At 41.2% G+C, this 72,089-nt stretch overlaps 4 protein-coding genes across 7 annotated transcripts; 2 read left to right on the top strand and 2 right to left on the bottom strand.

The window, feature by feature from the left end:
- Positions 1-16,083: 16,083 nt before the first annotated feature.
- Positions 16,084-35,982, bottom strand: LOC109866588 (alpha-(1,3)-fucosyltransferase 9-like). Of its 4 annotated transcripts, none has more exons than XR_004204648.1 (3): positions 35,679-35,980; positions 28,913-29,008; positions 16,084-16,563 (listed from the first exon to the last, which is right to left on the bottom strand). XR_004204648.1 is itself a non-coding variant. In XM_020455335.2 (2 exons), the coding sequence occupies exon 2, from the start codon at positions 34,800-34,802 to the stop codon at positions 33,690-33,692; it is 1,113 nt and encodes a 370-aa protein (XP_020310924.2). In that variant the 5' UTR covers position 34,803; positions 35,679-35,966; the 3' UTR covers positions 31,956-33,689. The 4 variants fall into 4 exon arrangements, 1 of the variants encoding a protein (XP_020310924.2); XR_004204650.1 differs by lacking the exon at positions 16,084-16,563 and adding an exon at positions 20,654-20,871 and having other exon boundaries at positions 35,679-35,982; XR_004204649.1 differs by lacking the exon at positions 16,084-16,563 and adding an exon at positions 27,348-27,776 and having other exon boundaries at positions 35,679-35,982.
- On the top strand, positions 16,898-18,640 carry LOC109866589 (ankyrin repeat domain-containing protein 9). The gene has a single exon (XM_020455336.2). It carries the CDS (start codon positions 17,203-17,205, stop codon positions 18,085-18,087), a length of 885 nt encoding a protein of 294 aa, XP_020310925.1. The 5' UTR covers positions 16,898-17,202; the 3' UTR covers positions 18,088-18,640.
- Positions 35,983-44,273: 8,291 nt separating the features above from the next.
- LOC109866436 (alpha-(1,3)-fucosyltransferase 9-like) lies at positions 44,274-63,099 on the top strand. Its single transcript, XM_031800508.1, has 3 exons — positions 44,274-44,843; positions 58,981-60,020; positions 63,083-63,099. Exons 2-3 carry the CDS (start codon positions 58,988-58,990, stop codon positions 63,097-63,099), a joined length of 1,050 nt encoding a protein of 349 aa, XP_031656368.1. The 5' UTR covers positions 44,274-44,843; positions 58,981-58,987.
- Positions 63,100-64,176: 1,077 nt separating this feature from the next.
- On the bottom strand, positions 64,177-69,341 carry LOC109866568 (alpha-(1,3)-fucosyltransferase 9). The gene is made up of 2 exons (XM_020455297.2): positions 69,231-69,341; positions 64,177-68,683 (listed from the first exon to the last, which is right to left on the bottom strand). Exon 2 carries the CDS (start codon positions 68,674-68,676, stop codon positions 67,564-67,566), a length of 1,113 nt encoding a protein of 370 aa, XP_020310886.1. The 5' UTR covers positions 68,677-68,683; positions 69,231-69,341; the 3' UTR covers positions 64,177-67,563.
- Between the last annotated feature and the right edge of the window lie 2,748 nt (positions 69,342-72,089).

Below are 72,089 nucleotides of genomic sequence, written 5' to 3'. Positions count from 1 at the left end.
CTGCCGTCCCATCATACTCCCTGGGAAGGGAGAGACGCATCCCACTGGGACTGGTTCCGGACGGGATGGGTAGAGCTAACCCCGGATGCGCTGGTCGAGGCACTGGGGAGACTTCCTGTCTCTCCCAGTGGTCAATAGTCTGGACAACGAGATCCATTATGGCACCAAGATGATGTAACATAGCCGAATGTTCCTGGTTGCGTTCCTCGACTCCTCTAACCGGGGTCCCTGCTCCTGCTGACTCCATGGTTCGGTGTGTAATTCTGTCAGGTGTGTGTACGCGAGGCAAAGTCAGGTGCAGGAGAGCAGAGTGTAATAAACAGGCGCACTTTAATTCCGGTCCAAAAATGACAGCACATAAGAACAATAACGTACCAAAAACAGGAACATAGCAAAAGTATAGCACCTGAAAAAATCCACATAACAATAAACAATTACACACAAAGACATGGTGGGGAACAGAGGACTAAATACACACAGTAATTATGGAATGAAAACCAGGTGTGTAATGGAACAAGACAAAACAAATGGATATATGAGAAATGGAGCGGCGATGGCTAGAAAGCCGGTGACGTCTATCGCCGAACACCGCCCGAACAAGGAGAGGAGCCGACTTGGGTGGAAGTCGTGACAGTTGGGACTGCTATTTGTACAGCTTTATGTAGACCCTAACAGTTTGTGGGTACCGATTGTCACCATTATAGTGCAATTAATGTATTGTTTAGTGTTGTGTAGTGGCATTGCTGGCATGCATCCCACTTGTTTTGTTTTTTTGCCCCACCAAGATGTATATGCTAAAATCGCCACTGGACTGTCTGCATATTTCAAAACATGGCATATGAGTGTTCAGTGAGATATCCGATGGGTTGGACGATACTTTTCTCATCAGTTAATCATCCTGAAAAAACATGTACTTAAAAACTGGGACTCAACAAATCCTCCATCATTAAAACAATGGAAAGATAAAATGCTTCATTATCAAAATGTTGAAAGTGCGTGGGTGACGGAGAGAAACCAAATGGTGCAGTTTGAGGCCATGTGGCAGAGAGTGATGTAGGCGCTGGAGACATGGGTGTGTGCAAGTAGGGCAGGGGTGATGTTGTGGATGTTTCTGCATGTTTTGTATTGTTTATATATATTTCTAAGATTATAAACAGTACCAGTCAAAAGTTTGGACACACCTACTCATTCAAGGGTTTTTCTTAATTTTTACTATTTTATACATTGTAGAGTAATAGCGAAGACATCAAAACTATGAAATAACACATATGGAATTATGTAGTAACCAAAAGGTGTTAAACAAATCAAAATATATGTTATATTTGAGATTCTTCAAAGTAGCCACCCTTTGCCTTGATGACAGCTTTGCAGAATCTTGGCATTCTCTCAATCAGCTTCACCTGGAATGCTTGAAGGAGTTTTCACATATGCTGAGCACTTGTTTGCTGCTTTTCCTTTCCTCTGTGGACCAACTCATCCCAAACCATCTCAATTGGGTTGAAGTCAGGTAATTGTGGAGGCCAGGTCATCTGATGCAGCACTCCATCACTCTCCTTGGTCATATAGCCAAATTATATTTTACCTTTATTTAACTAGGCAAGTCAATTAAGAACAAATTCTTATTTACAATGACACCCTACCCCGGCCAAACCCGGACAACACTGGGCCAATTGTGCACCGCCCTATGGGACTCCCAATCACAACTGGTTGTGATACAGCCTGGAATCGAACCCGGGTCTGTAGTGGTGCCTCTAGCACTGAGATGCAGGGCCTTAGACTATTGCACCACTCAAGAAGTCTTGACCCCATAACTGGTGTCTGGGGTACTTTCTCATTAAGGGACAGTTTCCCGGACACAGATAAAGCCTCTAATTATATAGGCCTAACTGTGATCCAAATGTCGAACGTAAATAAATTAAATATCCTACTTGTGACATTATAACTCATGTATTTATCTATATGCTACTATAATGTGTCCCATGTTATAGCCTACCAAGTGCATTTGACTGCTTGGCATATTGCTTGGCATATTGTTTACTCAATAACTTATGTGAACTTACGTACATGTACAGTCTAATCCTTTTCTGTACAGTGAGTGTTTTGTCCTTCATGTGATTGAATAAAATTATATTCCTTACATGCTTATTGACAAAAGCAACATAAAGGTTGAGAATTAAAGAGATCCACTCCGGGCTGTAGTGATGCTGATATTAATATCCAGTAAGAATCTTTGTGGACATTAATCTGTTACAATTCCATGTTGCACAATCACAAATAATAATGAGAAATGTATAAGTGTATGATGTAATGGCAAACAACAGAGCATATTCCATATGCTGCAAAAACACCCATATGTTCTCATTCTAATAGCTTATGCACTCACTCAGTACCTGGTAATATTTTAAGAAAACCGTTACAAAAATACAAAACAATTTGTGTGATTGTTACATGCTGACCACACCACTCGCGTCGCATTCGCAAAATAAATGTACACATACATATTATTCAATCATTGCACCCACACTTCTCGCGCTTCACTGAGCGTCTGCACAGCCAGGTGCTAAAACAGAACTTTGTTCTATTTGTGATGCTTAACGTGTTGCAAGCCCCACCTCTCCCATCTCCTCATTGGTTTTTAGGAGCATATACCCAAGTGGGTGATTGAAAGAACTGAGGTCCACACTCCAGTCCAGTTGGTAATGGTAATGCACCTTAAAGTTTGGTTGCCAACCGCCATATAAAGTTGAATATGCCCAGTCTCAGTAAATGTCAACAAAAAAATGTAATTAAATTGTTGCCAGCAGCACAGTTATAGTCACTAAGGCTCTGGATAACATGAAAACAGCCTAACCAGCTCTGCTGTGGTGAGAAACATGGTTAGTTATACAAATATTTGTTTTCTCTGCTGGTGGTTGCGTGTTCTCTGTTGTCTAGTTAGCTACCTAGCAGGCTAACGTTCGTAGCCAGCCAAGAGTAGGCAAGCCCATGGGCAAGCCACTACTATACCAGCAGAGAGGAGCCCTTAAATCTACAGCTAACTGTGGCTGCTAGCTAGCAACCCAAACCACATTTCTCTAATCCACTTATTTAGCACAGGGCTCCTGTCTTTTGACCCAGTGTATCAGTATTCACAGTATTTCATACATAGCTAGCTATATGTTTAGTTCATTGACTAGTTCATTGACTCCTGTTGTCCTTCATTTCATTCATTCATGTGTGGTTGGTCGACAGTATTGCACCACTTGGCTTTAGCCATTCGATTGTTGCATTTTGTTATCAGACAGTTTTATGTTAATGGGGAGAATTTGAGGAGTGAGAGAGTCCTTCAAGTCAACTAACACTAATGCTAGGTAAATGTACTTGTCATTACCCACAGAATAAAACAAATAGAATAAGCTACATCATGACATGCTTACTGTCCTGTTTTATTTAGAGGGAAGAACTAGATAGTTAAACCAGGAAATGAACACACGAAATGGAGGAAACAGGCAGTGGTGTAAGTTACATCATTCTGTTTTATCTCTCATTCCCTTCCTCATGTCTTATGTTCCCTATTTTTGCTCAGCAACGTGAGGTACACTACCATTTAAAAGTTCGGGGTCACTTAGAAATGTCCTTGTTTTTGAAAGAAAGCACATTTTTTGTACATTAAAATAACATCAAGTTGATCAGTCGCCTCGTCAATGTTGATGTTGAGACTGGTGTTTTGCGGGTAGTATTTAATTAAGCTTCCAGTTGAGGACTTGTGAGGCATCTGTTTCTCAAACTAGGCATTCTAATGTACTTGTCCTCTTTCTCAGTTGTGCACCGGGGCCTCCCACTCCTCTTTCTATTCTGGTTAGAGCCAGTTTGCGATCTTCTGTGAAGGGAGTAGTACACAGCGTTGTATGAGATCTTCAGTTTCTTGGCAATTTCTCGCATGGAATAAAATTAATTTCTCAGAACAAGAATAGACTGACAAGTTTCAGAAGAAAGGTCTTTGTTTCTAGCCATTTTGAGCCTGTAATCAAACCCACAAATGCTGATGCTCCAGATACTCATCTAGTCTAAAGAAGGCCAGTTTCATTGCTTCTTTAATCAGAACAACAGTTTTCAGCTGTGCTAACATAATTGCAAAAGGGTTTCCTAATGATCAATTAGCCTTTTAAAATTATAAACTTGGATCAGCTAACACAACGTGCCATTGGAGATATGTAGATATTCCATAAAAAATCTGTCGTTTCCAGCTACAATAGTAATTTACAACATTAACAATGTCTACACTGTATTTATGATCAATTTGATGTTATTTTAAGGACAAGAAAATAGCTTTTCTTTCAAAAACAAGGACATTTCTAAGTGACCCCAAACTTTTGAACAGTAGTTTGAATAGTATTCAACTGATAATAGCATTGACTATGTTCAAATGGGTTGGGTAAGCTACAGTGACGTTTGCATGTAAATCTTGGTGGGGCATGCATGCCAGCAAGCCATTACACAACACTAAACAATACATTAATTTCACTATAAAGATAGGGTTTCACTATAACTGTTAAGGTCTATATAAAGCTACCCCAAAAGCAGCTTACTTTTCAGCACAATAGAGTGAATCTTTACCACTGCTATCGCTGGCTATCAGCGGAGCCTACTCTGGCAGCAAAACAATTCATTCAGCCTCATTTACTTCCTTAAAAAAAAAACGTAGCTGATATGGCTGACTTGCTTTAACAAATGTGGTTTCTACTGACAATTGAGATGTACAAACTATGGCGTGAGGGGACGACAAGCGGATAAGAGGCAATCCGTAATTTCGATTATTATCATTATTGAGCGAGCTAGGATGGACGCCTTCGGCACACACACACACACTTACACACCCACACACACACACACACCACAGACTTTGGACTGATCAGAATTTTAAGTAGGCTTATTAACTTGTGAAGCTTATTATGTGAGCTTACTCAGAAACACTTCAATAAACTAGTATTGGCCTACTATTTACTTATTTATTTCTTTTATCTCATACTTTTATAGCCTACTGGACTCATAGAGAGGTACTCTCTCAAGTTATCTTGTTGGGGCAAGTGACTCTTTGAACTTACAATGGCTGGCCCTAAGTTGTTATATTTGTTTCTTGTGTTTTATGTTATTTGCCTCATGACTCCTGCATGCTTTGTTGACTATGAAGTTGCTTGTTAACCCAACCATGGGACAGACTACGTGTGTTCCCACATTCGGGACTCTGACTCTCTGTTGGTTACACGGACTCTTGGCCTCCCATCCTATTCTAACCACCTCTTGCCGACTTTGTATTCATGTTACCTGATGAATTGCTGTACAATATGATCTTAATGTCATAAAAAAATGAACACCGCAGAGCAGTCCCTGTCCATGCCCTGATTGTATTACTGCTGATGATATCTGGAAATGTGCATGTACAGACTGGGCAATCTACTGTTGCTAGACCCAATACTGACTTCTGCTCTCGCAAAAGCCTACGTTTTCTGCACGTTAACACTAGAAGCTTATTACCTAAAATGTATCAATTGAAAGTGTGGGTTCACAGCTCCAATCCAGATGTGTTGGTCATTACTGAGACTTGGTTAAGAAAGAGTTGTCGTGGAAATGTCCTCTATTTACCAAATCATGGGAGTAAACCACACACACAAGTCAGAGTTAGTTATAAAAGTCCATCTTTAATTACATAAGCTCTATAGCATTTTGACTTTCAACAGTTCAGTATCTCTAATGAAAAGTTGAGAGTCCCCACACAATGGCAAAATGGGATCCTTTATAGCAAAGATCACACATAGTCAGACAGCATAGACATAATTCATCGTTCAGCTTTGTCTCCTTTCCCAAACCCCAGAACCATAAACCAATCCTCCAAATCAACAGGCATATATCAAATTGTCATTTAGATACAACCAACTCTAAATACAACCAAACCTGGACAAGCTCACGGAGAGGAGAGTGAGGCTATAGGTTAAGATAAAAGGGAGCATGAGAATGATTCCAGACACTGCCACCCTCCTTTCCCCACTAGAAAAAGGTAGGGAGTAAAAGATACGTTTACACATGATGACACTTTGACCTCTCCCCTCTCTGTGGCCCATGCAACTTAGTTTTGACATAGAACAGATAACTGCAACCTCGCCACAGCATTATACAAAAATACCATTCTGATGAGAAGTAACTTACACACATTTGATGAATATAAAAACATCTTACATATGTTACCAACAAATTCTGAATCTTCCCTAACAGAGTGTTTTGAACACTGATGTTAACTTTTGTGGTTCTAACCTTTTTCAGCAAAACAGATCTTCCAAAGGTGGTGTAGTGGCAATCTTTACCAAGAAACACCTTCAGTGCTCGATTGTCTCCAGCAAGTCTGTTGCTGGGTGGTATCGTCCACCATCTGCACTGGCCTGTACCCTACCTTCCCTAAACTCTCTCCTGACCCCTTACACTAAGTCTGAATTTGTCCTACTAGGTGACCTAAACTGGTACATTCTTAAACCCCCTGACCAAGTCCTAAAGCAATGGGACTCCCTAAATCTTTATCAGATTATTATCAATCACACAAGGTATGATTACAAACACCCAGAAAAGTTCTACTCTCCTTGATGTTATCCTCACAAATAATCCTGATAGGTATCAGTGTTGTGTTTTCTGTAATGACATTAGTGATCACTGTTTTACAGCCTGTGTTCGTAATGGCTGCTCAGTGAAATGACATGCCCTGATTTGTCATAGACACTTTAATGAGCAAGCCTTCCTTCATGACCTGGCCTCTATAAATTGGTATAGAATCAGCTTGATTCCCTTTGTCGAAGATGCTTGGACCTTCGTTTTTATATTTTCAGTGGTATTGTTAACAAACACGCCCCCATAAAAAAAATTATAATTAAAAACAGTTTCATCCCTTGGTTTGACCGTGATCTGTCAGAGTTACTCCACATCAAGAATTCCATTTGGTGAAATGCTTGGCCCACGCATACTCTTGGCTGACTGGCTCTCATTCAGGCAAATGAGAAATAAGTGCACTCAGGCTATCCGGAAGGCCAAAGTCAGTTCCTCAAAGGAACAGTTAAAGACCTGTTGAATAAACCCTCCTCATCACAGCTACCCATGTCCCTTCATGTTTATGATGTGGTTGTTACTAACAAGGAGCACATGGCTGAGCTCTTTAATCACCACTTCATTAAGTCAGGATTCCTATTTGACTCAGCCATGCCTCATTGCCCGTACAACATTTCATCATCTCCGACCCCTTCTAAGGCAACTAGCCCCGATGCTCCTCCCTCTTTTTCCCCTGCCCTGCTACAAAGTTTCTCCCTGCAGGCAGTCACTGAGTCTGAGGTGCTAAAGGAGCTCCTAAAACTTGACCCCAAAAAACCATCTGGTTTGGATCCGGTCTTCTTTAAAGTTGTAGCCCCTATCATCACCAAGCCTGTCTCACCTGTCTCACCTCTCTGGGGAGGTTGCCATTGCTTGGAAGGCAGCCACGATGCACCCTTTATTTAAAGGGGTAGATAGAGCTGATCCTAACTGTTATAGACCTATTTCTATTTTGCCCTGACCATCAAAAGTGTTAGAAAAACATGACAATAATCAACTGACTGGCTTTCTTGATGTCTATAGTATTCTCTCTGGTATGCAATCTGGTTGTCGCTCAGGTTATGGATGTGCTGTCTCAGCCACCTCCTGTCACCAAGGGAGTACCCCCAATTCTCGATCCTAGGCCACATGCTCTTCTCAATTTACATCAACAACATAGCTCAGGTAGTAGGAAGCGCTCTCATCCATTTATATGCAGATGATACAGTCTTATACTCAGCTGGCCCCTCCCTGGATTTTGTGTTAAACACTCTACAACAACACTTTCTTAGTGTCCTACAAGCTTTCTGTGCCCTTAACCTTGTTCTGAACACCTCCAAAACAAAGTTCATGTGGTTTGGTAAGAAGAAGCCCCCTCTCCCCACCAGTGTGATTACTACCTTTGATGGTTTAGACCTTGAGTTAGTCACCTCATAAACGTACTTGGGAGTATGGCTAGACAGTACACAGTCCTTCTCTCAGCACATATCAAAGCTGCAGGCTAAGGTTAAATCTATACTTGGTTTCCTCTATCGTAATCGCTCCTCTTTCACCCCAGCTGCCAAACTAACCCTGATTCAGATGACCATCCTACCCATGCTAGATTTACCATTCAGCCATAGGCCAGATTTGCCACCAATTCTCCTTATAGTGCACTCTATACTCCTCTGTAAACTGGTCATCTCTGTATACCCGTTGCAAGACCCACTGGTTGATGCTTATTTATAAAACCCTCTTAGGCCTCACTCACCCTATCTGAGATAACTACTGCAGCCCTCATCCTCCACACTCAACACCCGATCTGCCTGTCGCATTCTGTTAAAGGTCCCCAAAGCACATACATCCCTGGGTGGATTTTCTTTTCTGTTCGCTGCAGCTAGCACCTTGAATGATCTGCAAAAAAACACTCAAACTGGACATCTCTTCATTCAAAGACTCAATCATGGACACTCTTACTGACAGTTGTGGCTGCTTCACGTGATGTATTGTTGTCAGTACCTTCTTGCCTTAGTGCTGTTGTATACCCGTGCAGGTCTCTGAAAATCTCATCTACAAAGGACTGGAAGACTGATGGAGCATTTATTAACCCGTACGGCATGACGAGATACTCATAGTGCCCAGATGTAGTGCTAAATGCCATCTTTCACTCATCCCCCCTCCTTGATTACGCACCAGGTTGTAAGCACTCTTGAGGTCCAATTTTGTGAAGAAGCACGCCCTGTGCCATGACTCTGTTATACTGGCTATGACAGGTAGTGAGTAACTGTATTTTACCGTGATCTGATTCAAACCTCGATAGTCAATACACGGGCGCAAAACTCCATCCTTCTTCTAAACAAAAAAGAAACTAGAGGAGACAGGTAAAATGGAAGGCCGAATGTATCCCTGTCCCAGAGATTCGGTGACATATGTTTCCATAGCCTCCGTCTCCTCCTGGGACAGAGGATACACGTGACTCCTGGGAGGTGCAGCGTCTACCAGGAGATTTATCGCACAATCCCTCTGTGGTATTTGAGGTGGTAATTGATGGGGTGGTAATTGAGTCGCCTTCTTTTTTACTGAAGGCGAGTGCCAAATCAGCATATTCGGTAGGAATGTGCAGGGTGGATACCTGGTTTGGACTCTCCACCCTAGTGGCACATAAGGAAACACCTATACACCTCCCTGAGCACTGACAGGACCATCCCTTGAGAGCCCTCTGCTGCCACAAAATAGTGGGATCATGAGAGGCCAACCAGGGAAGACCCAACACAACAGGAAACACAGGATAGTCAATCAGAAAGAGACTAATTCTCTCCTCATGATTCTCCTGCGTTATCATATGGAGTGGAGCGGTGACCTCCCTGATTAGCCCTGACCCCGAAGGATGACTATCTAAGGCATGTACAGGGAATGGAACATTAACAGGAACAATAGGGATCCCTACACTAAGTGCAAAGGTACGGTCAATAAAGTTCCCAGCTGCGCCTGAATCTACTAGCGCCTTATGCTGGGAATGCTGGGAAAACTCAGGAAATGCTATATACAACCACATGTGTGCAGCAGGGAGCTCTGGGTGAGATGTGTGCCTACTCACCTGAGATGATCCACCAGTGCTCCGCCTGCCACCTCTACTCTCTGGGGAACCTCCCCAGCACCGACCAGCAGTGTGTCCTCTGCGGCCACAGGTGGTGCAGGGAACGGTCCGCCCTCCGGTCCCCCTCATAGCAGCACCTCCCAGCTCCATCGGTGTAGGATCAGAAGTGCTGGGGGATGGCACTGACGGACCCCGTTCGGGATGTCCGCGGGAAGCCAACAGGTTATCCAGCCGGATGGATAAGTCCACCAGCTGGTCCAGGTTAAGGGTGGCGTCCCGGCAGGCTAGCTCCCTACGAACGTCCTCACGTAAACTACACCTGTAGTGGTCGATCAGGGCCCACTCATTCCATCCGGCAGCCAGAGTTCTAAAGTCCAGAGCGAACTCTTGATCGCTCCTCATCCCCTGTCTTAAATGGAACAAGTGTTCCCCCGCCGCTCTCCCTTCAGGGAGATGATCGAAAACCGCCCAAAATAAAATCTTCGTAGTTGTCCAATGTCAGGCCTTCTACTCCCCAGATGGCGTTGGCCCAGACCAGTGCTTTTCCAGTCAGGCAAGAGATGAGGGTGCTCACTCTCTCGAGTCCCAAGGGGGTTGGCTGAACAGCTGCCAGGTAGAGTTCCAGCTGGAATAGTAACCCCTGGCACCCGGCAGCCGTTCTGTCATACGCTCCCGGGAGCGAGAGCCAAATTCCACTGGTTCCTGAAGAAGGAGGTGTGGACATCTGGGTCGGTTGTTGTGTGAGCTGGGGAGGTGCTGATGGGTTAACCGGAAAGCCCCCTCTCTCCCATCGGTCCATGGTTTGCAGCATGCAATCCATTGCTGTACTGAGACTGTGTAACATGGTTGAGTGCTGCTGAACACGCTCCTCCATTGTGAGAGGAGGGCTGGCTGTACCTGCTGAATCCATAAGAGGTGCGTAATTCTGTGAGGGTGTTGGTGAATGGGAAAAAGCGGAGTCAGGCGCAGGACACATATATGAGTAATAATCCGAAAATTTACTCAAAAATAGAAGTAATGTTCCAATCAGGAAAAACATAATATTCCCGAGTACAAAACACGAACCCACATAACAAACAATAAAGCACAAAACAGAGAGGGAAGCAGAGGGTTAAATAAGGAACATAAATAATGGAATCTAAACCAGGTGTGTAATAATTAAGACGAAAACAAAACGAAAATGAAACATGGATCGGTGGTGACTAGAAAGCCGGTGACGTTGATCGCCGAACGCCAACCGAACAAGGAGAGGGACCAACTTCGGCCGAAGTCGTGACAATTGGGATGTTTTTTAGGGGCAGGGACTGGGAGACTAGTCAGGAGCGAGGCAAAGATGAACCGACCAAAATACAGAGAGATCCTTGATTAGAAACCTGCTCCAGAGCACTCAGTACTTCAGACTGGGGCAAAGGTTCATATTCCAACAGGGCAACAATCCTAAGCACACAGCCAAAACAAAGCAGGAGTGGCTTCGGGACAAGTCTCTGAATATCCTTGAGTGGCCCAGATGAACCCGATCTAACATCTCTGGAGAGACCTGAAAATAACTGTGCAGCGATGCTCCCCATCCAACATGACAGAGCTTGACAGGATCTGCAGAAAAGAATGGGAGAAACTCCCCAAATACAGGTGTGCCAAGCTTGTAGCGTCATACCCAAGAAGACTTGAGGCTGTAATCGCTGCCAATGGAGCTTCAGCTTAGTACTGAATGAAGGGTCTGAATACTTATGCAAATATTATATTTATTTATTTTTCTAAAAACCTGTTTTGTTTGGTCACTATTGGGTAGATTGATGAGGAGATTGATGTGTAGATGTGTAGATTGATGAGGAGATTGATGTGTAGATGTGTAGATTGATGTAACATAACAAAATATGGGAAAGGTGAAGGGATCTGAATACACTCTAAAAATTAGGAGTTCAACAACATACTCTCAGATCCTCAAAGTTCATCGAAGAACCTTAGGGTTCATGGCACTGATCATTTCCCCCAAAAGGTTCTTCTAAGAACCCCATAGAAGGTGGGGCTCATCGAGGAACCTCCTTAGTTGGTGGGGGTTCTTGCAGGAGTCTAAATACCAACTACCAAACTACCAAACAGAAACATTTAGATTTTAATTTGAAAGGACAGCAGGTGCAGGCACTTAACTGAAAAATGTGAAGATCTCAGTTTAAGTTATGGTTTGTCCCCTGTGTGATCTAAATTGATATTGTTTTAATGATAATACTTTATATCTTTTTATATTTCTAAAAACAGAAAATGGACACAATTCAATGGATATCAATCAACAGAGGTGAGAAGATGTAGACTAGCTGTATTGGGTGCAGATGGCTGAACTGCTTACCTTTGTGTCTGTGTCTGCAAATATACAGACGAGGAGGCATACAAAGGTATGTCAATTGGTATTGGTATGTTATGCAGAGCACATTTACCATCCTCCTCCCTTACCTCTTCAATGAATATCCCATAGGCCTCTACATTATGGACAAGGTATGTGTATGAAAAGCATTATCAAAACAGTTTTTTTCATTCATATTTACCGCAAAAACCAAGGTATGAATACTGTTGTGTGCATGTTTTGTTAATCATCTGTTACTATTTTCCGTATTCACAGACTTCACCCTCCTTACACCTCTGATGAATATAACAGGAAACCTGTTCGATCACCATGCACTGCAAAATCATTCTGACTATGTATATGGAGAATGTAAACACACAAGAGGATAAAGCTATCACGACTTCCGCCGAAGTCGGCTTCCCTCCTTGTTCGGGAAGCGTTCGGCGGTCGACGTCGCCGGCCTTCTAGCCATCGCCGCTCCGTGTTTCATTGTTCCATTTGTTTTGTCTTGTTCCCCGCACACCTGGTTTTCATTCCCTAATTACACTGTGTATATATATTCCTCTGTTCCCCCCATGTCTTTGTGTGGGATTGTTTTGTGTTGAGTTTATGTTTATCACGCCAGTCTGGGTTTTCTCCCTGGGCATTGCCTGTACCCATTGGGGAATTATTTTGGTGACGTTATAGTTGTATTGACGGGATTTTGCTCCCGTCTGTTTATTGCTCTTGGCAAATAAAGACGCCTGATCACCTACTCTCTGCTCTCCTGCACTTGACTCAAATGACCAGCAGCGAAAACCTTGACAATACCCATTATACTTGGGGCTCTGCAGGGAGTTTACCTCATCTTCCATCACGTGGACTGGGAGATGTTTCGTATTGCGTCAGATAACAACATTGACGAATACGCTGATTCGGTGTGCGAGTTCATTAGAACGTGCGTTGAAGATGTCGTTCCCATAGCAACGATTAAAACATTCCCTAACCAGAAACCGTGGATTGATGGCAGCATTCGTGTGAAACTGAAAGCGCGAACCACTGCTTTTAATCAGGGCAAGGTGTCTGGTAACATGACCGAATACAAACAGTGCAGCTATTCCCTCCGCAAGGCTATCAAACAAGCTAAGCGCCAGTACAGAGACAAAGTAGAATCTCAATTCAACGGCTCAGACACAAGAGGCATGTGGCAGGGTCTACAGTCAATCACGGACTACAGGAAGAAATCCAGCCCAGTCACGGACCAGGATGTCTTGCTGCCAGGCAAACTAAATAACTTTTTTGCCCGCTTTGAGGACAATACTGTGCCACTGACACGGCCTGCAACGAAAACATGCGGTCTCTCCTTCACTGCAGCCGAGGTGAGTAAGACATTTAAACGTGTTAACCCTCGCAAGGCTGCAGGCCCAGACGGCATCCCCAGCCGCGCCCTCAGAGCATGCGCAGACCAGCTGGCCGGTGTGTTTACGGACATATTCAATCAATCCCTATACCAGTCTGCTGTTCCCACATGCTTCAAGAGGGCCACCATTGTTCCTGTTCCCAAGAAAGCTAAGGTAACTGAGCTAAACGACTACCGCCCCGTAGCACTCACATCCGTCATCATGAAGTGCTTTGAGAGACTAGTCAAGGACCATATCACCTCCACCCTACCTGACACCCTAGACCCACTCCAATTTGCTTACCGCCCAAATAGGTCCACAGACGATGCAATCTCAACCACACTGCACACTGCCCTAACCCATCTGGACAAGAGGAATACCTATGTGAGAATGCTGTTCATCGACTACAGCTCGGCATTCAACACCATAGTACCCTCCAAGCTCGTCATCAAGCTCGAGACCCTGGGTCTCGACCCCGCCCTGTGCAACTGGGTACTGGACTTCCTGACGGGCCGCCCCCAGGTGGTGAGGGTAGGCAACAACATCTCCACCCCTTTGATCCTCAACACTGGGGCCCCACAAGGGTGCGTTCTGAGCCCTCTCCTGTACTCCCTGTTTACCCACGACTGCGTGGCCACGCACGCCTCCAACTCAATCATCAAGTTTGCGGACGACACAACAGTGGTAGGCTTGATTACCAACAATGACGAGACGGCCTACAGGGAGGAGGTGAGGGCCCTCGGAGTGTGGTGTCAGGAAAATAACCTCACACTCAACGTCAACAAAACTAAGGAGATGATTGTGGACTTCAGGAAACAGCAGAGGGAACACCCCCCTATCCACATCGATGGAACAGTAGTGGAGAGGGTAGCAAGTTTTAAGTTCCTTGGCATACACATCACAGACAAACTGAATTGGTCCACTCACACAGACAGCATCGTGAAGAAGGCGCAGCAGCGCCTCTTCAACCTCAGGAGGCTGAAGAAATTCGGCTTGTCACCAAAAGCACTCACAAACTTCTACAGATGCACAATCGAGAGCATCCTGGCGGGGTGTATCACCGCCTGGTATGGCAACTGCACCGCCCTCAACCGTAAGGCTATCCAGAGGGTAGTGAGGTCTGCACAACGCATCACCGGGGGCAAACTACCTGCCCTCCAGGACACCTACACCACCCGATGCTACAGGAAGGCCATAAAGATCATCAAGGACATCAACCACCCGAGCCACTGCCTGTTCACCCCGCTGTCATCCAGAAGGCGAGGTCAGTACAGGTGCATCAAAGCTGGGACCGAGAGACTGAAAAACAGCTTCTATCTCAAGGCCATCAGACTGTTAAACAGCCACCACTAACATTGAGTGGCTGCTGCCAACACACTGTCAATGACACTGACTCAACTCTAGCCACTTTAATAATGGGAATTGATGGGAAATTATGTAAATATATCACTAGCCACTTTAAACAATGCTACCTTATATAATGTTACTTACCCTACATTATTCATCTCATATGCATATGTATATACTGTACTCTATATCATCGACTGCATCCTTATGTAATACATGTATCACTAGCCACTTTAACTATGCCACTTTGTTTACATACTCATCTCATATGTTATACTGTACTCGATATCATCTACTGTATCTTGCCTATGCTGCTTTGTACCATAACTCATTCATATATCCTTATGTACATATTCCTTATCCCCTTACACTGTGTATAAGACAGTAGTTTTTTTGGAATTGTTAGTTAGATTACTTGTTCGTTATTACTGCATTGTCGGAACTAGAAGCACAAGCATTTCGCTACACTCGCATTAACATCTGCTAACCATGTGTATGTGACAAATACATTTGATTTGATTTGATTTGATCTTTAGATTTGTTTAATCTGCTTTGCACACTAAAATCAAAACACAATATTTTTGTTGTCAGTGTTTATTATTGTTGGTATGCGTATTATTAATAATAATAGGGGGGGTCGTTAAAAAATTCACCCCCAAAGGTTTTTGAGGAACCATTAAAAGAGGGTCTTTGAAAAACCATTGGCCCAGCATCGTCCAGGTTTCGGCTGGGGTAGGCCGTCCTTGTAAATAAGAATTTGTTCTTAACTAACATGCCTAGTTAAATAAAATTTAAAATTTAAAAAACATGTTTATACACCTTTATAGAGTATGACATACACAGACTATTTATGAAGCATAACCATTTATGTAGTGCTTATGAAGCATTTATGTAGTGCTTGTGAAGCATTTGTGTAGTGCTTATGATGCCTTTATGTAGTGCTTATGAAGCACTTGTGTAGGCTATAAAGCCTTTATAAGTTGAGCTTCCTTTAAAGTGGGAACCACATTTGTTATGTCAAATGTGGGAACCACATTTGTTATTTGTTGTATTCTTTGGCATATTTCAAGACAATGTCAATGATCAACATGGCCATTTGTTTTAATTAGTGGAATTGTCGGCCACTGCCTCCTGGAGAGCTATAGCTAAGCAAAACCAAAGTAGACAAATTGGTTGAATGGTTCAATGATTTACGTGCCTAAATAAACACATACTTTGTAATAATGGAGATGTTTGGACTGAATGGGTCAGTTCTGCAAGTTTTTCAATTAGACCGATTGTTTAAGAAAATCCAAAATACAAACTTTTGTTAAGATTTCTGAAGTGATGATGTCATTGGTCAAGAACAAAACTGTAGACCAGATGTTTCGATGTTTTTATTGTTTATAAAAAGAAAAGGTTCCTGTAGTAACCTTTAGGGGTTCTTTAAATTGAAACTGTGGGGGAACCCCTATAAGTTCTTCGAGGAACCATTTAAAAGGGTTTGTTAAAGAACCCGTTTTAATGCTTCCTCGAAGAACCTTTTGAATAACCTTTTGGGGTTAATCATTTTTCTTTTAAATAATACCCCCTCCCTATATGTTTATTTCATATTATTATTAATAATAATAATAATAATACACATAACAATAACCCAATATGTTAGTTCTCAGTGTTTATTATGATTTTAGTGGCAAAGCATAATTAAAAAAATTGAAATATGAGGTAAACTTCCTGCAGAGCCTCAAGTCCTCTGGTGTGTTGATGTTCTCCGTATCCATAGCCAGAATGATTTTGCAGGGCATTGTGATCGAACAGGTTTCCTGTTATATTCATCAGAGGTGTAGAGAGGGTGAAGTCTGTGAATCCAAAAAATAGTAATTATACAGATGATCAACAAAACATGCACACAACAGTATTCATACCTTGGTATTTGTGGTGAATGTGAATGGAAAAAACGGTTTTGATCATGGTTTTCATACCCTGTTCATAAGGTATAGGATATTAATTGAAGAGGTCATGGAGGAGGGTGGTAAATGTGATCTGCATAACATACCAATACCAATTGACATACCTTTGTTTGCCTTCAACATATTTTTATTGCTTACATATTCTTTCCTCTTTACGATTTAATTCAGAGAACATTTGGTTAAAATATTAGATCCAGGCGCCTGCGTAGTAGCACTGTACTGCGGAGGGAAATCCCACTCCCAGTTCAGATGTGTGTTGGGGGCGGTTGCTGTGAAATGGGGGTCCTGTAGCCGATGTGTGTGAATGTAGGCTAATCCTGCGTGTGTGCTTGAACGTGTATATTATAATAGTTCGAAGTATTAGAATAGTCCGGCCTACATACAAACAATATAAGTATTTTAACCTAGTAGGCTACCATGGACAGTATGTGCGATTTTATGTTTTATAAATAGCATATGCATGAACTGCGGTCTCATTGAAGGACACGAACGAGGGGCATTAGTAAAGCAATCGGACCTCAGATCATCATGTCTACGTCGGCTACGAACAATGGTAGACCACATACGGACGAGAAATGCAAACAGCGAAAATACCAATCTTTTCTCTTCTATCAGGCCGTGCGAGATCTAAAGCCTGTTTGGATGTTGGAGGACATGCGGACAATGGAGACTTTTTACTGGGAGGAAGACGCCAGCCAGAGATCCTACACTCCCTCGGAGGCATTGCTGTACGCTATCGTACATGACCACCAAGCCTACGCTCAATACTTGCTCAGTCATTACACCGATGAAGCACTGGCCATGCCCGGCGAGCGCTTTTGCTGCTGTCCATCATCGGCCCCGCATTTGGCGATGGCTGTCAGATATGACAGACGGGACATACTAGGTCTCATATTGCAAGAAGCGCATCGACTACCTAGTCTGCGGTCATATATGAACCGAGGCGGATGTTTTCACATGGAGGACGGTAAAACTCCACTGCATCTGGCCTGTGAGCTCCTGCGCTCAGAGTCCGTTATTCTGTTGTTGGGCAACGGCGCCTCGCCACAGGCAGAAGATCAAAACGGTATGACGCCATTGGATGTCATTTTGGAACAGCTGTGGGACTCCAAAGTGAACATTGGGCCCAAAAAGCTGTGTCTTGACAACTTGTTAATGTTTATGCCAGAGATTCGTTTCAAAATGAAGAGTGCGCTCGAAGGAGACCCAGTTTGTTGGTCCAAAGTCCTAGGTGAGGACAAATTCAAATACCTCGTTGGACAGAAGCCAGCTCCACTGTTTCTCATGGCTATGCAAACAATTCTGAGGCAGCTTCCACCAGAGCAGTTCCCTGACAGCCTAGATGAGCTTCCCATACCCTCTTCATTGAAACCACTACCCTGCAAACAGCTTGGACAGCTGAAAGTGTTTTAAACGTGTTTTGACAAGTTTAAAAAAACTGTCTACATTATGTATTTATATGAATGTTTTAGCATGGTTAAGATATCTGTGTGATGAGCATGTAGGCCCTATGTATTGTTGTGTCAATACAAACCCCTTGTATGAAATTAAGAGGCTATAAGAATGGGTGCTAATTATGATCATATCTGTGATTCAAGTTTCATATGAAATGAAGAGGTAATTGTGTAAATTATTTTTATTTGATTTTTAAACCTTTTTATATAAGTTGTATGCAAATGTCTCAGAGTGGAGACTACAGTATAACAATATATTTTCATTGCTGTGCTGAATTTACGCTTTTATAGCCTACAGAACAAAGACCATGTGTGATTGGTTATCTGTATAGAATGATTACCTCAAATATGTTTAATAACTTAATAGGAATTATGATCTAGGAACTTTTAAACATATTTAAAATGCCACTATCAATTCCATTATGCTTCTCCAGTGAGCGCTTTCCTCATTATCAACATAATACTAAAGAGAAAAGGGAACTTGAGAAACAAATAAATCGAAACTCGCTTCATTGTTGTTTCTTCTCTTCAGTCTTTTATAATTTGAATAGAAGTGACAAGCTTATTGATTGGTATCTTTCCTATTGCCTTAACTGTTGTTAGATCATTTGTAGTCAGCAGCAGCTCCGCTCTCTGCCGGCATACTGTGGCCTAGATGTGTCATAGTGCTGTCAGTGTTTTGTTTTAAAGCTCTACCATGCCACCGAACACATTCAAATTCCCTTTATAAGCTTCATAAGGACTGTTTAAATGCCCTGTATAAGCTTAATAAGGACGGTTTAAATGCCCTGTATAAGCTTCATAAGGACTGTTTAAATGCCCTGTATAAGCTTCATAAGGACTGTTTAAATGCCCTGTATAAGCTTAATAAGGACGGTTTAAATGCCCTGTATAAGCTTCATAAGGACTGTTTAAATGCCCTGTATAAGCTTAATAAGGACTGTTTAAATGCCCTGTATAAGCTTAATAAGGACTGTTTAAATGCCCTGTATAAGCTTAATAAGGATGGTTTAAATGCCCTGTATAAGCTTCATAAGGACTGTTTAAATGCCCTGTATAAGCTTCATAAGGACTGTTTAAATGCCCTGTATAAGCTTAATAAGGACTGTTTAAATGCCCTGTATAAGCTTAATAAGGACTGTTTAAATGCCCTGTATAAGCTTCATAAGGACTGTTTAAATGCCCTGTATAAGCTTCATAAGGACTGTTTAAATGCCCTGTATAAGCTTAATAAGGACTGTTTAAATGCCCTGTATAAGCTTAATAAGGACTGTTTAAATGCCCTGTATAAGCTTCATAAGGACTGTTTAAATGCCCTGTATAAGCTTAATAAGGACTGTTTAAATGCCCTGTATAAGCTTCATAAGGACTGTTTAAATGCCCTGTATAAGCTTAATAAGGACTGTTTAAATGCCCTGTATAAGCTTAATAAGGACTGTTTAAATGCCCTGTATAAGCTTAATAAGGACGGTTTAAATGCCCTGTATAAGCTTCATAAGGACTGTTTAAATGCCCTGTATAAGCTTCATAAGGACTGTTTAAATGCCCTGTATAAGCTTCATACGGACTGTTTAAATGCCCTGTATAAGCTTCATAAGGACTGTTTAAATGCCCTGTATAAGCTTCATAAGGACTGTTTAAATGCCCTGTATAAGCTTTATAAGGACTGTTTAAATGCCCTGTGTAACGGTTTTCTTTAGGTGAAAGAGAGTCAGACCAAAATGCGGCGTGGCTATTGCGATCCATGTTTAATGAAAACAAAATAAACACGAATCAAATACAAAAAACGTAACATGAAAACCGAAACAGCCTAATACTGGTGCAAAGTAACACAGACAGAACAAGGACATAAGGACAATCACCCACAAAACCCAACACCAAACAGGCTACCTAAATATGGTTCCCAATCAGAGACAATGACGAACACCTGCCTCTGATTGAGAACCATATCAGGCCAAACATAGAACTAGACAAACTAGACATGTAACATAGAATGCCCACTCAGCTCACACCCTGACCAACCAAAACATAGAAACATACAAAGCAAACTATGGTCAGGGTGTGACACCCTGTATAAGCTTCATAAGGACTGTTTAAATGCCCTGTATAAGCTTTATAAGGCCTATTTCATTAAACATATATTATTACAAGTCATATTGGCGTGTGTCACAATTGGCTAAGAGACTAATAAAGGCCTGTTATAATACCCTTATATACCCTTATATAGTCAATCAAATGTATTTATAAAGCCCTTTTTACATCAGCCGATGTCACAAAGTGCTATATTGAAAGCCAGCCTAAAACCCCAAACAGCAAGCAATGCAGATGTACAAGCACAGTGACTTGGAAAAACTCCCTAGAAAGGCAGGAACCTAGGAAGAAACCTAGAGAGGAGTGGCCAGTCCTCTTCTGGCTGTGCCAGATAGAGATTATAACAGTACATGGCCAAGATGGTCAAACGTTCATAGATGACCAGCAGGGTCAAATAATAATAATCAGTGGTTGTAGAGGGTGCAACAGGTCAGCACCTCAGGAGTAAATGTCAGTTGGTTTTTCATAGCCAAGCATTCAGAGTTAGAGACAGCAGGTGCGGTAGAGAGAGTCGAAACAGCAGGTCCGGGACATGGTAGCACGTCAGGTGAACAAATCGGGTTTCCATAGCCGCAGGCAGAACAGTTGAAACTGGAGCAGCAGCATGAGCAGTTGCACTGGGGACAGCAAGGAGTCATCAGGCCAGGTAGTTCTGAGGCATGGTCCCAGGGCACAGGTCCTCCAGGAGGGGAGGAAGGAGAGAGAATTAGAGGGAGCATACTTCAATTCACACAGGACACCAGATAAGACAGGAAACTCCAGATATAACAGACTGACCCTAGCCTCCCAACACGTAAACTATTGCAGCATAAATACTGGAGGCTGAGACAGGAGGGGTCAGGAGACACTGTGGCCCCGTCTGACGATACCACCGGACAGGGCAAATCAGGCAGGATATAACCCCACCCACTTTGCCAAAGCACAGCCCCCACACCACTAGAGAGATATCTTCAAACCACCAACATACTACCCTGAGACAAGGCTGAGTATAGCCCACGAAGATCTCCCCCACAGCACAAACCCAAGGGGGGTGTCAACACCGACAGGAAGATCACATCAGTGACTCAACCCACTCAAATGACGCCAAAGGGACGATACGGAAGAGCACCAATGAGCCAGTGACTCAGCCCCGTAATATGGTTAGAGGCAGAGAATCCCAGTGGAGAGAGGGGAACCGGCCAGTCAGAGATAGCAAGGGCGGTTAGTCGCTCCAGTGCCTTTCTGTTCACCTTCCCACCCCTGGGCCAGACTACACTCGATCATATGACCCACTGAAGAGATGAGTCTTCAGTAAAGACTTAATGGTCGAGACCGATTCTCCGTCTGACACATGGATAGGCAGACTATTCCATAAAAATGGAGCTCTATAGGAGGAAGCCCTGCCTCCAGCTGTTTGCTTAGAAATTCTAGGGACAATAAGGAGGCCTGTGTCTTGTGACCGTAGCGTACGTGTAGGTATGTACAGCAGGACCAAATCGGAAAGATAGGTAGGAGCAAGCCCGTGTAATGCTTTGTAGGTTAGCAGTAAAACCTTGACATCAGCCCTAGCCTTAACAGGAAGCCAGTGTAGAGAGGCTAGCACTGGAGTAATATGATCAATTATTATTATTACTTTTATTTTTGGGGTTCTAGTCAATACAGTGTGACATTTTCTTAAACATGATTTGTGGGTTTGAATAGTCCTCATCAATATCATACACATATTATGCCAACATTACAATGATGATAGTTTCTCCTGGCAGTAGTTGGCCAGAGGCTCACACAATATTTGCTTCTGGATTGCTGATGTTAAAATAATGATAATGATTCTGATAATAAGCACTGACAGTACACTCATTATGGTCAGAAAATACAGTCTCTCATACAGACTTGCGGGGACATGGGAAATGTAGGCTGAGTGCTGTTGGTCTATCCACCAGGAAAGGTACTGTATGGTAGTCCTCTGTATTTGTGGGTCCCTATTGTTTTTTCTATTGACGATGGGACCTGAAAAACCTACCCAGATCACTTTGTTGAATCATTTTGAGGCCTGATCAATACACGTTTTATTATCCTCCAAATCAGCATCATCAATATTTGAATTATAATCTGATCTGTGTTTACTTATCAGTGAGACCACTGTAACAACTTCCAAAGAGTGTTTGTTTACGTGAAATGAGTGTTTATCATATCTAATTGGTCAGTGATTAATCACCTACACATCAAATCTTTTTCTTTTTTTATCTGAAGAAACATGGAGGAAAAAGTGCCACAAGGGTTACTTGGGAACACTAGATGCGTAACTGGCTTGACTGGGGTACATACTACAGTCAGTGTGCTTCCTCTGTTAGAAGGAAAGGTTGCCCAACATATCCATTCAACCTTCAGTTATTTATTAATCATGGATGTGTTGTACAGTAAGCATGTGTTCTCTGAAATGTAAAGAGAGAATGACAGAATAATGAATACAAGGAATACGTAGTAGCCATTAAATAGTTAACAGTAATACAACTCTGCCGCTAGATGTCAGTATCTACTTCTAAAAAGGCCACTAAAGCACAACTCCCTCAAAGAAACGGAAATACACCTTGCTGTCGGGTAATTGGTAACCCCCATTTTAGACATAAACAGGCCACATGAAAGTATACCAATAAAGTTGGCATAAAGCTCTGTAATATACACAAATAAAGGAAGGTAATATTAAGGCTGTAATAACCAAATACCTTGACAAGGTTACATACAGAGATAATAGGGAACAGCTGTATAGGAATTAGTGGAGTGCTCACATATGAAATATAAACCAGAGGAGTCAGAAATGCAGACAATACAGGTAATATATCAGAATAAACAAACCAAGGGTGGGAATATGCATACTGCGAGTGGCATTTCTGCAAAACCTTAAGTACAAAACTCTAAACTGATAACACTTCTTGTAATGTCATAACCTTTAATTGTGCATTCATTGGAGTCGAACACACCCCACCTTTTAAGTTTGTCGTTAGAACGTTTCGTTTAGTCAGTAATATATTAGATAATGATATGTAAAATGACTCAACGGGGAGCCTAACGTTTAATCCACTAGCAAGAAATACATTATAAACTGGGTGGTGCGAATGCTGATTGGCTGAAGTCGTGGTATACCGCAGGTATGACAAAACATTTTTACTGCTCTAATTATGTTGGTAACCAGTTTATAATAACAATAGGAAACCTCAGGGGTTTGTTATACTGTATATGGCCAATATACCATGGCTAAGGGTTATATTGGCCATATACCTCACCCCTCAGGTGATATTGCTCATTTATACAATTTTCTAAACTGTTCTTTTTGAAGTGCTAATCATTTGTTTGTATCATATGTAAGTTTGGAGAATGTGCTAAAAATGTTAGTTGTACAGTTGTGGTATCCTTTATACAGAGCATATGTAGATTAAATTGTCAGATATAGGGGTAGAATGTATTGTAAAGCAGTAGACTACAGTAAAAAGGTATTGCTATATCCTTCCTGTTTGGCCCTGTCCGGGGGTATCATCGGATGGGGCAACAGTGTCTCCTGACCCCTCCTGTCTCAGCCTCCAGTATTTATGCTGCTGTAGTTTATGTGTCGGGGGGCTAGGGTCAGTTTGTTATATCTGGAGTACTTCTCCTGTCTTATCCAGTGTCCTGTGTGAATTTAAGTATGCTGTCTCTAATTCTCTCTTTCTCTCGGAGGACCTGAGGCCTAGGACCATGCCTCAGGTCTACCTGGCATGATGACTCCTTGCTGTCCCCAGTACACCTGGCCGTGCTGCTGCTCCAGTTTCAACTGTTCTGCCTGCAGCAATGGAATCCTGACCTGTTCACCGGACGTGCTACCTGTCCCAGACCTGCTGTTTTCAACTCTCTAGAGACAGCAGGAGTGGTAGAGATACTCTTAATGATCGGCTATGAAAAGCCAACTGACATTTACTCCTGAGGTGCTGACTTGCTGCACCCTCGACAACTACAGTGATTATTATTATTTGACCATGCTGGTCATTTATGAACATTTCAACATCTTGGCCATGTTCTGTTATAATCTCCACCCTGCCCAACCCGAAGAGCACTGGCCACCCCTCATAGCCTGGTTCCTCTCTAGGTTTCTTCCTAGGTTTTGGCAATTTCTAGGGAGTTTTTCCTAGCCACCGTGCTTCTACACCTGCATTGCTTGCTGTTTGGGGTTTTAGGCTGGGTATCTGTACAGCACTTTGAGATATCAGCTGATGTACGAAAGGCTATATAAATACATTTGATTTGATTTGTAAAGCAGTAGACTACAGTAAAAAGGTATTGTAAAGCAGTAGACTATTGTAAAAAGACATTGTTGCAGCATGGTGTAGAGTTAATTCGGAAAGTATTCAGACCCCTGGACTTTTTCCACATTTTGTTACATTACAGCTATATTTCTCAAATGTATTATATTATTAGTTTTTTTCTTCATCACTCTACACACAATACCCCATAATGACAAAGCAAAAACAGGTATGTAGCATTTTTTGTAAATTAATAAATCACCCAGCCCCCTGAAATATCACATTCACATAAGTACTCAGACCATTTACTCAGTACTTTGTTGATCCTTCTTTGGAAGCAATTACAGCCTCGAGTCCTCTTGGGTATGACGCTAAAAGCTTGTCACAGCTGTATTTGGGGAGTTTCTCATTCTTCTCTGCAAATCCTCTCAAGCTCTGTCAGGTTGAATGGGGAGCGTTGCTGCACAGCTATTTTCAGGTCTCTCCAGAGATGTTCGATCGGGTTCAAGTCCGGGCTAAGGCTGGGCCACTCAAGGACATTGAGACTTGTCCAGAAGCCAATCCTGCATTGTCTTGGTGGTGTGCTTAGGGTCATTGTCCTGTTGGAAGGTGAATCTTCACACCAGTCTGAGGTCCTGAGTGCTCTGGAGCAGGTTTTCATCAACGATCTCTAAGTACTTTGCTCCGTTCATCTTTCCCTCGATCCGGACCAGTCTCCCAGTACCTGCTGCTGAAAAACATCCCCACAGCATGATGCTGCCACTACCATGCTTCACTGTACGGATGGTGCCAGGTTTCTTCCAGACGTGACGCTTGGCATTCAGGTCAAAGAGTTCAATCTTGGTTTCATCAGACCAGAGAGTCTTGTTTCTCATGGTCTGAGAGTCTTTTAGGTTCCTTTTGGCAAACTCCAAGTGGGCTGTCTGTTAGGCGGAGCGGCACAGGGGAACCCAAAAGCAGACTCAGACAAGGAAACAGGGATGGAACAGGCTCCAAACAGGACAACAGCTTTATCATTGGTGTGCAGGATATAACGCCTCGCTCTGTCTCCAGTTAAGCTAAGAGGAACCAGTTCATTTCTGTCAGGTCTTGGCTGAGCTGCCAGGCATCATGGGGTCATACTACCCACAAAGAACAGTTAAAACAGGCCTCTACTAATACATACACACACTTTTCTATCTTACATGATTTAATATCTTTAACAATCTCAAGCCCAATGTACATGCAAAACACAGATATTACAGTGAAACAAACAATTCTTATAATCTCCCTGGAATAGAGCATTATAGGATATAATATATATGGCTTTATGAATACTGAACAAAAATATAAATGCAACATGTAAAGTGATGTTTCATGAGCTGAAATAAAAGAAATCCCAGAATTTTTCCATACGCACAAAACAATTATTTTTCTCAAATTATCTCAAATTTGTTTACATCCCTGTTAGTGAACATTTTTAATTTGCCAAGATAGTCCATCCACCAGACAGGTGTGGCATATCAGAAGCTGATTAAACAGCATGGTCATTACACAGGTGCACCTTGTGCTGGGGACAACACAATACCACAGATGTCTCAAGTTTTGAGGGAACATGCAAATGGCATGCTTACTGCAGGAATGTCTACCGGAGCTGTTGCAGGAGAATTGAATGTTAATTTCTCTACCATAAGCCACGTTCTTTTAGAGAATTTAGCAGTATGTCCAACCAGCTTCTCAACCGCAGACCACGTGTAACCACGCCAGACCAGGACCTCCTCATCTGGCTTTTCACCTGTGGGATCATCTGAGACCAGTCACCCGGACACCTGATGAAACTGAGGATTATTTATGTCTATAATAAAGCCATTTTGTGGGGGAAATCTAATTTTGATTGGCTGGGCCTGGCTCCCAAGTGGGTGGCCCATGCCCTCCCAGGTGCACCCATGGCTGTTCCCCGTCATGTGAAATCTAGATTAGGGCCCATGTTATTGAACCCCTGACTGAGACTGGTTGCCAGTCGATGACAAATGACAGGAAGAAATGACAGGAAGAACTAGACGCAGCACCTGATCAAGCATCTCTTGATTCTGCCTCTTTCCTCTCTCCTCATCCTTTAACTCTTTCTCTCCTCTCCGTCCAGCCAGAATTCTGCATCTAGTGACTTCGGATTGGCCAACAATCTGCCCACTCATCCCATCCCCTCCTCCATCTCCTTACATCATCTACAGCTACTGTTATTGTCATGTTGTCAATATCTGCTAATCAAGTTTGCTAGCCATATCATACCGGGAATATAATATGTGAGATACACAGATTAACTAAAAACACTAGCACTGCAAACACTCAGAACAAAGAGAGCAGCAGTGCCTGGACTTCGCAGTCTCCCTCTTCAAGTCCCCCTTCCGTGACTGCCTGTTGAGAACAAGTGACAGGCAGAACCTCCCAACCACACAGCACCCACCTCTTTATTCCACACACCAGAATTAAGTATTTCAGTCTGATTGCCATGTGAGTGCACAAAAAAAATCATCTGTAAAAATAAATGAATGACAGAACTGTACCAAAGAACGATCAAAGTGCATACTCATCTTAAATATTGATCGGTTGGTTTTCACAGCTGTTTCACAAGGTGTTCATTGTTGTAAGTTGTAAGGTATCCTTTGATGATATTTATTTGCTCCACGTTATTAATTGTTGTATCCGAGGACCAACAATAGATACAAAAATATTCAACCACAAGGGTGTACCAATGAGCTATGCGAGATAGAAAAAATGAGGACTACTGAAATTATATTATTTAAGTGTAGACAAGGGAAGAGCAGGTTAAAACAAAACATGAAAGCCAGACAAACCAGTGTATGAATCAAACGGATTTATGAATGGAGTGGAAATTAGCTGACTTCGTGATCTGTACTTTAATGTGTCAAGCAGATTACAGGTTTGTTTTTTTGCCATTTCCGAAATGTAGCAACGTTTAAAAAATTAATTTATTGTTGCAATGTTAACAAGGGACAAAAAAGTAGTGAGAATTATCGTTTTAATTTTATTAGCTAAACAAAACAAAATTATAATGCTAATTATTACACGCAGAAATCCGAAATAACTTCCTCGTTCGCCACTAGTCTCTGTCTGTCGCCCGCTCTGTGTGAGTAGCCATAGCAACTGCTCGGCTTGGCTGCTCTTCTGTTGCCTGCTCTGCGCACAAGGCTGATAATAACCACATTACCAGATGTTGGCATTCAAGGCAGCCCTGCTTACCCGGAGTCGGATGATCTCAATTCCTCTCCTGAAGGCTTCAAAATTGGCATCTGAAGTAAAGTAGTGACTGCGGGGTCGATGGAAGGGTGAGAGGGGGAATTAGCATTTATTTTTTAATAGATTTTTATGAAGTAAAATATTATGATTTTTTAATGAAACGCTTTACACATACTCCCCCCACCCGGGACTCTCGATCCTGTACCGTCCTGACCAGAACTTGACTCTAGATTAGAACATGACTCCCATTCTTACTTTACAGGGGAGTTCTGTTCCCATGTCAACCTCTAGTGTGTGTGTGTGTGTGTGTGTGTGTGTGTGTGTACAGTTAGTTGTACATTGGTCTTCATAGTTCAACGCTATATCCACCAATTTGTCACATTTGTGTATTTTCATCCTAAATTATTGCTTATAGGTACCTTCATGTGTGTGTAAAATATTTCACAGATGTTTCATTCATAGATTTTAGGTTTGTATGAAAGTGTATTTTTTTGCTAAACGCATATCCATTGTTTATCTTGAATGGAATGTTTGTATCCTGTATATTTGACTGTGATATGTAGTTGTCTCACCTAGCAAAGTTAAGATGAATGCACTAACTGTAAGTCACTCTGGATAAGTGCATCAGCCAAATGACAAAAATGTAAAATATAAATGTTTAACATACAGATCTCATCAGGGGCGCAACTTTCACTTTCACATGTCACCCCCAAATTCAGAAATTGCATTTTTGTCCCCCCAGTTTTCTCATTGGAACTTGATACAAAATATTGCAACTGTGTGGTTTTGGGCCATGTGGATGCCTCAGAGTAGTTGGGTAGACTGTTTAGAGTGTTTATCCGACTGGGGAGAAAAACCTAATTTAGGCACTGGATCTGATATTACTGAACTGAATTATTATTTTTAAACATAAATATTGATGTCACAGATGTATAATTTGTACAGTTCTTTATTAAAAATGCAGTTATTTGTTCAATTTGACTGTAAAACCTAGCAGTAGTGCTTATTTCTCTGAGAGTGAGGCGGATATACAGTGCCTTGCAAAAGTATTCATCCCCCTTGGCATTTTAACTATTTTGTTGCATTACAACCTGTAATTTAAATTGATTTTTATTTGGATTTCATGTAATGGACAGACACAAAATAGTCCAAACTGAAAAAAATCACAAAAATAAACAGAAAAGTGGTGCATGCGTATGTAATCACCTGAAGGAGCTGCAAAGCTCCACAGCGGAGATGTCAAGATCGTCATCAGTGTGGAAATGACCAGACCAAGGTGCAGCGTGGTCAACGTACATTGTCCTTTATTAAGAACAAAAACAAGAAACAACAAAACGAATGTGAAGTTTACTAGGGCTATACAGGCCACTAACAAAGTCAACTACCCACAACTAAGGTGGAAAAACAGGCTGCCTAAGTATGATTCCCAATCAGAGACAACGATAGACAGCTGCCTCTGATTGGGAACCACACTTGGCCAACCACACAGAAATACAAAACATAGAATGCCCACCCCACATCACACCCTGACCTAACCAAATAGAGGGGAAAAAAGTATCTCTAAGGTCAGGGCGTGACAGGAGATTGGAGTATCTATCCATAGGACCACTTTATGCCGTACACTCCACAGAGCTGGGCTTTATGGAAGAGTCGCCAGAAAAAAATCCATTGCTTAAAGAAAGAAATAAGCAAACACGTTGCTGTACAGTTGTTTCCAAAAGTTTTGAGAATGACTCAAATATTAATTTTCACAAAGTCTGCTGCCTCAGTTTGAATGGTGGCAATTTGCATATACTCCAGAATGTTATGAAGAGTGATCAGATGAATTGCAATTAATTGCTAAGTCCCTCTTTGTCATGTAAATGAACTGAATCCCCGAAAAACATTTCCACCTTATTTTAGCCCTGCCACAAAAGGACCAGCTGACATCATGTCAGTGATTCTCTCGTTAACAGAGGTGTGAGTGTTGACAAGGACAAGGCTGGAGATCACTCTGTCACACTGATTGAGATTGAATAACAGACTGGAAGCTTCAAAAGGAGGGTGGTGCTTGGATTCATTGTTCTTCCTCTGTCGACCATTGTTACCTGCATATAAACATGTACCGTCATCATTGCTTTGCTCAAAAAGGGCTTCACAGGCAAGGATATTGCTGCCAGTAAGATTGCACCTCAATCAACCATTTATCAGATGATCAAGAACTTCAAGGAGAGCAGTTCAATTGTTGTGAAGAAGGTTTCAGGGTGCCCAAGAAAGTCCAGCAAGTGCCAGGACTGTCTCCTAAAGTTGGTTCAGCTGCAGGATCGGGGCCCCACCAGTACAGAGCTTGCTCAGGAATGGCAGCAGGCAGGTGTGAGTGCATCTGTATGCACAGTGAGGCAAAGACTTTTGGAGGATGGCCTGGTGTCAAGAAGGGCAGCAAAGATGCCTCTTCTCTCCAGGAAAAACATCAGGGACAGACTGATATTCTGCAAAAGGTACAGGGATTGGACTGCTGAGGACTGGGGTAAAGTCATTTTCTCTGATGAATCCCCGTTCTGATTGTTTGGGGCATCCGGAAAAAAGCTTGTCCGGAGAAGACAAGGTGAGCGCTACCATCAGTCCTGTGTCATGCCAGCAGTAAAGCATCCTGAGACCATTCATGTGTGGGGTTGCTTCTTAGCCAAGGGAGTAGGCTCACTCACAATTTTGCCTAAGAACACAGCCGTGAATAAAGAATGGTTCCAACCCATCCCCGAGAGCATCTTCTCCCAACCATCCAGGGACAGTTCTTGTGGTCAATCTTCAAGAGGTGGGTGGACAAACAAAAACCCACAGATTATGACAAACTCCAAGCATTGATTATGCAAGAATGGGCTGCCATCAGTGGCCCAGAATCCCAGAAGTTAATTGATAGCATGCCAGGTCGGATTGCAGAGGTCTTGAAAAAGAAGGGTCAACACTGCAAATATTGACTCTTTGCATCAACTTCATGTAATTGTCAATAAAAACCTTTGACACTTATGAAATGCTTGTAATTATAATTCAGTATTCCATAGTAACATCTGACAAAAATATCTAAAGACACTGAAGCAGCAAACTTTGTGGAAATGTAATATTTGTGTCATTCTCAAAACCTTTGACTGTACATCAGCGGAACCCATCCAACTTGAAGGAGCTGGAGCAGTTTTGCCTTGAAGAATGGGCAACAATCCCAGTGGATAGATGTGCCAAGCTTATAGAGACATACCCCAAGAGACTTGCAGCTGTAATTGCTGCAAAAGGTGTCTCTACAAAGTATTGACTTTGGTGGGTGAATAGTTGTACACTCAAGTTTTCTGATTTATCTGTCTTATTTCTTGTTTGTTTCACAATAAAAATATTTTGCATCTTCAAAGTGGTAGGCATGTTGTGTAAATCAAATGATACAAATAATTCCAGGTTGTAAGGCAACAAAATAGGAAAAATGCCAAGTGGGGTGAAGACTTTCACAAGCCACTGTATAGCATTTTGCAACAAAATAGATATGATTATTTGTCTCCCTGAAATGAAACCATCAAGTAGATTTTAAACAAATACATGTCTGTCTATTAATGTTCTGTCATGTTTCATGTTTCGTGTGGACCCCAGGAAGAGTAGCTGCTGCTTTCGCAACAGCCAATGGGAATCCTAATAAAATACAAAATAAAATAAATAATAATTCCTCTCTCCACGCGCCCTATGCTGAAGCTGCATATTGTACACTACACAGAGAGATGGTGGACAATCAACAAGCAGCTGTCTCGACTTTAAAGAGACATGGAAGTTATCAGAAAAGGGAACATTCACGCATTCGCATATTTTATAACACGACATAGAGCCTCATTTTACACATTTTAGGTCCATCGAAAAAAATTCGCTAAAATCGATATACAGTCGATTTTATATATCGGTACTCATTACTAAGTAGCGTACAATATAATATAAACCAGGAACTCTTTGTTTAAATGTCGAATGAGGTCAGGAAAGTTATTTGTAAACATTGGCATTTTCACTGAACTACGAAGAGCATGATTAGCAAACAAATCCACAATGCTTTCAGGTTCTACTCACTGGGCACACCACGTCATTTCCACCTGGATAATTGGGTAATATTTGGTTGAGAGTGATGTTGATCAATGAGATTTTAAGATTTATTCACCCACTCAAAAAGACAGCCAAAAGTTAGTTAAATGTCTAATGTGTAATTACTGTGCTTTCAACCATCTATTAGCACAACCACATTCCAATGGAAAAACAATGTTTTCATCTAAATGTCTATCACTGTGCTTTCAACCATTTAAAAAGTTTAAATAGAAAAACAATGCCAGATAATGTGTTGATTTATAAAACAGATGTATGCGTTATTACTCTATAATGTATAGTTCCGGGAAACCTCAATGTGGCCATGGATGTCTTCCTCACTGTAAGGTTGAATGTTACATTAGTTTGTAAGACAGCTTTAACTTTAGGCTATTTACTAGATTACAAAAGTAATATAGAATTGTGTTTACTTGACAACGTAAACAAAAATCAACATTTAAAAGGAGATGTACTGTATCTACCGCTTGGATAGTTCCATCTGGCTTAATCCCATTCTTTAACTTTTATTTTTGGTTCAATTGGAGACGTTAATCCAACACATGGTCAAGTTAATAGGCTATTTATGTATTTCAAAAATTATATTGAATTGTGATTGGTTGTCAATGCAACCACATATAAACAATAGAAAAGGAAAATCAAGTTAAATAATATAACTAAATCAAATCAAACTTGAAATTAAGTTTATTTGATTTATCCCTAGTCTTTCATTTTTCGTTGAGATGTAGTCGTGAATCCAACATATCAATTGTTAATTTGAAGACATTTAAAGCCAGACTAATTCGATGCCACAGATGCAACCATACAAGCAGAATATAAACTCCTTTAAATGTTGATATTTGGTGCAAAACCATTGATTCCTGATTCATCAGACACATCCCTTCTCTATTTTCTCTCTTGCCTCTCACTCAAACCTACACACATAATGCATTTGAAGAGGAAGAGATGTACCAATCACACCCATCTCTAACAATGTTGGTGCAGGAATGATTTGACACACGTATAACTTCTGAGAAATATAATATTTTACTGTCTCTTTACACATACCGCAATGTTTTTATTTCTGTATTTATAAAAAAAAATATTTGGTGAATTTCAAAAATGTAAATAATGATATTGATGATGGTGAGAGCGCAGTAACCGTCGCTTTCATAATTTGTCTATAAAATCACAAATCACAAGTTTCCATTTCTATTGTCATGCGAGTATATATTTTTTAATTGAAACGAAAAAAATGTCAGCCTTTTGCCAAGTCCGAATATTTTCGTTAGCCTATAATACAACATATAAGCCTTCAAATCTGCCCTTCTAAACGAATTTATTTTAGACCAAAGCCTAAGTGATTTAATGAAAACCTACGTGATTTAATGAAAACCAACAAATAGACATAGCATTGTTTCACTTTACAAAAAAAAGACTAATGAACAGAAACAGGCAATAGGCTACAGCTGGCTTCACTGTTTCCCCGCCAAATAGACCTACAATGAAACTCAATGTATCGCAATGAGGTTGAATGCACTTGGGTCTGTACAGGAGAGTAGTACATTCCGCAAATATATTTCCTAAAGAAAAAGAGCATACAGACAATATGATGATAATCAGTGGCCTACCGCTGTTTCGCAAAAACATGTGAAGTTTAATAGGTGATCTCATGCTAGAGAATTGTATAATTTTTAGAGAGAATTGTACATTTTTCAAGCACATTTTGTGGTTTTCTACGCACTTTGCCATAAGGCTGAGTGAGAACTTTGCAGTTTTACAGCTAATTTCCTGTAATTCTAAACATTTTTAGTCGTGGTTTATGACCTGTTCATGTTCATATTCATATCTGGGGGGGGGGGGGGGGGTACACCAGTGATGGTAATAGCTCATCAGAAGGGACTAATTAAACCAAATACCATTTGTAAAGATCGTGAACAACCCTGTACTCCTTATGTTTGCCTATATGGTCACAGGCATAACAAATAGATTGGATGAACTCTTGACTCAGTTGAATTAGATGTTGCTGAGCAAATAAGTTTCTACGCCACTGAAAGTAGCGCAGATATGACTCATCATCCTTGTCCAACTTCAGGAGGAATTCAGCCAGGGCTTTTGCATTGGGAAAGTCATTAACATGGATGAAGGAATCTCCCGGGACAAAGTCCTCATAGTTCTGTCTCGGTGGGCCCAATACTACTGGCACAGTTCCTGCTACAAGTGGTCCGTTAAGCTTCTCAGTGATGTAGTCTCTGTGGACTGAGTTCTCAAAGGAGAGGTAGAACTTACAGCTGGAGAGTGTTGAGTAGTAGTCCTCATTTCTCAAGAATCTTGCAAAGGCTTTTCCATAGACATCCACCTTAATATGTTTGACAAGTTCTCTGTAATAGTTATCCCTTACGGCTGTTCCAGTTGCAGGGTTATTGTTACTCACAATCCAGCAAACTAATTTATCCTTCTTGGGCAGCACAAAGTCCTCACCCTGACCTTTCCTTGCAGTTAAGCGCCAACGTACAGGGATGTCTGCATCTTCTCTATAACTCAAGGTCAAGTTGAAAAGGTTCTCTAGACCAGGTATCCTAATTGTGTTTGTAGGTGATTCCACATGATACCAGATCCACTTCTGGAATGGTGGTCGAGGTGATGGAGGCAAGTTGGATAAATCATGTTTGATGGATTTGTGAAAGATGAGCACCCCGTCTGCCTTGTTGTACAGAGACCGGTCATCTGTCAGTTGGCAGCCATCAATGTTGAAGAAAGTGGTGCAATCGCTAAAATCAAACCTGCGGTTTTCAGGCCAGAACCACAACAGCATGATGGGCTTGTCTGGCTCTGGCTGCTTCTTAGACAAGGAGCTGTTCTCAGGTGGCTTTGAGTAATGACGTGGCAAAGCAGGCTGGGGAGGGCAGATCTGAGATGGAGCTGATTGATAGTACATTACAAACAGCGTCAGAAATCCTCCTATACCAAGGATCGAGAACAGGGCAACGCGTACAACTCCAGAAATCATTATGGGCATTCTGTAAAAAAAAGATAACTTTTTGAATGATTTTAAGTCAATTGAATCTTCCTGTACACTAAACAGGTTGTTTTACCTCTTAACAGTCTGTTTGACTTCTTAACTGCTTGTTTTACTTCTGCTTGTTTTACTTATTAACAGTTTGTTTTACTTCATAACTTCTTGTTTTACTTCTTAACAGCTTGTTTTGTGTACAGGAAGAAAGTATGAGAAAATAGCAAATGCAACAACTGCACAAAGTATATGTCAGCCCAGAACTGTAAACCAAATCCTGTTACAACAAAGGGGAAGTGGACGATACAGGGCCAAGCAACATTATAAGAGATGTTGGTTAACTTATTCAAGAGGGACAAGTCTGCTTGTATCTATAAAATAGACTTTTATTTGTTAATTTGCTTTTACCCTGTAGCTGAAAGACAACTATCACGTCTCTCTCGTTCATGCCATACACACCCACCTCAGGTATGTGTCTGTCAATAGTTCACTTTTGGTCTCAGTACAACACAATTTTATGGACATTTTTACAATGGTTGGTGAGGTGTATTTTAAACAAGTAACTTCAAATCTCTACCCTTTACTAATACAGTTCCAACCTGCTCTTCCGCTTTGTTCTGCAATGTGATATGGTTTAGGTAGATGACAATCTCTTCTAAAATTGTTTCAAATGTATGTCATGTGTAAAAACACTTCATCAGCCTTTACCTTTGATTATTTCACTAGACCTTTCAAAATGGCCCTAAGGATCCTCTCCCTTCATATTTACAAGCAGATCTATAAAACTGAAAAACTATGTTCACTTGGCTACCATATTCTTAGATAAGTGAAGTCTGTAGTTTAATGAGGTCTATAATCAAAGAGAAAAAGATCAAGACTCACGAGTCAACAGGTTGTTCTGGTTGCAGCTTGTTCAGAGATGTTCGGTGATGATCTGCTTTGTGATCGGTTTTGTAATTCCTACACACACCCAGTCAGAAATGTTGAACTGCGTGATTCGTTTCTCAGTCACATACTCATCTGTTCAAGTATATAAACGTGAAACAGTGAGACGCTGTTTCAAATGATCTTCAAAATATACACCTATTGTTTACATTTGAAAAGGAAGAACCATCCGACAGCGGCAGAAAACATCCTCGATACGCTTCAGGGGAATATTTCAGGAGTGGCAAAGCGTGGTACTTCCTCCTTAGCCACAGCCAATGAGCAGCAAGGGCAGAAATGGAGAAAAACGACCGTAAACTCTGCCAGAGAGAATGATTCTGAATCCATATTTAATTTACTCTACAGCGATTATGACTTATTTAGGATTTAATGTTTTAAATTCCTATTGTCAGCATCTTAGCTTCAAACATAGCCCCCCTCCCAGGTATTAGTGTGTCCTGTATCTATGACGCCACTGGTGTGTCCTGATACTACCCGGACAGGTTACGATAACCTTTACCTGTATCTATTTGTTTTTAGAAAGATCCTGGTTCTACATAGCTATCTATCATAGAGCACTGCGCTTTATTATGGGCGACAGTATTGGTATTCATCATTGCATTATCTACCAGAAAGTTGGATGGCCTTCTGATGTCACGTACTGTAGGTTGATACATTGCTATGTTTTCATTTATAAAGTATTTTTTACAAAAAGTCCCACTCTACCTAACATCATTACTAAACTTTAGACACACAAGTTACCACACCCGGTCTCGGGGATGGCTAACTTTGGAAATTATTTTGGTAAATCAGAATTTATTTATTGCACTGTATTTGTGGAACAATCTTCAAAATGTTCTCAAATGTAACATTCTGGCCCCGCTAGTGTAATTCAGAAAGCTGAATGAGGACCTTATTGCCATGAATGTAACATTCTGGCCCCGCTAGTGTAATTCAGAAAGCTGAATGAGGACCTTATTGCCATGAATGTAACATTCTGGCCCCGCTAGTGTAATTCAGAAAGCTGAATGAGGACCTTATTACTGATGAATGTAACATTCTGGCCCCGCTAGTGTAATTCAGAAAGCTGAATGAGGACCTTATTGCTATGAATGTAACATTCTGGCCCCGCTAGTGTAATTCAGAAAGCTGAATGAGGACCTTATTGCCATGAATGTAACATTCTGGCCCCGCTAGTGTAATTCAGAAAGCTGAATGAGGACCTTATTGCTATGAATGTAACATTCTGGCCCCGCTAGTGTAATTCAGAAAGCTGAATGAGGACCTTATTGCCATGAATGTAACATTCTGGCCCCGCTAGTGTAATTCAGAAAGCTGAATGAGGACCTTATTGCCATGAATGTAACATTCTGGCCCCGCTAGTGTAATTCAGAAAGCTGAATGAGGACCTTATTGCCATGAATGTAACATTCTGGCCCCGCTAGTGTAATTCAGAAAGCTGAATGAGGACCTTATTGCCATGAATGTAACATCTGGCCCCGCTAGTGTAATTCAGAAAGCTGAATGAGGACCTTATTGCCATGAATGTAACATTCTGGCCCCGCTAGTGTAATTCAGAAAGCTGAATGAGGACCTTATTGCCATGAATGTAACATTCTGGCCCCGCTAGTGTAATTCAGAAAGCTGAATGAGGACCTTATTGCCATGAATGTAACATTCTGGCCCCGCTAGTGTAATTCAGAAAGCTGAATGAGGACCTTATTGCCATGAATGTAACATTCTGGCCCCGCTAGTGTAATTCAGAAAGCTGAATGAGGACCTTATTGCCATGAATGTGTTTGTTTTTTTATGACTGTGTTTTGCTTTCTGCTTGCATTTTGCATTTATATTTTGATGTGTGCATTCTCTGTCATTTATGTAATTCAGGGTTCTTCTGTCAAATAGACCTTGTTCTCAGTTTGACTCCCTGATCAAATAAAAGTAAATAATAATAATAAACATATATATAGTGTTGTATATGTTTTCCTTTTCTTTTTTGTGCAGCTTTTCGGCTGTAGTGCTCTGTTTCTGAGAGTATGGGCTCCATATACTAACACCCCTTTCTTTTTTTATCTGTACATGTGTTTTGTTCTAGTAGAAATACATCTATAATATGTTCTGTTCTATCTAGCATTTGTATTTCTATTTGATAGTATGACATCTAGTGGCCCTTTTGACTACTTTAGTTAACCACAGGTGTCTGTAGTTATCTGTGGCTCACTGTGTGGCCGTATCTGTCCCACTATTGTTTGTGGAGACATGCATTCTGTGAATAGTAGATAGGTTTTGATATATCCCTGTGAATAGTAGATTATTACGTTTATTATTTTACCTTTATTTAACTAGGCAAGTCAGTTAAGAACAAATTCTTATTTTCAATGATGGCCTACCGGGGAACAGTGGGTTATAACTGCCTTGTTCAGGGGCAGAACGACAGATTTTTACGTTGTCAGCTCTGGGATTCGATCTTCCAACACTCTAACCACTAGGCTACCTGCCGCCCCTGTCATTCACATCACGTCATTAAACATCCATTTTAGTTGAAAATTAAATATCATACAATTGATTTATAACGGATTTCTTATACATTTGTACATGAACTTGTATTGAATATTATTTCAAGTGATTTTTAAGGTTTTCCTAATATTAATAATTCAACACGACGCCTGAATGTATAAACTTGCCTTGGTGACAGCTGAAAACATGTATCTATCATGAAAAATAAGATATTTCCACACAACCTTTTTGTGAGATTATGATAACAACCATATGATTTCCATATCTAAAACAAATACATGTATGTCAATTATACATAACATACTCATTTACCTCAAAAATATGGGATGTGATGGAAATGACAAGGTGTGGTGGAAATTATATCTAAGTAAAAAAAATTGTTGAATGAGTTTCCTGTAAACAATAGATATTATATTAATTCTCTTTTAGCCAGGTAAATACTGGTGGTCTCTTCTTATTATCTGCTAAGCCAATACAATTATAACTGGCTATACTTATTTCACCACTTACCAGAATGAGACACATGTTTCAATTCTATTTATCAGAATATATGTTTGTAAACGTACCATTAAAAAGTAACATAATGATTGAGTGTCTATATAGCTGTACCATGATATTTGCAATGCTACTAAGTAAACCTCCAATTGGTCCCCCCTATTCCACCCGCTAAAAGCCCTCCTCATCCTCAGTTGGGTTGTCATCCCAATGCCCGGCAGACCACCCCCGACCCCCCGGATCCCATAGCCGCGGAGAGACCGGGACCCATCCTTCTCTGAATGTCCGTGTGTGACCCCCTCCCCATGGGTTACTGCAGCTAGTGTTGCCAGCACTGCCACTGCCTGAGTGGAGGCTAGGTACAAGGTCATCAAGGTTCTCATCCAATCAAAGATGGCGTAGCAGTCAGACATCTTTGCCTTTGTCCTGTCATGTCCCTTGTATATATCTTTAAACATATTTTTCTTCGCATACCTTTGTAAAATATTTTCCTAAACCTAAACTTAAAAATCCTCTCCTGCAACCCGCCTCACCCAATGTGGCGTGGATCTGCTTTTTTCTAAAGTATTTCTATTTACTTCGGATCTGGAATCCCTCAACTGAAGCTAGCCGGCTAACTACCTACCAGCGATCAGTTAGCAAACCATAGCTAGCGGTCATCAGCTAACCTTTAGCTCAGAAAGCTCACGCCCGTTCGAACAACGTGACTCAAACCAGAGCATAACGGACCTATTTCTCTCCATATCCCCCGATTCCTACAGCAAACTCTGAACATTTTCATCTGGATCTTCGCTACTATCTAACCGCAATCCCGGGTGACCACTCCTGGCTAGCGTTTCCATCCCGGAGCAAGCACCAATTAGCCTGAAGCTAGCCCGGCCAGGGCCCCTGTGCTACCAACGAAGCCCACTCCTGGGCTACAATATCCGGACCCTTTCTACTGGCGGTATGGGGCACGGACCCCCGCCGATCCTCTACGACTGGAATACCGACATAATCTGCCCGAGGATTCCAACAGGCCCCTCAGGCGCAACGCCCGCTGAAGGCCCATTCTGCTAACCCTGCTAGCTATCTAGAGCTACCTGGAACCCTACTAATTCCATGACTGGTCTATCGACGTCACCACACGAAGAGGCAAAAACAGACTTACCCCCACGTCGTCCCCCAAAGGCTAACTTGCTATCCCCGGTCTGCTAACTGCTAGCTTGCCTGCCTCGGTCTGCTAACTGCTAGCCCCTGCTAACTGCTTGCTTGCTAACCTGGTCTGCCAGCTGCTAGCTTGCCAGCCCCGGCCTACTAACTGTTAGCTTGTTAGCATCGGCTTGCTAACTGTCTGAATCGCCGTGTCCCCAGTCAGCCCAACCACTCACTGGACCCATATGTTCACATGGCTACGCATGCCTCTCTGTAATATCAATATGCCTTGTCCATTACTGTCTTGGTTAGTGATTACTGTCTTATTTCACTGTAGAGCCTCTAGCCCTGCTCAATATGCATTAACCAACCATGTTGTTCCACCTCCTACATATGCGATGACATCACCAGGTTTATAAATCTCTAGAGACTATATCTCTTTCATCATTACTCAATGAAAACATTTTTTTTTTTTTTATAAAAAAAAATGCCTAGGTTTACCTCCAATGAACTCACATCCTACCTTACCTTTGTCTGTACACTATGCCTTGAATCTATGCTATCGTGCCCAGAAACATGCTCCCTTTACTCTCTGTTCCAAATATGCTAGACGGCCAGTTCATATAGCATTTAGCCGTACCCTTATCCTACTTCTCCTCTGTTCTTCTGGTGATGTAGAGGTTAATCCAGGTCCTGCAGTGCCTAGCTCCACTCCCACTCCCCAGGTGCTCTCATTTGTTTACTTCTTTAACCGTAATGCCTTGGTTTCATGCATGTTAACATTAGAAGCCTACTCCCTATGTTTGTTTTACTCACTGCTTTAGCACACTCTGCCAACCAGGATGTCTTAGCCATGTCTGAATCCTGGCTTAGGAAAACCACCAAAAACCCTGAAATCTCCATCGCTAACTATAACATTTTCCGACAAGATAGAACTGCCAAAAGGGGGCGGTGTTGCAATCTACTGCAAAGATAGAAATACAGAACTCTGCAAGTCTGTATCCAAACATTTCGAGTTTCTACTTCTAAAAATGCACCTTTCCAGAAACAAGTCTCTCACTGTTGCCGCTTGCTATAGACCTCCCTCTGCCCCCAGCTGTGCCCTCGATACCGTATGTGAATTGATTGCCCCCCATCTATCTTCTGAGCTCGTGCTACTAGGTGACCTAAACTGGGACATGCTTAACACCCCGGCCATCCTGCAATCTAAGCTTGATGCCCTCAATCTCACACAAAATATCAATGAACCTACCAGGTACAACTCCAAATCCGTAAACACGGGCACCCTCATAGATGTCATCCTAACTAACTCGCCCTCCAAATACACCTCTGCTGTTTTCAATCAAGATCTCAGCGATCACTGCCTCATTGCCTGCATCCGGAATGGGTCTGCAACCAAACGACCACCCCTCATTACTGTCAAACGCTCCCTAATACACTTCTGTGAGCAGGCCTTTCTAATCGACCTGGCCGGGGTATCTTGGAATGACATTGACCTCATCCCGTCAGTAGATGATGCCTGGCTATTCATTAAAAGTGCCTTCCTCACCATCTTAAATAAGCACGCCCCATTCAAAAAATGTAGAACTAGGAATAGATATAGTCCTTGGTTCACTCCAGACCTGTCTGCCCTTGACCAGCACAAAAACATCCTGTGGCGTTCTGCATTAGCATCTAATATCCCCCGTGATATGCAACTTTTCAGGGAAGTTAGAAACAAATATACACAGGCAGTTAGGAAAGCTAAGGCTAGCTTTTTCAAACAGAAATGTGCATCCTGTAGTACTAACTCAAAAAGGTTCTGGGACACTGTAAAGTCTATGGAGATGTATCATGTATCACTAGCCACTTTAAACTATGCCACTTTTATATGTTTACATACCCTACATTACTCATCTCATATGTATATACTGTACTCGATACCATCTACTGCATCTTGCCTATGCCGTTCTGTACCATCACTCATTCATATATTTTTACGTACATATTTTTCATCCCTTTACACTTGTGTGTATAAGGTAGCTGTTGTGAAATTGTTAGTTTAGATTACTCGTTGGTTATTAATGCATTGTCGGAACTAAAAGCATGAGCATTTCGCTACACTCGCATTAACATCTGCTAACCATGTGTATGTGACGAATAAAATGTCATTTGATTTTGAGAATAAGAGCACCTCCTCCCAGCTGCCCACTTCTCTGAGGCTAGGAAACACTGTCACCACCGATAAATCCACTATAATTGAGAATTTCAAGAAGCATTTCTCTACGGCTGGCCATGCTTTCCACCTGGCTACCCCTACCCCGGTCAACCGCCCAGCACCCTCCACAGCAACCCGCCAAAGCCCCCACCATTTCTCCTTCACCCAAATCCAGATAGCTGATGTTCTGAAAGAGCTGCAAAACCTGGACCCCTACAAATCAGCCGGGCTAGACAATCTGGACCCTCTCTTTCAAAAATTGTCTGCCAAATTGTTGCAACCCCTATTACTAGAATGTTCAACCTCTCGTATTTTCTGTGATTCCCAAAGATTGGAAAGCTGCCGCGGTCATCCCCCTCTTCAAAGGGGGGGACACTCTAGACCCAAACTGCTACAGACCTATATCTATCCTACCCTGTCTTTCTAAGGTCTTCGAAAGCCAAGTTAACAAACAGATTACCGACCATTTCGAATCCCACCTTCTCCACTGGTCATGGGTGCACCTCAGCCACACTCAAGGTCCTAAACGACATCATAACCGCCATCAATAAGAGACATTACTGTGCAGCTCTATTCATTGACCTGGCCAAGGCTTTCGACTCTGTCAATCACCACATTCTTATTGGCAGACTCGACAGCCTTGGTTTCCCAAATGATTGCCTCGCCTGGTTTACCAAGTACTTCTCTGATAGAGTTCAGTGTGTCAAATCGGAGGGCCTGTTGTCCGGACCTCTGGCAGTCTTTATGGCGGTGCCACAGGGTTCAATCCTCGGGCCGACTCTCTTCTCTGTATACATCAATGATGTTGCTCTTGCTGCTGGTGATTCTCTGATACACCTCTACGCATACGACACCATTCTGTATACTTCTGGCCCCTCTTTGGACACTGTGTTAACTAACCTCCAGATGAGCTTCAATGCCATACAACTCTCCTTCCGTGGCCTCCAACTGCTCTTAAATGCAAGTAAAACTAAATGCATGCGCTATTCGACCGATCACTGCCCGCACCTGCTCGCCTGTCCAGCATCACTACTCAGGACGGCTCTGACTTAGAACACATGGACAACTACAAATACCTAGGTGCCTGGTTAAACTGTAAACTCTCCTTCCAGACTTCACATTAAGCATCTCCAATCCAAAAATGTAATCTAGAATCGGCTTCCTAACAAAACATCCTTCACTCATGCTGCCAAACATACCCTCGTAAAACTGACCATCCTACCGATCCTCGACTTCGGTGATGTGTTCTATAAAATAGCCTCCAACACTCTACTCAACAAACTGGATGCAGTCTATTACAGTGCCATCCGTTTTGTCACCAAAGCCCCATACACGACCCACCATTGCGACCTGTACGCTCTCGTTGGTTAGCCCTCGCTTCATACTCGTCGCCAAACCCACTAGCCTACCTGGTTAAATAAAGGTGAAATAAAAATATATAAAAAATAGCAGCTTTAAGAATTTCCTTGTATATTATGTTCTCCCATCAGGGGGCTTTGGCTTTGCAGGACCAACCCTGCCAGGCAGGCTCAGAATCTTGAGGGGGTGGTGCTGCTCTAGAAGGTCTCTGACCGCATTTGGCTGCATACAGGCCACTCACAGCCGACCCATAATACAGATATGGATTTTGACGGAGAAAACTTGTAAATAGTATTTATTTATTGAGTTAATGTTGAATAATAGAAGAGAACACTTAGCATTTGTAAGTGTGTTTAACAGTAGGTTAGAGAAATATTGAATGCATAAAAGTATGTGTCTGTTACAATTGAACATCCTGTGTAATTGTGAAGTTTTCTGTTTCGTCTATTCCCAGAAGAGCGAGACTGAGTTGAGAAAGTGAAATAAGCTAGATGCTATGACACCACTGTTTCCTGTTTTGTGGTAGAGTTGTCAATTGCAAGCATGAATAATAATTATAGATGCACCCTGTTAGGGTATAGGGTTGTGGACCTTTCCATCAATATAGGACCATAAATAAATACATTTGATGTATAATTTATTTTAAAACGCTGTTCCACCATGATAGGACAATAAATGAATGAATGTATAATTCTTTATAAAAATGTATATCCTTCATCTGCACAACATTAAAAGCTCTCTCACAACCCCTGCTCACAGAAATACATTGGTTCTGGAACATGCAACCATTTCCTTTCTCACTCAACGCCACACTTTCCCAAACACCAAAAAAACACACACCACACCATCCATAAACACATACTGTGCCTTCTGTTAACTGTGTTTTTATCTCCACCATGTTGAATTAGTGCTTTTGTGTTGCAATTAGTTATATTTGAAGATGGATAGAAAAGCTATATTTTTGTTGTTGTATTATTACAATCCATAACAGGGCTAGAATTGTGTGTTTCATTATTTGTCTCCTCTATGAGAACTTTGTAATTTTTTAAATAGCCATGGAGTAGTCTTTGTGTCTCTGAACAACTGGTTATCAATATACAGTTTATCGACCACGAGAACTACGCGTTTCCCTTTCAATCTATTTTCCTTGAAAATTGGATACAGAACTTTACGCCGTTCTGCAATTTCCTTCGGGAACTGGTCATCCATGCCTATTTTCGTGCCTTTTACCCAGGCTTTTAACCATTATTTTATGTTTAAAGAAAGCACATTTGGCAACGATTGGGCGTTCATACCTCTTCCGGAAGATATGTACACTTTCGAGTTGAATTTTGTTGATAGCTTCGCGTGGGGTCTGATGCGCTGTAAGGAGGAACGATCTAACTACAGATTCGGGAACGTCTTCTTTCTCTTCGATACCTGTAAGTACCAGATTATGTCTCATGGATCTAGCGTGTATGTCAAGTTAGCCTTCTCTCCGTACGCCGTTCTCCCTTTTTACGTTCACTTCGGTTTCAATCATATTGACTGTCCGTTTTAGCTTGTTTGTGTCTTTCTGTAATGTCGCAGTTTTTTCGTCACTCATCTCAATGCTTGCCTTCAACTCTTTTATATCCGTCCTGACTAGTTCAAGTATACCCAGTTGGACATTTATTGATTTTAACTGATCTGTTTCGACCTTTACCATTTCTGGTGGTGAAAATATTAAATAGTCACGTTTCGTTTTGAAATAGGTTCCCCTGTCCTCCGACAATGAATACTACATTTTTATCTTGAGGTGTTCAACATAACTGTGTTAAATCCGCCGTCTTGGATTGGTGCTTTTCGACATCATATGGTATTGTAATGAAACAACAGGGAGCAGGTCTCGAACCCTTGACCTTCGAGCCCGAGGTCCGGCGCGCTATTGACTGTGCTGCAGTCTATTTCCGCGTTTATAAACCCAGGGTCGTTACAGTATGTATTAATTTGAGGATTGTCGCGCCCTGGCCATAGAGAGGCTTTTTATTCTCTATTTTGGTTAGGCCCGGGTGTGACTAGGGTGGGCATTCTATGTTCGTTTTTCTATGTTTTTGTATTTCTTTGTTTTTGGCCGGGTATGGTTCTCAATCAGGGACAGCTGTCTGTCTGGGTAGTTATTTTCTGTTTAATGTGTGGTGCACCTGACGGAGCTGTTTCGGTTGTGCACTTTGGCACTTTGCGATCTAGTGTTCAGTTATATTTAATGAAATGCCGCACCCTTTATGCTCCTGAACAAGGCAGTTAACCCACTGTTTCTAGGCCGTCATTGAAAATAAGAAGTTGTTCTTAACTGACTTGCCTAGTTAAATAAATGTCAAATAAATGTAAAAAATCTCACGATTGTGTCTGTCAATAGTTCACTTTTGGTCTCAGTACAACACCATTTTATGGGCATTTTACAATGATAGGTGAGGTGTATTAATTAGTTCATAAGTAACCTCGATTCTCTACCTTTTACTAATACAGTTCCAACCTGCTGTTCTGCTTTGTTCTGCAATGTGATATGGTTTAGGTAGATGACAATCTCTTCTGAAATAGATAAAAATATGTATTTTACATGTGTAAAAGGGTGATTATGCAACTTTGGCCGTGCAAACTTTCAGAAATTAAAACACCATTTTACCAGTATTGTACGTCTTTGATTTGTCTAGAAACTATATCTGATCATGGCTGCCATCTACTATTCAGGAATTTCTATATTTTTGTCATTTTTCCCCAGACAGCCATAGACAAATGTCATTCCCATCTCGTCATTAAACATCCATTGTAGTTGAAAAGGAAATATCATACAATTGATTTATAACAGATTTCTTATACATGTGTACATTAACTTGTATTGAATATTATTTTAAGTGATTTTTAAGGTTATCCTAATATTAATAATTCAACACGACACCTGAATGTATAAACTTGCCTTGGTGACAGCTGGAAACATGTATCTATCATGAAAAATAAGATATTTCCACACAACCTTTTAGTGAGATTAAGATAACAACCATATGATTTCCATATCTAAAACAAATAAATATGTATTTTGTACAAAATATACTAATTTACCTCCAAAATATGGGTTGTGATGGAAATGACATATGTAAAAAATAAATATACTTATGAAAACAATATTTTATTTCAAACATTTTGAACATCAACCATTGTTAAAAATGTAATTAATATAAGACAAAGTAAGATTCCAAAACACTGGAACTAGCACTTGAGAACAATGTGTTACAGATGCTACAAATAGAAATTGTAGCACATGTATAGAAGGAAGAGTTAATTGAGAGCTACACATGTTTTATTTTATGTATGATTTGATGCCCTGCTTTGTATGTACTGTATAGTGATTTTCCAAGTGTATCTAAGGCTTAGAACAGTTGGGGCCAACACGACTCATGGTTTTCACAAAAGCACCACTCTCTGCGTGAATGTCTTGCACGATACCAGGGTAAATGTCCTGATCATACTCAACCACACATCACTTTCCAATCAATGCTTCACTTAGATCTTCAATGGGCTGGATGGTGCTTTGAGATGAGTTGAATTTTCTATCTTGGTCTGCCTCTGTTTTTTCAACCAGAGTCACAGTCTGTGGGCTGAAACAGCTGCAGTGATGTGGAAAGGAACAGAAGCAACTGTGTAGCCGCCAGGTTATCTCCCCTGGACTGTCAGTGACGATCTGGAAACACAGGAAATTCAAAACGTTATGCATAGTCTAGTGATAATGTTATAATGTTTGTATAACAAATGTGAAATTCTACATAAAATAACCCACAACTATTACCTGGTGTATCTTCACTGTCCCACTGATTGTCTCCAGGTGATCCGGTAGGAGGGCCTCCATGCTCTCTAGCTCCTCCTCTGAGATATATAAGAGCTTGATAGCTGACTGATCTTTTGACAGTTCCTCAAATACAGTTTTTCCATTTCGGAGGTCCTTGCCTTGTGCCACAATTCTATCTGCTCTTCGTTTCACAGCTGCTCCTACCCCATCAGCTGGGCCTTTTCCGTGTCCGGCTTCTCGGAAATTCCATCCTTCTCTCAAAGTGTATTGCAGTAGCCGATGGGCAGAGCTCAAGGAAGTAGGTCAGTGTTTTTGAGAGATGGGCCCAGATAGCAGAGGGATCATGTCGCATAGAAGAGCTCAGTGAGCAAAGTGAAAATGTATCATTTGTGGTATATCCAACACAGGTGTGGAGGGTCACCTGCTTGTGAGAATCACCAAAGTGAACTGCCTGGATTTCACTGGTGTATTTACACAGGTAGTTTTCTGCAAAGTCAATATGCACAATTATCTCCTCTTTCCCCAGATTCTCTTCTATTTCTCTCAGTTTGAAGTATTGGTGTTGAATGTTGTACACGTGTTTCCCCAACTTCTCTTTCAATCCGTTGGAGGAGAAGTCCTCCAATCGAATCTGTAGTGTGCCACATACCTTTTCTTTTACTGTCAAATGTACAGTGAACTTTCCATGTTTCCCTCTTTGTTTTTCTTCTCTCTCTCTTCAGCTTTGTTTATCCACTCAAACCACCATGTCTGCTCACCAGCATCAAAGTCAGATGTTTCAAGCTCTTTTTCTTGGCAAAGGGAGCACTCTATACATGCACTCTTTGTTCAGGTTCTCACAGCCAAGACTCAATTACTTTCTCAATGTTGCTGCAGCTGATCACTTTTTGTTTGTCCGCCATGAACTGAAGGTTGGCGTGGGTTTTGCACACGTGTCCCTATCCTGGACTGCTGGCTTGACAACCCAAAAAGGACACCTTTTGCAGAATTCACAGTAGGACATTTGAATTTCATACTTTCTCAGGATAGTGCCTCTGTGCATTTTTGAAGCCACTTGTTTGTCCTTGGCACTGCACATTTTTTTATACTTTTGTTTTAACTCTGCAATGATGGCATTTTGAAACAATAAAATGCTTCTCAAGTTCTTCGGAGTTCCCTTCATTTGCTGTTTTGTCTTTTGTCTTTGGGGAATCTTGTCTCTCCATTTTGTTCATCAGTCGATCATACTTTTGTTGTATTTCTCAGCTTTCCGTAAAGCATTTATCAAGTTTGACATTTGTCATACTAAGATCTCTGTAAGCTTTTGAGCGACCTCTTCCAAACTTTTTCCTTCCAGCAAGTATTCGACTTCTCATTCCTGTTGCAGACAATGAGGAAGGAGTGTTAGGGGCAGGTATGTTAGCCTCATGTTCTGGCTGCAGGTCATCTGGTGACTGAGGTGTTGTGTTGCCTGATAGGTAGGTCTCCATTGCATCTGTTCTCTTTAAAGTCTGTCTTCTATTCCGTTGGTTACATTTCCATTGTCTTCTCTTGTTTCTTTGTTCTCGCTTTGTAAGCTCAGAGATAGATTTCACTTCTCCCTTCTTTTTTTCTTCCAGTATCTCTCCCTGTCTTTTTGCACATGTTCCTGGTATCATATAGGATAATTTTTTACATTTTGTATCTATTTGTCTGTGACCTCTGTGCTGTTTTATGTGGCATCTTCAGAAAATAACGACAAATACTACTTCGTTTTCAACTACAGCAACCTTGGAGCATTTTCTAGATTCAATTAATTTAAAACATGATTAAAACAAGCCTACAGTAAAAATAATAATTTAAAAAAGTAAAGTAAAAACGAATAAGATAATGGATTTGTGTAATTTCCACCACTTTCTGTCATTTCCACCACACTTAAGTTTGATGGAAATGACTGATGGAAATGACACTTCTACAGTTTCTGGAGAAAATTGACAGACTGCTTAGCATGCTTTGGTTAGTATTACAGCTAGCATATTGTTTACACTAAATACATAAAATCTAACAAAAAATTCAAAAGTTCTACCACAAATTAAAGAAATTATAGCCTGTGGAAATGACTGACAATTAAAATATTCTCTACACAAGTAATATTTACCTTGATTTTTCTTCAACTTCTGGACATCACATCTGGAACAACTGTCCACTGCAGCCATGTGCTTCAGTGTCACAATATGTTTCCACGGTAACTAAATTAACATTCTCTTGAAAACTTTATTAATGAGGAATTTGTCCTCAGTGGTGGAAATGACACCATTCCCAAAGGACAGGTATTTTTTATAAAGGGCTTACTCACAAATATAGATATAGATTTTATTTAATTGACGCTTTCTGTAGTACATAACATTATATAATGTGTCATTATTAATGTTTTCTCATAGAAAACATAGTAGAAGCTTAAAAGTCTGGGTCAGGGACAAGGGCAAAATAGTGAAATTGAAGTATAAAATGTATCTGAAAAGTAGCTAAAATACTTGATAGAGAGGTGTTTAAAAAAGTATGGGATGATTCCAGTGTGAACTGAACATACAGATATTTGTACTTGTTTTATTTTTGATAAAATCCCCAAAATTGACCCGAGGACATAGAAGTTCCCGTAGTTGTACCATCACCCAAAAACACTTAATCAAATCAAATTTATTGGTCACATACACGTTTAGCAGATGTTATTGCGGGTGTAGCGTATAATAGAGCCTGTATTTTTTTATAATTTCACTTGACCATTCAAAACTGACCTCACCCTCACATTATGACCCTAAAAGAGGATCCCCTCCCTTCATAGTTACAAGCAAATCTATGAAACAATGTACGTTTGATTAGTGTAAAAAAGGCAGTCCTTTTATTACATTTTTATTTAACCTTTATTTAACTAGGCAAGTCGGTTAAGAACAAATTCTTATTTGCAATGACGTCCTACCAAAAGGCAAAATGCCTCCTGCAGGGACAGGGCCTGGGATTATTGGGGATTTTACATGCTGTGTAATAATAGGTAATAACCACTAATTACTTTGATACATTTCAGCCATATGTTTTAATGTATGGCTATTACTATTCTTTAATGTAAGTTGCCAATACTGCTTTGCGTATTGTTTATCGTATGTAGTGTTATTCCATACTGCCATAAGTGTTATTGTTGCTTTGGTTACACAAGTACTTTTGCAGAGCTGGTTTAAATTGTTGAATTGATAAACATAGCGTTTGCATGCAAAATACTATCACAGCATTTTCCATAGTGGCCTTGATCATGGTGTTTTATTGCGCTGCCATGGGGGGGGGGCTTCTAGAGTCATCCCAGACAATTCTTGGAGCTTGCTCATGCGCAGAGTAATTGATGACCATGTGGTGCCAGGGCACATCTGCCTGGAACCCAGAAGCGCTGTTTGACATATTCCTGCACGGAGTATCAGAGGAAGTGAAAGACAAACTCGCAGGCCAGGAACTACTGACGGATCTCGATTCGCTCATCGCCTTGACAATTCAGATCAAATCGGCGAATACGGAAGCAAAGGAAGGAGAGGAGGTTTGATTTCAATTGCCCGCCCAAGGCTTCCTCTTCGCCAACCCAGAAGTCCTCGACGGCTTCGATGCCGAGATAACTTTATGCTACCTGGGTTCCCACGAGAGTCTCAAAGGTCTGCCAATTCACCTCTTCCCGAGCCGATGCAACTAGACAGAGCTAGGATGTCCCCAGCAAAACGCCTATACAGGCTTCACACAAAGAGTTGCCTGTATTGCGGGACTGCTGGTAATTTCGTCTCCACCAGTCCACTAAAAGACCAGGCTCATCAGTAGGAGCGAGTATTCTGGTGGGCCATATGGAGAACTTTTCCTCTGCCCTTACTCGCATCCCTTTTCATGCCATGTTACTGTGGGGGAACCAATCGAAATCTCTCCGGGTACTCATCGACTCTGGGGCCGATGAGAGCTTTATGGACACTACCCCGGTGTCCGAGCTGGGCATCCCCACTCAGCCCTTCTCCATTCCCATGGACGTTAGAGCCCTGGACGGGCGCTGTATAGGCCGAGTCACCCACAATACCAACCCCATCAACCTACACAGCGAGACGATTCAATCCCTGCTTATCTCCTCTGGTTCCCGTGGTATTGGGATTCTCTTGGCTCCAGCAACACAAGATATCAGCTGATGTAAGAAGGGCTATATAAATCTATTTGATTTGACAATCCCCTTATTGACAGGTCTGCTGGTGCCATCATGGGCTGGAGCCCATTCTGCAACGCTAATTGCCTGAAGTCAGCGCAGCCTGCCCAGGCACCACTCCTCCCCGTGGACGACTCTACTCTCTGTTGGGTCTGGAGACCAAGGCTATGGAGACCTACATTGAGGGTTCATCCGTCCTTCTGCCTCCCCCACCGGCACAGGGTATTCCTTTGTGGAGAAGGACAAAACCCTGCGCCTGTGCATCGACTACCGGGGCCTCAAAGACATCACTGTGAAGAACCACTACCCTCTACCACTCAGCTCTCTGGCCTTCGAGCCGCTCCAGGAGGCCACCGTGTTCTCCAAGTTGGCCCTAAGGAACACCTACCATCTGGTGCGGATACAGGAAAGGGACAAGTGGAAGACTGCCATTGCAATTCTACAGACAAAGGAATTCTCCGGTTGAAACATTATTGAATATTTATGATAAAAACATCCTAAAGATTGGTTCTATACTTTATTTGACATGTTTCTACGAACTGTAATATGACTTTGTCTGAACTTTCGCCTGGACTTGCCCACGCCTCGTGAGTTTGGATTGTCTACTAAACTTGCTCACAAAAGGAGGTATTTGGACATAAAGATTAACTTTATCTAACAAATCAAACATTGATTGTGGAACTGGGAATCGTGGGAGTGCATTCTGATGAAGATCAAAGGTAAGTGAATATTTATAATGCTATTTCTGACTTCTGTTGACTCCAACATGGTGGATGTCTGTTTGGCTGGATTTGTTGTCTGAGCGCCCTACTCATATTATTGCATGGTTTGCTTTTTTCGTAAAGTTTTTTTGAAATCTGACACAGCGGTTGCAACAAGGAGAAGTATATCTTTAATTCTGTGTATAACAGTTGTATCTTTGATCAATTTTTATTATGAGTATTTCTGTAAATTGATGTGGCTCTCTGCAAAATCACTGAACGTAACGCGGCAATGTAAACTGAGATTTTTGGATATAAATATGCACTTTATCGAAGAAGACATACATGTATTGTGTAACATGATGTCCTATGAGTGTCATCTGATGAAGATTATCAAAGGTTAGTGATTAATTTGATCTATATTTCTGTTTTTTGTGACTCCTCTCTTTGGCTGGAAAAATGGCTGTGTGTTTTTGTGACGTGGCTCTGACCTAACATAATCATATGTTGTGCTTTCGCTGTAAAGTCTTTTTGAAATCGGATACGATGGGTAGATTAACTTCTTATGGCTGCAATCGTGTTAACGGGAGCGATATGACAGCAGCCAGTCAAAGTGTAGGGCGCCATTTTCAAAACATCAAAAATCTCATAATTAACATTCCTCAAACATACATGTACAGTGGGGCAAAAAAGTATTTAGTCAGCCACCAATTGTGCAAGTTCTCCCACTTAAAAAGATGAGACAGGCCTGTAATTTTCATCATAGGTACACTTCAACTATGACAGACAAAATTAGAAGAATAAAATCCATAAAATCACATTGTAGGATTTTTAATGAATTTATTTGCAAATTATGGTGGAAAATAAATATTTGGTCAATAACAAAAGTTTATCTCAATACTTTGTTATATACCCTTTGTTGGCAATGACAGAGGTCAAATGTTTCCTGTAAGTCTTGAAGGTTTTCACACACTGTTGCTGGTATTTTGGCCCATTCCTCCATGCAGATCTCCTCTAGAGCAGTGATGTTTTGGGGGTTTTGTAGGGCAACACAGACTTTCAACAGAAAAACAGCCCCAAAGCATGATGTTTCCACCCCCATGCTTCACAGTAGGTATGGTGTTCTTTGAATGCAACTCAGCATTCTTTGTCCTCCAAACACGACGAGTTGAGTTTTTACCAAAAAGTTATATTTTGGTTTCATCTGACCATATGACATTCTCCCAATCTTCTTCTGGATCATCCAAATGCTCTCTAGCAAACTTCAGACGGGCCTGGACATGTACTGGCTTAAGAAGGGGGACACGTCTGGCACTGCAGGATTTTGAGTCTCTGGCGGCGTAGTGTGTTACTGAAGGTAGGCTTTGTTACTTTGGTCCCAGCTCTCTGCAGGTCATTCACTAGGTCCCCCCGTGTGGTTCTGGGATTTTTGCTCACCGTTCTTGTGATCATTTTGACCCCACGGGGTGAGATCTTGCGTGGAGCCCCAGATCGAGGGAGATTATCAGTGGTCTTGTATGTCTTCCATTTCCTAATAATTACCCCACAGTTGATTTCTTCAAACCAAGCTGCTTACCTATTGCAGATTCAGTCTTCCCAGCCTGGTGCAGGTCTACAATTTTGTTTCTGGTGTCCTTTGACAGCTCTTTGGTCTTGGCCATAGTGGAGTTTGGAGTGTGACTGTTTGAGGTTGTGGACAGGTGTATTTTATACTGATAACAGTATAACAGTACAAACAGGTGCCATTAATACAGGTAATGAGTGGAGGACAGAGGAGTTACAGGTCTGTGAGAGCTAGAAATCTTGCTTGTTTGTAGGTGACCAAATAATTATTTTCCACCATAATTTGCAAATAAATTCATAAAAATCCTACAATGTGATTTTCAGATTTTTTTTCTCATTTTGTCTGTCAAAGTTGAAGTGTACCTATGATGGAAATTACAGGCCTCTCATCTTTTTAAGTGGGAGAACTTGCGCAATTGGTGGCTGACTAAATACTTTTGCCCCACTGTATCTCATACCATTGTAAAGCTATTCTTGTTAATCCCACCACAGTGTCCGATTTTCAAATATGTTTTACAGCAAAAGCACCACAAACGATTATGTTAGGTCACCACATATAGCCACAGAAAAACGCAGTCATTTTTTTCCCCAGTCAAAGAGGAGTTTCAAAAAGCAGGAAAAGAGACAAAATGAATCACTAACCTTTGATGATTTTCATCAGATGACACTAATAGGACTTCATGTTACATAATACATGTATGTTTGTTTGATAAGGTTCATATTTATCAAAATGAGTTTACATTGGCGCGTTACATTCACTAGTTCCAAAAACATCCAGTGATTTTGCATAGCCACATCATTCAACAGAAATTAACATCATAAATGTAGATGATAATACAAGTTATACATTTGGAATTATAGATATACCTCTCCTTAATGCAACCGCTGTGTCTGATTTAAAAAAAACTTTACGTAATAAGCCAGCCATGTAATAATCTGAGACGGCACTCAGAAATATTTGTCACAATAGCCACCATGTTGACATCAACATAAACAAGAAATTACATGATAAATATTCCCTTACCTTTGATGATCTACATCAGAAAGCACTCCAGGAATCCCAGGTCCACAATAAATGTTTGTTTTGTAAGAAAATGTCCGTTATTTATGTCCAAATACCTTCTCTTGTTAGCGCGTTTGGTATACATATCCAAACGCTCATTCTGGTCAGAGTTACATCGGACAAAAACTTCAAAAAGTTATATTACAGGTCGAAGAAACATTTCAAACTATGTACAGAATCAATCATTAGTATGTTTTTAACATATACCTTCAATAAAGTTCCAACCGGACTATTCCTTCTTGTCTTCATGAGCCATGGAACGCAAGTGACTACCATGAGGAATAAGCATGATCAGAAAATGTCTGACTGCCAGAAACCTGACTGATTCTGCTATCATTCACTCCCACAACACCATAGAAGTCTCATTATAATTTATATTGATGGTTGACATCTAGTGGAACCCCTAGGCAGTGCAACATCATTAATATCTCAAGGGGATTTCATTGGGGACTCTGGTGAATGCAAACAAAGCTCAGGATTCTCACTTCCTGTTTTGATTTCTCCTCAGGATTTTGCTTGCAATATGAGTTATGTTAAACTCACAGACATCATTCAAACAGTTTTAGAAACTTCAGAGTGTTTTCTAAGATGTTTCTTTCATTTGGTGTATTGCACTTGTTAATGTATGAAAGTTACATATTTCTAAAAAATATTTTTGAATTTCCCACGCTGCCTTTTCAGCGGAATGTTGTCGAGGGGTGCCGCTAGGGGAACCCTTAGCCGTAAGAAGTTAAGAATATGTAGATATAAATATATGGATGAGGGATGGCCGAACGGCATAGGCAGGCGCTGTTGCTCCTTTTTCACCACGCTGTCTGTGTGGGTGGACCATTTCAGTTTGTCCGTGATGTGTACTCCGAGGAACTTAACTTTCTACCCTCTCCACTACTGTCCCGTCGATGTGGATAGGGGGGTGCTGCCTATCCACATGGAAGTCCACGATCATTTCCTTTGTTTTGCTGACATTGAGTGTGAGGTTATTTGCATGACACCACACTCCGAGGGCACTCACCTCCTCCCTGTAGGGCGTCTCGTTATTGTTGGTAATCAAGCCTACCATTGTAGTGTCGTCTGCAAACTTGATGATTGAGTTGGAGGCGTGCATGTCCACGCAGTCATGGGTGAACAGGGAGTACAGGAGAGGGCTGAGAACGCACCCTTGTGGGGCTCCAGTGTTGAGGATTAGCGGGGTGAAGATGTTGTTTCCTACCCTCACCACCTGGGGGCAGCCCGTCAAAGTCCAGGACCCAGTTGCACAGGGCGGGGTGAGGCCCAGGGTCTCAAACTTGATGACGAGTTTGGAGGGTACTATGGTGTTAAATGCTGAGCTGTAGTCGATGAACCGCATTCTCACATAGGTATTCCTCTTGTCCAGATGGGTTAGGGCAGTGTGCAGTGTGGTTGCGATTGCATCGTCTGTGGACCTATTGGGGCGGTAAGCAAATTGGATTGGGTCTAGGGTGTCAGGTAGGGTGGAGGTGATATGATCCTTTACTAGTCTCTCAAAGCACTTCATGATGACGGAAGTGAGTGCTACGGGGCGGTAGTCATTTAGCTCAGTTACCTTAGCTTTCTTGGGAACAGGAACAATGGTGGCCCTCTTGAAGCATGTGGGAAGAGCAGACTGGGATAGGGATTGATTGAAAATGTCCTTAAAGTGATTTTTGTAGTCATTACTCACACTTATAGAGTCAAACTCATTCCAGGGAGGGGGCATAGTGTTTGCTGGTTTTGCCTTTCGATGATAACCTAGACAACCAGGTGAGGGGATGTTAAGGGAATTTTTTATCTATAATGACTAATTATGTATACATTTCAATCAGGATGAATTAAAGGACTATTATGTTACTGTACATGTATGAATTTTCTCTCTTGCTCCCATTTCCAATTGTATATAATGTAGTCAGGAGTTTAGAACAATGCCTTGGTACAAATGAATGAACTGTCTCCAGACTGTCTTGAATGCTTATCTACACTGACTGACCTTGGCTCTAGGCGAGGAGGGAAGGCTTGAGAACTATAGGGCCTTTCTACCAGTGTCAAGAAGAGACGGAACATTTAGAAAACGCTGACGTCATTTTCAGTTTATAACCTGTGGTAAAATGTGTATGAACTCAGTACTCTCTTGAATTAAAGGCTGTTACTTGACTTTTAAGACCAGGGCTCTGTCCATTCTTATAAAATAAGGGTCTTACAAACCCTTTTGCATTGACAGAGTGTTTAATTTTGATTGGGAATTAAAACAGAGGAATTCAATTCCTTCAACAGGGGATGAACTCTGGAGCTCTGTAAGAGTGACCATCGGGTTCTTGGTCAACTCCCTGACCAAGGCTCTTCTCCCACGATTGCTCATTTTGGCCAGGCGGCCATCTCTAGGAAGAGTCTTGGTGGTTCCAAACTTCTTCTATTTAAAAATGTTGGAGGCCTCTGTGTTCTTGTGGACCTTCAATGCTGCAGACATTTTTTGATACCCTTCCCCAGATCTGTCCCTCGACACAATCCTGTCTCGGAGCTCTACGGGCAGTTCCTTGAAACACATGGCTTTGTTTTTTCTCTGACATGCACTGTTAACTGTGAGACCATATATATAGACAGGTGTGTGCCTTTCAAATTCATGTCCAATCATTTTCATTTGCCACAGGTGGTCACCAATCTAGTTGTAGAAACATCTCAAGGATGATTCATGGAAACAGGATGCACCTGAGCTCAATTTTGAGTATCATAACAAGGAGTCTGAATACTGAAGTATATAAAGTTTTTTAATCATTTAAAATGTGCAAAACATTCTTAACCTGTTTTCGCTTTGTCATTGTATTGTGTAGATTCATGAGATTACTTTTTTAAATACATTTTAGAATAAAGCTGTAATGTAACAAAATCGGGAAACAGTGAGGGGTCTGATACTTTCCGAATGCACTGTAGACACACAGGCTTTACTTATTAAGGATAGTGGTAGGTCATCAGTAAAAATGTAAAACAGTAAAGAACCAAGACAGCTGCCTTGAGGTATACCACACTCTAATTGCTTTACATTAGAAAAGATTCTATGAAAGAAAAACCCCTGTGTTATGTTAGATAAGTGGCTTTCAATAATCCTCAATGAAATATCCTCCTCAAGTAGAAGTACTGTTACTTTCATGACATGTTACTCAAGTAGAAGTACAAATATTGGTGTAAAAAAACAACTAAAGTGACAATATAAAGTAGCTCATTTGAAATCAAATCAAACTTCCTAACAGTGCAGTGAAAATGTCAAACCAGTAAACAAATAATAATACAAATGAATCAAATTCACATAATGCTCAGGGTAAAAGGAATTGAGGTAAAATAAAAACATTGTCCTTGATAATTAGATCATTCCGCTAAGGTTAGCTGAATGTTGTTACACATTGTATTTTTCCTGCATTAAATTGAAAATAGAGAATTATGTACAGTAGGAACTAAGGGCATTTGTTTTATGAGTTGTATAAAGGCACATCTGTTACCTGGGCCCCCATTGCAAAAGAGGTTTCTAACCTCAATGCTCTGAAAGTATAAGCCTCTAGTTGTCAGACAGGTTATTTTGATGGCATAGGTGTGCCTCGTCACTAGTCTAGTTGACATTAACAAGAGCCCTCTATGGTAAGGGATGGTTTATTTTCTTTCTCAAACCTGATTTCACAAGAGTTTTAAACATGTTTGATTTAAAGACATTCTATTAACAAAACATGCTCTGTTCAAAAGTGTATTATTGTTTAGGAGAATGCAGCCATACACCTTTTATACAGTCTATGTCCTCGGGATAATGTTAACTTACTTGAGGACACTTTACATGCTATTTAAAAAATGTTTTTTAATTCACCTTTATTTAACTAGGCAAGTCAGGTTAAGAACACATTCTTCAATACAATGACGGCCTACAAGCACTGTTAATAATAGCCTTTAAGATTTCCTATTGTTAATGATTGTCATTATTCTGTGTTTGTGCAGTAAAAACTGATAGAAACCTTTCAGAAAAACTGCATGACTCACCATACACAGATTACGGGTGAATTTGATTCAGATGGAACAGATTATAAAGGCATTTTAACATCATATATTTAGCCTGTGGTAACTTTTTGAAAAGACAATGGCTGGAATATGGTTTTAACCAATCACCATTCAGGTTTAGAACCACCCGTATAATCAGAGCATAAAGCAACGCATGTGAAATCTTTTCAAGCTGTTCCTTTTTTATATACTTAATATCTAAAGTTGTGTTTATTTCTTACAGGACAAACATGTCATCAACAACTTCCAAACGAAGACATCATCTAACTCTGATAGCTGCTCTTGGTGTTTTGTGTTCAGTGGTACTATTTTTTGTTTACTTTAAACCCTCATCTACTGCATGTTCATCTCGGTTGGAGGATTTGCCATTTTTGGCAAAGGGAGATGTTTCCTCACCTACCAAAAAGCCTGTGGAAAAGCCACTTGTGTTGCTCTGGTTCTGGCCACTGGGTGTGAGATGGAATTTTTCGTTCTGCCAAACCCATTTCAACATCGATAGCTGTGTTCTGACAGATGACAGATCCCTTTATTACAAAGCAGAGGGAGTGGTTATTTTTCACCAAGACATCAGCTGGGACCTGAAGAACCTGCCTCAGTCTCCTCGTCCACATTTTCAGAAATGGATCTGGTTTCATGTGGAATCACCAACAAATACCGCCAGAATACCAGGTCTGGAAAACCTCTTTAACCTCACTTTGGGCTATAGACGAGATGCTGACATCACAGTGCGAAATGAATTGACAACCGTGAAGAATGAAAAGGACAGTGAGTTTGTGCTGCCCAAGAAGGATAAATTGGTTTGTTGGATTGTGAGCAACAACAATCCTGCAACTGGGACAGGAACCAGAGCAAAGTACTATCAAGAGCTGGTCAAACACATCAAGATACATCTTTTTGGTGCTGCTTTTACAGGGAGTCGTTTGAAGTATGAGGACTATTACTCAACCCTTGCTAGCTGTAAATTCTACCTTTCATTTGAGAATTCAACCCACAGAGACTACATCACAGAAAAGGTGAACGGACCACTTGTAGCAGGAACCATACCAGTAGTCATGGGCCCAACCAGAGAGAACTATGAACAGTTTATCCCAGCTGGTTCTTTCATTCATGTAAATGACTTTACTAATGCAAAGGCACTGGCTGACTTCCTCCTTCAATTGGACAAGAATGATGAGATGTACAGTGCCTTGCGAAAGTATTCGGCCCCCTTGAACTTTGCGACCTTTTGCCACATTTCAGGCTTCAAACATAAAGATATAAAACTGTATTTTTTTGTGAAGAATCAACAACAAGTGGGACACAATCATGAAGTGGAACAACATGTATTGGATATTTCAAACCTTTTTAACAAATCAAAAACAGAAAAATTGGGCGTGCAAAATTATTCAGCCCCTTTACTTTCAGTGCAGCAAACTGTCTCCAGAAGTTCAGTGAGGATCTCTGAATGATCCAATGTTGACCTAAATGACTAATGATGATAAATACAATCCACCTGTGTGTAATCAAGTCTCCGTATAAATGCACCTGCACTGTGATAGTCTCAGAGGTCCGTTAAAAGCGCAGAGAGCATCATGAAGAACAAGGAACACACCAGGCAGGTCCGAGATACTGTTGTGAAGAAGTTTAAAGCCGGATTTGGATACAAAAAGATTTCCCAAGCTTTAAACATCCCAAGGAGCACTGTGCAAGCGATAATATTGAAATGGAAGGAGTATCAGACCACTACAAATCTACCAAGACCTGGCCGTCCCTCTAAACTTTTAGCTCATACAAGGAGAAGACTGATCAGAGATGCAGCCAAGAGGCCCATGATCACTCTGGATGAACTGCAGAGATCTACAGCTGAGGTGGGAGACTCTGTCCTTAGGACAACAATCAGTCGTATATTGCACAAATCTGGCCTTTATGGAAGAGTGGCAAGAAGAAAGCCATTTCTTAAAGATATCCATAAAAAGTGTCATTTAAAGTTTGTCACAAGCCACCTGGGTGACACACCAAATATGTGGAAGAAGGTGCTCTGGTCAGATGAAACCAAAATTGAACTTTTTGGCAACAATGCAAAACGTTATGTTTGGCGTAAAAGCAACACAGCTCATCACCCTGAACACACCATCCCCACTGTCAAACATGGTGGTGGCAGCATCATGGTTTGGGCCTGCTTTTCTTCAGCAGGGACAGGGAAGATGGTTCAAATTGATGGGAAGATGAATGGAGCCAAATACAGGACCATTCTGGAAGAAAACCTGATGGAGTCTGCAAAAGACCTGATACTGGGACGGAGATTTGTCTTCCAACAAGACAATGATCCAAAACATAAAGCAAAATCTACAATGGAATGGTTCAAAAATAAACATATCCAGATGTTAGAATGGCCAAGTCAAAGTCCAGACCTGAATCCAATCGAGAATCTGTGGAAAGAACTGAAAACTGCTGTTCACAAATGCTCTCCATCCAACCTCACTGAGCTCGAGCTGTTTTGCAAGGAGGAATGGGAAAAAATGTCAGTCTCTCGATGTGCAAAACTGATAGAGACATACCCCAAGCGACTTACAGCTGTAATCGCAGCAAAAGGTGGCGCTAGAAAGTATTAACTTAAGGGGGCTGAATAATTTTGCACGCCCAATTTTTCAGTTTTTGATAGGGTAAAAAAGTTTGAAATATCCAATAAATGTTGTTCCACTTCATGATTGTGTCCCACTTGTTGTTGATTCTTCACAAAAACATACAGTTTTATATCTTTATGTTTGAAGCCTGAAATGTGGCAAAAGGTCGCAAAGTTCAAGGGGGCCGAATACTTTCGCAAGGCACTGTATGTAAGTTACTTCACTTGGAGGAGGTACCTTAATGCCAAGCCCCACCTCCTGACAATACAGGAAGAGTTTATTCAACCTGTTTGTTTAGCCTGTGAACGCATGGCCAGAGACAAAGGATATTATAATGTTGTCCACAACCTTTATGAATGGTACTTTGGATGAGGGTTTAGCCAAAATTTTGTAAGAACAGAAAATGTCATTTTGATGCAAACTATTTTGTTATCAATTTAAAGGATGGGTATTCAAGGTATAAGGTTTTTTTTGTTTTTTTTATTAAACACTTTGGAAGCAGAAAACACTGTAAACCCCAATGTGCTGTCATTACTCAAAACGTTTAAGGAACCCATTGCACTTAAAAAAATTTTTTTACTGCAGTGGGCTAAATCAGCTGGTCACAGTGATTCTTCGTGGTCCTTAACAAATCTACTTTGAAACCAAAGTATACACCTCCCACACATGGTTATGGGCTTATAAAAAAAAAGACACCTGTACCATGTCAGAAAGAGTTGAAATGTGTTACATTGAGTTTCTATCCCAATTTTCCATTTTAATTACATCACAGAAGACTAAACTATAACAAAACAGCTTTGTCTTTGTTTGTCTTTGTTTGTCTTTTTTTAATAATCTTTATTAATTATGAAATTATGAAAAATATGAATAACATTCCACCCATGAGGTCAAAGACGGTGCTTTTGGTAATTGAATGCAGGAAAGGGCTAATATATTGGAATACAGTTACTTAAAGTGAATTTGTAGTCATTACTCACACCGATAGAGCCACTGTGACCATGTAGGGCAGAGGTGTCAAACTCATTCCAGGGAGGGGGCATAGTGTTTGCTGGTTTTGGGTTTTTCCTTTCGATGAAAACCTAGACACCCAGGTGAGGGGATGAACTCTGGAGCTCTGTAAGAGTGACCATCGGGGTCTTGGTCACCTCCCTGACCAAGGCCCTTCTCCCACGATTGCTCAGTTTGGCCGGGCGGCCATCTCTAGGAAGAGTCTTGGTGGTTCCAAACTTCTTCCATTTAAGAATACTGGAGGCCACTGCGTTCTTGTGGACCTTCAATGCTGCATTTTTTTGGTACCCTTCCCCAGATCTGTTCCTCTACACAATCCTGTCTCTGAGCTCTACGGGCCATTCTTTTGACCTCATGGCTTTGTTTTGTGCTGACATGCACTGTCAACTGTGGAACCTTATATAGACAGGTGTGTGCCTTTACAATTCATGTCCAATCAATTGCATTTACCATAGGTGGTCTCCAATCAAGTTGTAGAATAATCTCAAAAATGATTAATGGAAACAGGATGCACCTGAGCTCAATTTTGAGTCTCATAACAACGGGTCTGAATGCTTATGTAAATAAGGTTAATTCATTGTTATAAATGTGCAAAAAATTCAACCCTCTAATATTTGTCACATGTCCATGGGACTGACTGACTGGCATTCATTCAATCACCCATTCACACTGTCCCTCACTCACTCACAAACTCCCTATTTCACTGTCCCCAAGGGTGTCAAGAGTTCTGAAATATACTACAAGTAAAAGTACTGTTACTTTAATGAAATTGTACTCAAGTAGAAGTAAATTGCTATGATAAAAAAAGTGCAAGTGCTCAGAGAACCCACTCAATTACTGTAACAATAGTACACCTTTGCTTAGGACAATGAAGTCCTTCCTGTTTGGCCCTGTCCGGGGGTATCATCGGATGGGGCAACAGTGTCTCCTGACCCCTCCTGTCTCAGCCTCCAGTATTTATGCTGCAGTTGTTTATGTGTCGGGGGGCTAGGGTCGGTTTTGTTATATCTGGAGTACTTCTCCTGTCTTATCCGGTGTCCTGTGTGAATTTAAGTATGCTCTCTCTAATTCTCTCTTTCTCTCAGAGGACCTGAGCCCTAGGACCATGCCTCAGGACTACCTGGCATGATGACTCCTTGCTGTCCCCAGTCCACCTGGCTGTGCTGCTGCTCCAGTTTCAACTGTTCTGCCTGCGGCTATGGAATCCTGACCTGTTCACCAGACGTGCTGCCTGTCCCAGACCTGCTGTTTTCAACTCTCTAGAGACAGCAGGAGTGGTAGAGATACTCTTAATGATCGGCTATGAAAAGCCAACTGACATTTACTCCTGAGGTGCTGACTTGCTGCACCCTCGACAACTACTGTGATTATTATTATTTGACCATGCTGGTCATTTATGAACTTTTGAACATCTTGGCCATGTTCTGTTATAATCTCCACCCGACTGGCCACCCCTTATAGCCTGGTTCCTCTCTAGGTTTCTTCCTAGATTTTGGCCTTTCTAGGGAGTTTTTCCTAGCCACCGTGCTTCTACACCTGCATTGCTTGCTGTTTGGGGTTTTAGGCTGGGTTTCTGTACAGCACTTTTAGATATCAGCTGATGTACAAAGGGCTATATAAATACATTTGATTTGATTTGAGTATGCCTGTCTGTCTACACAAAGCTACCAATGTGTGGTTAAGGGCAGTTAAAAAAAATAAAGCCAATGGATGAGGAAGTAGTGCATTGCGTGTTTGTGTGTGTGTGTGTACTGGTATGACTGGAAAAACAACTTCTGATTGGGCAGTCCATCCAGGAAAAGGTTCTCTGTCAGTGGTCCTTTACTGAACTCTTTCATATATTTAAGTGCAAGACAAAAAAACACTCCACCTCGTGGCAGACAAACAACATTTATATACAATAAAAGACAAAACAAAACACTAACTATTGACAATAGCACAAATAACAGAAATAGTGATATAGTTAGTTTGGGTCCTTTGCAGCACTGCCCATACACACTGAGTGTACAAAACATTCGGAAAACTTGCTCTTTTCTTGACTGACCAGCTGAACACTATGATCCCTCATTGATGTCACTTATTGATGTCAGCCAGTGTAGGGGAGGAGTCAAGGATACATTTTTAAGCCTTGAAACAACTGAGACAAGGATTGTGTATGTGTGCCATTCAGAGGTTGAATGAACAAGACTAAATATTTAAGTGGCTTTGAATGGGTATAGTAGTAGCTGCAAGACGCCCCGGTTTGAGTGTGTCAAGAACTGCAACGCTTCTGGGTTTTTCACACTCAACAGTTTCCTGTGTATATCAAGAATGTTCCACCACCAGAAGAACATCCAGCCAACTTGACATAACTGTGGTAGGCATTGGAGTCAACATGGGCCAGCATCCCTGTGGAACGCTTTTGATACCTTGTAGAGTCCATGCCCCGACAAATTGAGACTGTTCTGAGGCCAAAAGAGGGTGCAGCGCCGTATTAGGAAGGTGTTCCTAATGTTTGGTACACTCAGTGTAACTGGGCAGTAGTCCAGGTGTGATAAAACTAGGTGCTGTAGGACTTATTTGGTTGATTGTAAGGTCAAGAAAGAAGAGCAGCGCTTTATCACAGACAGACCTCTCCCCATCTTAGTAACCATTGTATCAATATGTTTTGATCATGTCAGTTTACAATCTAGGGTTACAGTTTAGTCTCCTCAATTGTCACATTATTCATTATACGATTTAAATGAGGTTTATTGTTGAGCAAATTATTTGTTCCAAATACAATGCCTTTAGTTTTTTTATATATTTTTAGCTTATTACTAGCCCCCCATTCTAAAGCTGAATGATGCTCTGTTAAGGGTCTCAGTTACTTCATTTGCTGTGGTAGCTGATGTGTATAAATTTGAGTCATCAGCGTACATACAGTGCATTTGGAAAGTATTCAGAACCCTTGACTTTTCACACATTATGTTACGTTACAGCCTTATTCTAAAAATGATCCAAAATTTTAGGACATTTTTGCAAATGTAATAAAAACAGAAATATCTTATTTACATAAGTATTCAGACCCTTTGCTATGAGACTTGAAATTGAGCCCAGGGTGCATCCTGATTCCATTGATCATCCTTGAGAGGTTTCTACAACTGGATTGGAGTCCACCTATGGTACATTCAATTGACGGGACATGATTTGGAAAGGCACACGTCTATATAAGGTCTTAAAGTTGAAAGCTCATGTCAGAGCAAAAACCAAGCAATGAGGACGAAGGAATTGTCCATAGAGCTCTGAGACAGGATTGTGTCAAGGCACAGATTTGGGGAAGGGTACCAAAACATTTATGCAGCATTGAGGGTCCCCAAGAACACAATGGCCTCCATCATTCTTAAATGGAAGATGTTTGGAAACACCAAGACCCTTCCTAGAACCCTTCCTAGAACTTGCAACATTTTAGACATCAAAACTCTCTTTACTGTCTGTCTTGCAATATTAGAAGAAAATCTAACTTGCAATCGTGCTCAATGCCACGGTACTCTCCATGCGCTGTGACGCAGGCAAAACATTTGATCCAGCGTTTTCTGTAATTATATTAATCCATTCTACTGCTGAAATCATATATGTTAGCAAACAGTTCACCAAAACAGACAAGAAAATACAGCCAGACGCTTCATAATATTTATGTGGTGTATGTAAAAGTAAATGTATTTGCTGATTAAGTAAAATACCATTTCAGGTGATAAATGTGAATTTAATATGCTCAACTAAAGTACCACTTGTAAGGGTAGTGGAGAACATTACCAGGGACAACATCCCTTGTCTCTTTTTGCTATGTGTTAAAGAGAGTGAAATGCGTACATCCATAACATAAAACATTTCCAAGATGCTGGATCCGGGAGGAAGACATAGATTAAATCAAATGTATTTATAAAGCACTTTTTAAATTCAATAGATGTCACAAAGTGTTGTACAGAAACCCTGCCTACAACCTCAAACAGCCTAAAACGCCAAACAGCAAGCAATGCAGATGAAGAAGCAGATTCAGTGCTTTACTTGGGCAGGAGCTCACCAGAGCGGAGTACCAGCACCTCAAATGTTCTGCTGCTAGAGCTCCTGTTCCTCTTATAGAATATTAGCTCCAAAGTATTCTGGAGCTCCTGCACCTAAATATAAAATACCGGCAACCAAAATGAGTACCGGCACCTACAGTATATGTCACGTTGCAAGCCAGCACAATGTGACTTGCAGGTGGGGTTGCAAAATGATGGTACATTTCCCAGGTTTTTCAGGAATCCCAGTTGGAAGATTCCTGGAAATCCTTCAACCAGGATTTTTTGAAAATGTGGTAAAGTTACTGGAATTTCACTAGACCTCAAAATAAGGCCTTACTGCAAATGTAATGTTTTGTCATTAAGAGTTGAACTATAAAGACAACATTTGCCTAGGAACTCACTCAGTGAAGGCCACCCACACAACTAAAAATGAGTGAATTCAACAACCTTGTCTCTGTCACGAACAAATACAGTCATGGGTGGTACAGTAACTCTGCAATTCACTCAAAGACTAGGCACACTGGGAAATTATATTGGAGGCATACACTACAAAATCACTTTAAGTAATTGTATTCAGACATAGTAGCCCTTTCCTGCAATCAGTTACCAAAAGCGCCGTCTTTGACCTCAATAATAAAGTTTTTTTATTTTTAAACAGACTAAAATCTTGTGTTTCTATATCAAACCGTGTTGTTATAGTTCAGTCTTCTGTGATGTATATAAAATGTAATATTGACATTCGAAGTGAAAATGTCATACATTTCAACTCTATATCTGACATGGTAAAGGTTTCTTATTTTTTTAAGCCCATAACCATGTGTGTGAGGTGTATAGTTTGGTTTCAAAGTAGATTTGTTTAAGACTACCAAGAATAACTCTGACCAGCTGATTTAGCCCACTGCAGTAAAAGGTTTTATTTAAGTGTAATGGGTTCCTTAAAAGTTTTGAGTAATGACAGCACATTGGGGTTTAGAGTGTATGTTGCTTCCAAAGCGTTTAATTATTTATTTATTTTAATCTACCCCAAAACCGTGAATGCCCATCCTTTAAATTGATAAAGATTTTGAAACAAAATATCCCCAAATCCGAAGACACTTTTAAAATTGTATTCCGTTTACTTAGCTAAGGTAAAATGATATTTTCTGTGCTTACAAAACGATGGCTAAACCCTCATCCAAAGTACCATTCATAAAGGTTGTGGACAACATTGTAATATCCTTTGTCTCTTGCCATGTATTCACAGGCTAAACAAACAGGTTGAATGAACTCTTCCTGTATTGTCAGGAGGTGGGGCTTGGCCTTAAGGTACCTCCTCCAAGTGAAGTAACTTATATACATCTCATCATTCTTGTCCAATTGGAGGAGGAAGTCAGCCAGTGCCTTTGCATTAGTAAAGTCATTTACATGAATGAAAGAACCAGCTGGGATAAACTGTTCATAGTTCTCTCTGGGTGGGCCCATGACTACTGGTATGGTTCCTGCTACAAGTGGTCCATTCACCTTTTCTGTGATGTAGTCTCTGTGGATTGAATTCTCAAATGCAAGGTAGAATTTACAGCTAGCAAGGGTTGAGTAATACTCCTCATACTTCAAACGACTCCCTGTAAAAGCAGAACCATAAACATGTATCTTGATGTGTTTGACCAACTCTTGATAGTACTTTGCTCTGGTTCCTGTCCCAGTTGAAGGATTGTTGTTGCTCACAATCCAACAAACCAATTTATCCTTCTTGGGCAGCACAAACTCACTGTCCTTTTCAGTCTTCACGGTTGTCAATTCATTTCGCACTGTGATGTCAGCATCTCGTCTATAGCTCAAAGTGAGGTTAAATAGATTTTCCAGACCTGGTATTCTGGCGGTATTTGTTGGTGATTCCACATGAAACCAGATCCATTTCTGAAAATGTGGACGAGGAGATTGAGGCAGGTTCTTCAGGTCCCAGCTGATGCCTTTGTGAAAAATCACCACTCCCTCTGCTTTGTCATAAAGGGATCTGTCATCTGTCAGAACACAGCTATCGATGCTGAAATGAGTTTTGCAGATTTCAAAATTCCATCTCACACCCAGTGGCCAGAACCAGAGCAACACAAGCGGCTTTTCCACAGGCTTTTTGGTAGATGAGGAAACATCTCCCTTTGCCAAAAATGGCAAATCATCTAATCGAGATGGACATGCAGTAGATGTTGGTTGAAAGTAAACAAAACATAGTACCACTGAACACAAAACCCCAAGAGCAGCTACCAGAGTTAGATGATGTGTTCGGTTGGAAGTTGTTGATGACATGTTTGTCCTGTAAGAAAGAAACACACCTACATTTTAGACGTTATAAGTATATAAAAAGGAACAATGTGAAAATTGACTATGACATCAGAATGAGTTTCTGTATTATACAACAGGTGGTTCTAATCCTTAATGCTGATTGGTTCAAACCGCATTTCAGCCGGTGTCTATTCCACAAGTTACCACCGGCTAAATCTATGAAGTTAAAATGCCTATTTTCTCTCTTCCATCTGACTCAAATTCACTCATAATCAGTGTATGGTGAGTCATGCAGTTTTTCTGAAGGTTTCTATCAGTTTTTACTGCACAAACACAGAATAATGACAGTCATTAAGAAAAGGAAATCGTAAAGGCTATTATTAGCAGTGCTAGCATGTTCAGTGTACTGAAGTTAGGTAACATTATCCTGAGGACAGGTTAGACTGCATAAAGGTGTATGGCTGCATTCTCCTAAACAACGCTAAACTTTTGAACAGAGCATGTTAAGTTTATAGAACATCTTTAAATCAAGATCAGGTTTGAGAAAGTTTTGAGAAAGAAAATGAACCAATCCTTACCATTTAGAGGCCTCTTGTTAGTGTATGTGTTTGCTATCCATGTAAATCCATGCACTAGATTTCAACCAGACTAGTGACGAGGTGTGGCACAACTGTCATCATGCCTTTTCATGGGAAATGCAAAAGAACCTGCCTGACAACTAGAGGTTGATCCTTTCAGAGCTTTACATTTCTTGGAACCTAATCATCCGCATAATACATTTTTTTATGAAACCTTCACACAACCAGGAAAATACTCTTGAGGTTTAAAACCTGTTTTGCAAGGGGGACCTGGGTTATAGCAATTAGGTGTTACCATGTATCCTTGCCAACTCGAAGCTGGGGAACGAATAGTATGTTAAGGGGAGAAGGGAGGAAGAAGGGGAAAAGAATGTTGAAAGAAAAGAAGGAAAACATTTGAGAGAAAGTAATAAAAAGGAAAGGTTAAGGGTTCTTCTTCATAATGTATTTATTATTCATTATTTATTACCATAAGTTGAAAAGCAACGAAAACATCATTTCTTTCCTGTATTTGAACCGGAAGATTGAACCCGAAGGTACCCTGTTCAAATCCCGCCTCTGCCAGAATTAACATTTCTTAACTATAGTTTTCAAAAGTGTTATTATTTCGCATTGGTGAATTTCAGATAACCTAAGTTAATAGAATGATTATGGGGGCATAATCATAATATATATAAGTGTTGTTCTAATGAGATTGCCTTCTTACTGTACTATATTCTCATTACTATACTCCGTGCTTGTGCATTTCCTGCTGTTTGGGGTTTAAGACGAGATTTCTGTATAGCACTTTATGACATCTGCTGATGTAAAAAGGGCTTTATAAATACATTTGAGTGAATTTGATTAATTTGTTTAATCTGTTGAGGTTTCTTTTGGAGTACATAAACTCAGGAACAAAAGAAACGTCCTCTCACTGTCAACTGTGTTAATTTTCAGCAATCTTAACGTGTAAATATTTTTACGAACATAAGATTCAACAACTGAACCAAACTGAACAAGTTCCACAGACGTGACTAACAGAAAAATAATGTGTCCCTGAACAAAGGGGGTTAAATCAAAAGTAACAGTCAGTATCTGGTGTGGCCACCAGCTGCATGAAGTACTGCAGTACATCTCCTCCTCATGGACTGCACTGGATTTGCCAGTTCTTGCTGTGAGATGTTACCCCACTCTTCCACCAAGGCACCTGCAAGTTCCTGGACATTTCTGGGGGGAATGGCCCTAGCCCTCACCCTCCGAGCCAACAGGTCCCAGACGCGCTCAATGGGTTTGAGATCCAGGTTCTTCGCTGGACATGACAGAACACATTCCTGTCTTGCAGGAAATCACACACAGAACGAGCAGAATGGCTGGTGGCATTGTCATGCTGGAGGGTCATGTCAGGATGAGCCTGCAGGAAGGGTACCACATGAGGGAGGATGTTTTCCCTGTAACGCACAGCGTTGAGATTGCCTGCAATGACAACAAGCTCAATCCGATGATGCTGTGACACATCGCCCCAGACCATGACGGACCCTCCACCTCCAAATCGATCCTGCTCCAGAGTACAGGCCTTGTGAGTTCTTGGCTCATTCCTTCGACGATAAACGCGAATCCGAGCATCACCCCTGGTGAGACAAAACCGCAAATTGTCAGTAAAGAGCACTTTTTGCCAGTCCTGTCTGGTCGAGCGAAGGTGGGTTTGTGACCCAGTGATGTCTGGTGAGGACCTGCCTTACAACAGGCCTACAAGCCCTCAGTCCAGCCTCTCTCAGCCTATTGCGGACAGTCTGAGCACTGATGGAGGGACTGTGCGTTCCTGATGTAAAACGGACAGTTGTTGCCATCCTGTACCTGTCCCGCAGGTGTGATGTTCAGATGTACCGATCCTGTGCAGGTGTTGTTACACGTGGTCTGCCACTGTGAGGGTGATCAGCTGTCCGTTCTGTCTCCCTGTAGCGCTGTCTTAGGCGTCTCACAGTACGGACATTGCAATTTATTGCCCTGGCCACATCTGCAGTCCTCATGCCTCCTTGCAGCATGCCTAAGGCATGTTCACGCAGATGAGCAGGGACCCTGGGCATCTTTCTTTTGGTGTTTTTCCAGAGTCAGTAGAAAGGCCTCTTTAGTGTCCTAAGTTGTCATAACTGTGACCTTAATTGCCTACCGTCTGTAAGCTGTTAGTGTCTTAACGACTGTTCCACAGGTGCATGTTCATGAATTGTTTATGGTTCTTTGAACAAGCATGGGAAACAGTGTTTTAAACCCTTTACAATGAAGATCTGTGAAGTTTAGATTTTTACGAATTACCTTTGAAAGACAGTTTCTTTTTTTGCTGTGTTTATTACCTGATTAGAATTAAATACATCACGTATGACAATTTACTCAGAGCTACATGTTTTAGTTAACGAACGTGAAGAATAATTGACCTACAATCAAAATTAAAGTTTTTTTCTTTATTAATGACAAATTTGAAACACACCCAGCCCCTAGTGGCCCAAGGTAATGAGTGGGTATGGCAACTGACTGATTCGGAGTGAATGACAACAGAATCCATGCAAAGAGGAAAAAAATCCATCTGATAAAGGGCTAGGGCACGATTATATTAGATTAACTATGGTAAACATCCACATACCGGTTGTTTTATCGGTGTCGGAGGTGGAACTGTGTTAGATCTGTCAAATCCTGAGTCACGTGATGCTGTTGATCAGACTGGCAGCTTGAAAATCCAGCTCCAACTACCGTTGCAGAAATATTATTTGATCAACAAGTTTAGAGCCTCATTTTATATTTCGAGAGTACCTACAACTCCAACTTTTGATATGAGTAAACTTAAGCAGCAGAATATTGACAAGAGACAACTAAATACATGCTTCCTCG

The sequence above is a fragment of the Oncorhynchus kisutch genome, linkage group LG21 (assembly GCF_002021735.2).
Source record: "Oncorhynchus kisutch isolate 150728-3 linkage group LG21, Okis_V2, whole genome shotgun sequence".
Lineage (NCBI taxonomy): Eukaryota > Metazoa > Chordata > Actinopteri > Salmoniformes > Salmonidae > Oncorhynchus > Oncorhynchus kisutch.
This window is presented reverse-complemented; position numbering and strand designations above follow the sequence as displayed.

What these genes read in the sequence shown, in the direction of transcription:
- LOC109866589 (XM_020455336.2), top strand. Translation starts at nt 17,203, where the DNA reads ATGTCTACGTCGGCTACGAACAATGGTAGACCACATACGGACGAGAAA.
- LOC109866588 (XM_020455335.2), bottom strand. Translation starts at nt 34,802, where the DNA reads ATGCCCATAATGATTTCTGGAGTTGTACGCGTTGCCCTGTTCTCGATC.
- LOC109866436 (XM_031800508.1), top strand. Translation starts at nt 58,988, where the DNA reads ATGTCATCAACAACTTCCAAACGAAGACATCATCTAACTCTGATAGCT.
- LOC109866568 (XM_020455297.2), bottom strand. Translation starts at nt 68,676, where the DNA reads ATGTCATCAACAACTTCCAACCGAACACATCATCTAACTCTGGTAGCT.